This window comes from Alosa pseudoharengus, unplaced genomic scaffold, assembly GCF_046254945.1.
Source record: "Alosa pseudoharengus isolate Yale_2024_CS ecotype anadromous, Long Island Sound unplaced genomic scaffold, YU_APseudo_1.1 YU_APseudo_1.1_scf_13, whole genome shotgun sequence".
In the NCBI taxonomy this organism is placed as follows: domain Eukaryota; kingdom Metazoa; phylum Chordata; class Actinopteri; order Clupeiformes; family Clupeidae; genus Alosa; species Alosa pseudoharengus.
Genome location: NW_027468598.1, coordinates 6885242 through 6955967, shown reverse-complemented (window position 1 = coordinate 6955967; position 70726 = coordinate 6885242). Strand labels below are relative to the sequence as shown.

Genomic DNA, 70726 nt, shown 5'->3' with positions numbered 1-70726 from the left:
GCATTGTCATTGCCACCAGCCAAAACCTAAACCTACTGCAAGCATATAAAACAGTTAACTTAAGCAGACCAATATGAGTCACTATTTGTGTTAAATATGTTGGAAAAAATATATAGCCTGGACAAATATCTGGGTATCCCATAGCTTGTCAACTGTCTCGTGGCTTAACGGGAGCGCGTCGGTGCACTGCGCTCTCGGCCCGAGTTCGCATCCTATCTCTTCTTTTCATCTCTGAGTAAGAGTAGGTCTACGAGACATAATAGGTTTTGACCATACATATTTATGTATATAGTTACTCTACTTCGAGAGACCATAGGTACAATACATCAGTCAAAAACAATTGAATCTACGTGTCACACTAGTTCACCTGCAGGTAGCGAGAAGCAAATCTCGCATCATAAGAAAATCTGTGCTGATTTTAAGAGTCTGTGAAGATTATAATACTAGCTTATCAAAAAGCAAGGCAATACTCAAATTAACATAAATAGCAAGAATGAGCCAAGTAGGGGAGTCAGTCTCTTAATCAAAATAAAGCTACAGGATAAATCAACTTCGTAATTTTTGGTTAGGCGGTTGTGATTTTTGGTTAGGCGCTCCGGACACCAACAGGAACTACCAAAGAACGACACAAGTGCGACTGGCTAGGGGCAGTAGTTCAAACGACCAAACTTTGCGTCCTTGTTTGCGATTGAGAGTTCGAACTACCCTTTCTAGAAACACCAAATCCAAGAACGATGTAGCGAACTACCAAGGTTGCGACGCAAGTTAGCAAACGACGCTTTCTAGAAACGAGCCCCTGATCTGCCCGCTATTTATTTTTTGATTTCTTAAAAGATTGAGCTTGGTCTGGTGAAAGCCAGACTAGCCATGGACCTCAGTTACACAATGCAAGGGAACATGAATCAGCCTATATTTGCACGAACAATAACGGACAACAGGTCTTCAACTTTGGCCCGTTAAAATGTGTATGAACAGATGCATTTCATCAAGGCCCATTTGGACATGTCAGTTATTTGCACCACTAGATGTAAAACAGCATTTCGTTTCAGACTACTGTTACTTAATTTGTGCATTAACAATAACGTTTCAGACTGTTACTTAATTTGTGCATTGACAATAAAGTATTACATGAACTAAAGATGACTAAAATCTTATGTAGAAGAAGAAACATTCACAAAAAGTACATCCATCCAAAAATTACCTTTGTTTTTGATAGCTGTTGAAAACGGCATGGAACTGACATAGATGTTTTTGTTTATAAATAAATACATAAATAAATAAATAAATAACATTATGCTGATACCTTTTGCTTTTCCCAAATACAATGTAGCCTACAGGTGTAAGTGACCTTTCATCAATCCAGTTGCAATGGATGAACTGTGATGAACTGCCCTACTTGTGATTGTTTAGAGATGTTAAAGGTTTTATAACAATGCTACATCTTCTTTGGCTATTCTACAATCTATTCACCTTTTCAGCACCAGTAGGCTACTCTCTGTGCAGCCGCACACACACACTCAGGCATGCCAAACAAGCATACACAAAAGTTTCAAGAGTGGGGGATGGAGTAAAATATGGAGACAAATTGAAGTGTGATTTATTTTCGCGGAACGGATGTACAGGACTGAGCGGCGGTCATATTTTGTACCGCTATGCGGTACATCTAGTTACATTTAGTTTTTTTAATATCCACAAAAAAGGATGTGGCCTTTTTAATAATAATAAAAAAAACATAAATTCTGAAAGAAAAATCATTAGACATAATTAACACCAATCACCCATTCTACACAATTTTAGTAAAGTTCCCTTGATATGTTTAGGATAGGGATTTGCTTTAGCAAGTGAGGAGAGGGCTCTCTAATTTCCGCCACAACCGTAGAGTTTGCTGTGGACTTTTCCGATGAACCACAAGCAGATCTTTGTGCACACATGGATCCTCCCGATCCTTCTCCATGATGTCAAAGGTCCTGAACCCATTATGTTTCTCTGGAGCTATACCAAGAGCTTGGAAACACATCCCTGTGTAGACATCATCGATGGGAAAAAAGGGGATGTACCAGGTCATACTGTAGAGGGACTCTAGCAGAGCCCCCGAGAAGACAAAGCCACCACCACCAGCATAGGGTGGATAGGGTCCATCATAGAAGGACTGTGGGACATAGTATTTTATCTTAGGGTCACGCAGGGGGGAGGCTTGCATTATTATTTGGCCAAGATACAGTTTTGACATATTGCCTGGCTGCAGTGACTTAAGGTATTTAAGAAGGGCTTTTGTATTGACAAAAATGTCATCATCACCCTTGAAAATAAAGGAGACCTGAGGACAGTGTAGGATGGACCATTTGTAAAATACATGTTCCTTTAGAGTGAGGTTGAAAAATGTATCCTTAAAGTCCCAGACAAGCAAATCACCAAACTCCTGCGCTTCGATGGACAAGAGCTTTCCGAGATCCGGATCGTCCGAGGAAGAGTTGCCCAAGATAAAAACTGTTCGTACCAGCAGACCATCTTCATAAAATCCTTCTTGCCCCCAAGTCTGCCTAATAGTTTGTCGTTGTGCAAAATTCTGTGCACTAGACTTAATGGCAAAGAGAAGAGTCACCTTGTCAGGTTTGCCATTAGAGGTGCACTTGTTGGGCTGATTGATGAGAATATCAGGACTGCGAAAATGCATGCTGCGCAAAAAATCCTGGTGGATGGATGGGTATTTATTGAAATCTGCTATGTTTGTTTGCAGGTATTCTGTACTCTCTGGTGTACCGTTGCTGCTGATCTCAGGTTGTAAGAGATTTCCTGCCTTATCCAACTTTTTGAGACCAGAGTAAAACTTTCTGTTCCAGAATGCACTACTCTTTGGAATAGCAGTTCTAAATTCAGGGGAAAGGTGGACTGTGGATATCCTCACATGATGAAGTTGGCCTCTGTTTATTTTTCCATCTACTATAACAGGTGCGCCACTTGGGTGACCAGAGACAAACCTCACAGGAGTATTTGGTAAGACACAGGGAGTAACAGGCACCTGGTTCAAGTTTGAGTAGATAAATATAAGACATGAACAAATCACTAGTGTAGCAGCAAATGTTCCGCTACGACCTTTCATTTTGTAGACTTTCAAATACAGATGTCAGGGTGATCCAGTGTCCACTGCAGTGTTAAACTGTATATGTTCAAGACACAAAGCTGTAAAAGTAAGATGAAGGAGCTCTCCAGTCCAGAGTATTACACACAATGAATCTTGATATGCAGTGTTATGGAAAAGTGGCTGGTCATTTGTCATTGATATCCTTCTTGATTCTGCAGGCTGTCAGATCCATCTGAAAAAAAGAAAATACACAATAGTTCTCAAAGTTTGTTGCTGTTAGCTTCACCAAAGTAACATTGTTTTTCTTCTCAAAATGTTGTTCTAAACAAATACCAGTGCATGCTCTGATGTCACTGGTTTCATGTAAAACTGAATACATACTCAGTCGTGAGGCTGGAGCAAGAGCACCCGTGTCACTCCCTAGTGCCCGCTGAGGGCTCATACCCTTTAGATGTTAAGGAAATTGCACTACTTCTGTCAAGATTATAATCCCTGTGGAAGTGTGTGGAATAAGTCCAAAGTCTGTTTACAAGGAGCAAACACTGTTTTCAAAACAGAAGAACATTTTCATTCCATTCTTATTGGTTGGGAGGGTCTACACAAATATATGGGAGACCCATGTGTATTATGTTGGGAAAGGTCTGCTTTGTGAAATGCTCACTATCCTAACATATTAAAAGACATTCAAGACTAATGGGCCATTACCTGTACCAGTAATGGCTTGACCCAGACCAGCCAACAACACCTAATAGCTGTTTAGAGGTTCACCTACGATACAACCCAGTACAACCCACACAGTATGTGACACATAGTTACATTAGTAATTTCCTGTTTCTTTATTCACTATAGTATTTTTTCACTGTTTCAAGAATTGTGCCAGGATGTCAGCTCTTGATCCTCTGAAAGCTACTCAGACAACGCCTCTGACTCTTGGGCCAGTTGCTCATAGAAGCAGTGAAATCATTATTCACAAAAGTGACAGATCACAATGACCTCCTCTTCTACTACTACCTCTGAGATACAGAGAAACACTATCTGACTTATGTATTTATCACTTCAAGGATCTTTAAGTCTGCTAATGTGTTGGTTAGCATGTATGGTATATAGTATAGACATGGTTTTCTTGATTATGTGCTATGGGTGCATCTCTGCCTCCCCCTGCTGACAGATTCCTGATCATCTTCTGCTGTAAGAAAATGTCTTAAACACCTGATGCTTTTCTATTCAGATTTCAGATTATATATTGAAGGTTAATACATTAACACATTAGGCTATGTATTGAATGTTAATACATTAACATGTTAGGCTATACTACTGTTATTATTATCATTATTAAATAGTATTTTTATATGCAGTCTGCATTTCTTTTTATCAATCATATAATCCTGTAAAATGATATAGGAATGTTGTCACACTAAAGGACTTTGCTGTGCACCTGTGGCAATGGCTAGTTCCATATAGTTGGAGCAGAATATAAGCAGCATCAGTTATGAAGATTCCTCAAAAGGCTCACGGTCGGTTGGAGTGACCAGAATTGTTCAGTCCCCTTTTAAATATTTGTTGCCATTTTAATTGCCCCGACATATACAGAATGTTCCATTTCAATATAAAGCACAGTTAGCTGGATAATCAAAGAATTATATGGCAGTAAAGCCATAAACTGTATGAAGGGGATTTTCAGAAACAGACACAGACTCTACCGACTGCATGTTGCAACATCCAAGTAACCACCAGCAACTTTGATGTGTGTGATATTCTGTCAAACAGGTTTCTAGACAAACAGAAACTCGCGGTTAACTGGAAAAAACTGAAAAAACGGTGACTTGACTGGTGACCTGTGATCTTTCCAGTCATGAAAATATGTGGGAAATGACAGAGAGATAGAAATGGTGTAGGGTGCTGTCCTGGAAAATCTTGTCTTGTCTTGGAAAATTAATTCAGCATTCTCTTTTTTCCTTTAGGTGTGAATTAACTACAAGGCTTGTGTAAACTTGCTAGAATACTGCTGAATTAGCTGCTCTCCTTTATGTTGTGAAAACACTGTGAACTGAATCCCCATCCCAAATTATATCACGTGGTACCACATGCAGATTGGATAACATTACAATGTAAGTATAGCCTTACAAGATAGTGTAAATGCTGTCCATTTGAATGTTTTTGTGTTATTGGTCATTAGTCAACCTTGAAAGGCTGTTTTATTGAAATGCCTACATCATTTTTGTTTGGGAGAGGGAGAGAGAAAAGTGTTGTGTAGTGGATGGACAGAGCACTTACTGGCTCTGACTAGAACTTTGCTCCTACCTTGAACCTGGGTATAAAACTGGGTTGGGTAATTATACTGACTGTCTGCCAGGTAGCTTATACAGTGCTATGCTATGGGGGCATGGTTTTAAATATGCTCCCAGAGTGTAGCGCTGTAGCTGCCTGGCTACTCTAGCTGTTGGCAGAGATGGGCAGAAATACATCAAAATGTATTTTAAAATAAAATATCAAACACCCTAATTTTAAGCGTATCAAAAAAAAATCTACAAAATACATAGCCACACCATGTATCATTGGTGCAGCCGTGGCCTAGCCTGACGAGCCAGACCCACATTAAAATATAGGGTCTGGGCACTCACCGTTCGCAGTGCTCAGTCCGAGGGGCGGGATAATCAGTTGTCTTTCAAATTACCTCTGCACGCAATAGGACAGCGGCATCGCAATGAGTCCCATGCGTTTCCCACCAGTGGAGCTAGTTGGCTAGTTCAAACGTTTGCCAATTTAATAAAAGCTTAACTCGTGTCAGACTGTTCGCCAACAGCAACATCCATCTTATTTGTTTTCAAGTAGCAGGGAATTCAAGCCAAACCGTTGCAACTCTGCCATCAATCATTATGTTAAGCCCACCTAACGACTCTATACACGATTTCATTGGCCTGATTGAGTTTCAATTTCTGGAGCTCACAAGCCAACGGAGAGTTGCTAGACTAGCCCTGGCAGCAAATGTAATCTGTAGGCTAAAATGTAGCCCTGGCAGCAAATGTAAATCTAGACGCGCTAGGGGCGCGTCTAGATTTCTAGGCTAGTCGTGGCCTACTGGTTAGCAGTTCGGACTTGTAACCAGAGGGTTGCCGGTTGGAACCCCAACCAGTAGGAATGGCTGAAGTGCCCTTGAGCAAGGCACCTAACCCCTCACTGCTCCCCGAGCGCCGCTGTTTATGCAGGCAGCTCACTGCGTCGGGATTAGTGTGCTTCACCTCACTGTGTGTTCACTGTGTGCTGAGTGTGTTTCACTAATTCACAGATTGGGATAAATGCAGAGACCAAATTTCCCTCACGGGATCAAAAGAGTATATACTTATACTTACACTTATACTGTATCAAAAAAATACTAAAATGCTCTTTAAAAGGAGCATGATATCACTTTGCAAACCTTCCATTATCTATCTAATCTATTCCTTCATCAGTACACTGACTCTGTTGATTAAGGACAGTGTTTGAGAGCAACAGCTTTTATCTAAGAGGCAAAAAAGCATGTTTAGATGATGCCCCCAGACCTAGCATTGTAGCTGACTGGGAGTACTGGCCATTAGCTGCAGTCCAGTTTGGTAGATCCGATTTTGGTCGTTTTTTTCCTATTGACAGCACTTGGCGACGTCTAGCGATCAAGATCCATGTAAAAATCGTCAGGATTTCTCCTTTAAAGTTCTCAATAAACTTGAGGTTGGTGTGTGTGTGAGCAACCTCCACATTACTCATCTTGCACTGGATCATCTTTCTGAATCTCAATATTCTGCTCACAACAATACTAATTACTAAGTCAACACAGTCAGAGGCTGCATTCATTATTTGATATCATCACATCACCAAAAGTAATGTAATGCATTATGTAGGGAACACTACCGTTATGGATGTGACATTTTCACGTTACGTGACGTGTCTGAACCAGTCCTCTACAAACTACATAAAACACATACTTAAGTAGTGAATTTGAAACAACTGAAATAGTAATTATAAAACAACATGCATGCACACACCTACACACACACACACACAAACAACACATATACACAGGCAAGCACACACACACACACACACACACACATAAACACACGCACAAACACACAGTTAAACACACACCGACACGAATGCACACACATTAACACACACACACACACAGGCACGCATACACACACCGACACGAATGCACACACACACACACACACATCATTACCTCCCTATAACACACAAACACACTTTCAAGCAAACACACACACACACACACACACACACACACACACACACACACACACACACACACACACACTGTACACAAAAGCAAACTCAAACATGCACACACTCATTTACATGCACATCAGTTGCAAGAGTAGATGGAGACAAATTGACAAGCCTGATTTATTTTTGCGGAGAGAATGTGTAGGACTGAGCAGTGGTCGTGTTTTGTGACTTTTTGTAGAACATTACGGTAATGTCCAATTTATTTTCATTTCAAAGTATCTGCATTGGTTCTGAACATTTGAACCATAAATCCTCTAGAAACATTGAAAGAGTCTATACCTATATATAGAGTATCTATTCATATGCCTATAAGGCAATGATCGGATAGTGTTCAGAGTGTTTGTACATTTAGGACTGAGTGTAAATAAGTGGCGAATAAATGTGGCATTTTGATAGGTTGTGTTTGAAAAATGAAAGTTACTTCCTCTTATTTTTGTGTGTGGTGTTTTGGAAAATGTGTTTTAGGAAATTGAAAACGTGTCAAACGAGTCAAACACTGAGGATTAGTGTACGGTTTTGCTTCAGGCGTAATGATCTAGTCACTAACCAATTTGTCTGCTGCTGCACCCATGGTGTTCCTTGATTATTACGGTGGAATGAGAGTATAGTTCCATGTCAAATCAGCCTAGAAAATCGCCACGTTTCATTTTCCGTTGGTCTTATTACACTTTCTAACTTGAGAGGAGACAAGTTTTAAATAGGAAAATTACCAGAAATCTTAGTCACTTTTAAACGTGATGCTAGCAGGCGAGTGCTAATGGTCTAATCCGATTCAATGATTTATGCTAGACTGGAGCTAAAAGTGGTATAGCCAGACTCAGAGAACGGCTGGATGAACTGGAGAAAGGTAAAAATCAATTGTTTAACTCAAGGGGAGGTGGAAAATGAATGTAATTCCCCAAATGGTGGAATTTCCCCTTAAGCAAATTTGTCCTAAAAACAAGCAAATTTGGCTGCCAAGGATAACTCCTCTCTTACGCTTCTAACAACATCACACGCCTAGTATGCACACCATGCACTTCCCTCTCTTCCCTCCTCTGCCTCTTTCTTATGCCGCTTACTCTCGCTGTCACACTTTGACTAGTACTTCTAATGCCGACACTCTTGTCCTCATAGTAAGACTCTATAGTACTGTATTGTATAGTAACAGTAATGACAGATGCAGTAGTAGTCTCCTCTAGTCTCCTCTGCATTGTAGCTTGAATGTTATTATCTTGCTGTAAGTCACTTTGGATAAAATGTAAGCACATGGTTTTAGAGGCACCTGCGGCACCACAGAGGGCATACATCCCAACAACACAAGCATTACATCCTATTATGACAGTCTAAAGTGCATGGTCACTAGTCAAAAGCTTATTCAAATTTAGTTGGATGTCCAGTCCATATTGGGAGTGTTTTCGTTATCAAACGTCGGGCGGATGGCACAACAAGGTGTTCCTAGGTTTCTTAATCAGTCATGGGTGTGTTTGGGGTGTAACATCATTTAAACCAATGAGAATGACACCTGTCATTGCCTTTTAACAGCGACGTCAAAGAATGCATCGGTATTTTGACCGTCAGCAGCACATTTGAAGGAGTCTGCTTGCGAGACCATATGGAACAGTCATTCCACTATTCTTTACTAAAACCTAGCATAGTATAGCCTTCAAGCATTTGCACTCATCTATTATTTGAACTCATTGGCTAAGTGAAACTAACTTCACTGTGGTGTCAGTCAAAGACAAAACAGTTATACATAAGTAAATATATAAGTATATTATAGTATATATAGTATATAAGTAAATGATTTTCACTATTGACTGACAATGGGTTACCATCGAAAATATAGGCTGGAAAAAGCAACACTTAGCGTAATGTTGTTCAAATGACTGAATAAAACAACGTTTATCCTGCAGAGGAGTTGTTTATATCTCATGACAATGCTTCTTCAGCTGTGCTCCATATGTGTCTCTCGCCTCTTCCCTAATCACTTTTAACCGTCATTACCAATTTGCAAATGATGGTGAATAACTAGCCCACTCATAGTGAGTTGTATTTCGTAATGTCTTTATTCTAATTATGTTTCCCATTGTAATTGTGTAATTTGTAATGTTTTGATAACGATTTTTAGACAATGCGCTAGGCCACTCCCTAGGTTGTTAATTACCACACCCCTGGGTGCATTGTAAAAATAAAAATAGACGTGCAAAACAAGTGGAAAACGGGTGGAAAACAAGTTTTACGTCATGCGCCAGGGTGCAAAATAGGGGCCATTTTCCCTGCAAACAGGACAACCTGGTTTCAAACCAAGCAACCATTTCAAACCTTTCACTGCAGAGCAAACCCTCCGACAGCCTTGGGCTATCAGAGACAAGTACAGAATCTCTACTCACACTGGTGTTTGTCATTAAGTGGTGGTTGAAGTGACATCACTGCAAAAAATGAAATCTTACCAAGTGTTATAATCTTATATTAACAGGGTTGTAACGATACACCAACCTCACGATTCGGTTTGTATCACGATTTTTGACCCACGGTTCGATACGAACCTCGATTTTTCTTTTTTTTTTTGGGGGGGGGGCGGGGGGGCTAGACATTTTATTAAATAACATTAGAAGACCAGAGGATTTCTATAATATAATAATACAGGTAATAATACAGCCGTATTGGGGCAGCCGTGGCCCACTGGTTAGCACTCTGGACTTGTAACCGGAGGGTTGCCGGTTCGAGCCCCGACCAGTGGGCCGCAGCTGAAGTGCCCTTGAGCAAGGCACCCTCACTGCTCCCCAAGCGCTGCCGTTGTAGCAGGCAGCTCACTGTGCTGGGATTAGTGTGTGCTTCACCTCACTGTGTGTTCACTGTGTGCTGTTTGTGTTTCACTAATTCACCAATTGGGTTAAATGCAGAGACCAAATTTCCCTCACGGGATCAAAAAAGTATATATAGGCCTACTATACTATACTAATATAGAAGTATCCTGATATAAAAGTAATAATATAGTAGTATCCTGATATAAAAAGATTTTACTGAATTTATGACAGCACACTTTATGCAGATTAGCCCATAGCCTAGGCCTACCATTTTTATTAAAACTCTAGCCTACCTCTTTAATTCAGCTGTCTGGTTGAAGCCTGGAAATATTGTAAACAAAGTAGCATAGTTGGCTAGCTTATCATAGTCTACTGATTGGACTGTTCAGAGGGGTATTGCACAAAGGCAGAATTAAGACATCCAAGATAAGTGATAAAGCGAGGTTTGACAAAGCGTTGTCTGGTCATCCTAGCTCAAATCGTTTCACTAATGCCAATCCAGGATGAGTAGGAGCGACTATGTCAAGCCAGGTGTAAGTAATTCAGGATGTGTGCGCGTTCTCGTTTCTGCTCCAAAGTGCCCACGGTTGGAATAAAAAAGACGCGGAAAATAGCGTCATTCCCACAAAGTGAACAACCGCTTTTGATATAGACTAACAATGAAGTAAAGTTGTCCTTTTTGGAATGGGGGATCATGGCTATTTCTGTAAAACAGCAGGAGTAGGCGTGGTAGACCAACTGAATGCAAATTTACGTATGCACCCACGTCATTAAGAAAGCGCTTGCCACTGCAAATATGCACATAGTATGATACCTTAATATTATAGTTGAAAATACCTTCGAAAACTTGCCCCTCCACTTCCAATCAACTACAGTAGGCTATTCATCAAACGTCTATCAATAAAATAAGCAAACAATGAGTACCTAGGCCTATGTTAATAATTATAAGGCTATCACAATTAAAATAATAACCATATGGTAGTAGGCAGACTATCTGTTTTGTTTTGCGAGCAAATACATTTAGCAAATAGTTTATAAATGGAATAAAGCTCCTTAAAAAATAGCACAGAGGTCTGATGTGAATGACAGCTAGCTGAACCAATAAGACGACATAATTACTATTAGAATTAACTTGGCTTGGCTGTTAACCTGGTCGGGACCAGGCTAGGTGCAGAGAATAAATCCCCATGGTAATTTATGTGCCATCTCTTTTGTGAAACCAAGTCAAGGCTAAATTCATCCAGGATAACCTAAAAATCCCAGCTTAATCCCTTATCTAGGTTTTGTGAAATACCCCTCAGTTTCCCCATGTGTGTTTAAGTTTCAAGGTAATAGTACTTGTTCTCCTTGTGACAGGCCCTTTTTCAGTCAACTTGAATGCAAAAGGTTTAAACAAATATGTGCAGCATGCTAATGATGCTAAGCGGATTTAATAGTAGGCTAATTTAGCTAGTCGTCTTCTATGCGTCCTTGCTTTCACGATTGTGAATGTTTTATTTGGATTGTGTTGGAGTTGCGCGTGTTCATTGAGCAGGAGAGGGAGGGAGAGTGAGAGGGAGGGAGCGCGAGAGAGAGCGGGGCAAGGAGAGGGCGTTTACTTCTATACTATTTGGTAAAGTTGAACACATAGTCTACAATGAAAGCAATCATAGGTATGAAATTATTATTTATTTATTTTTGGACAACGTAGGCTACCGGTAGGCTAAGTAAAGCGGGAGATGAGTGTTGCTTATGCGGCCGCGTAACCTACAAAGCACTGAGTGAAACAGAAAGTGTCGCGGTTCTGCCTTTTTATACCGCGAAACAGTGGATATGAGTGTCGTGATTTCGGTTTTCGAATCGCATATCGTTACAGCCATATATATTAAGATAAATAAATAAATAAATGGGAGAACTTACTGTTATAGCTCTAAAAAAGAGCTAGCTCGCTTTGACAATTTAATTAATAAGTGTTTCAACGGCCCCGGCTCTCCCCATTCACATCGTGCTGTAGCTGTAGCCTATCTGAGGGCTATAGGGACAGGTAAAGAATTCTGCTTAATTGTGATGACATTGATGTAGGCCTACCAATGACAGCGTTTCTTTTCTTAACAACACACCAGTGAATCATTTAAGTTTATAACGATAGTTTCATCCAAGTGTTGGACCCCCACACTACCACCCCACTCCACCCCACGTCCCAAAAGATTAATTATTCGGGGAAAGTATAAGCCTATGAAGTAGCGTGTGACCCTGGGGATTTAGGCTACATGTAAACACCTGAACACCTTGAGAAAATAGGCTAACAGCAAAAAGATGTCAGCAAGAATAGGCTAGCCTAGTCTCAGTTTCAGGAAGCGAAACCATTCACTATGGTATATTAATCTCAACATTAGGCTAATGTTCTACATCTAGCCTATACCGGACTTCCCCTTAATTAACTGAGATTTCAAAGGTGTAGGCTAGCCAAGCCAACTGTAGGCTATAATTTTGCTGTTTGTTGTCTGTTGTCTTTGTAATTCTCAGATGAATTTTACTAAAACGAATAGGCAAAACTAAGCCAATAAGAATGATTATGAAGTCGTTTAATAAAAGCCAATCAAACTGTTTAGCCTACCTGTTTCCGTCTCTGATGAATTTCCTTGTAAAATAACCAAACGATGTTCATGTCCTCACTCTTCCATTAGGCTATGTCATCTCACCTGACACCGGTGTTTCCTTTATTTAAAGCGTCTGATCAGGCAGTATCTACAAGGGCAATAAACGTGCAGTCGATATAAGTCTATTTATTGTTAACAGAGATCGACAACGCCCTCATCCCGAGACCCTCCTCACCAAACAGGTTCTGAAAAAAAAATATTCTTCCTGAAAATTGACACCTCAGATAACGATGACATTCGAGTCTAGCGCCCTCCACATTTATTGCCAGGTAAAGTTGAGCAATATGTGGAGGGGGCTAGACTCGAATAGGCCTACTAGAATGTCATATATAAGAACAAAATTATTCATTCATACCCCTGTTCTCTTTATCGATATGTTTGTTCTGACTGAAAATGACACTACCACATGTCAAAAGGTTGTAAGACAATGTGGTAGAAACAGTGGCGCAAAAAGTGGGTATGCGCTATATGCGCCGCATAGGGGCGCCAAAGCGATGGTAAAAAAAAATAAATAAGATATTTGGTATTTTCTATATGTAGCTACTGCTGTCCGTTTCTAAATCATTTCAACATTTTATCAATGTTCTATAACATTTTAGAGGACTAACAGGCTAGTCCTCTAGGTAGGTAGGTAGGTAGGCGTCCTATCTCATAAGATTCCATCATAGAATTTTGACATAGAAGAGGGAGTGGGGCGCGGTGAGCGCTGGGCGAGCAGATAGGCCTACGAGTGAGTTGCCGTCTATGGAAAAAGATGGATACAGCAAAAAAATTGTTGTTGACGACTAAAAATAGAAAAAGAAAGAGTGAAAAGGAGATGGCATGTCAAGGGATGCAACAGCAGGTAAATAAGTGGACGGTGAAAGGCAACAGGTAGGATTTAAAGTGATGACGTCTGTACTTGGAGGCTTGCAAATATGAATGTTAACAGACTAACTAGCGTTTGTTAAGCAATACCGATTGAAACATAGCCTATTCCATTCAGATAGCTAGGTGGCTACCATGCTCATACTGCACTTTTAATTGCCAACTGCAAACAGAAATGTCATGCTAGCAGCAACTCATTACATGTTTCCATATCCTAACAATCAAGGCTCCTTGTAATAACTTAATATTGTGTTGTCAATGTGGTGCAAACAAACAAGGCTAGAGTGCCTATCAGCCTTATCCATTGTGAGCAATAGCTGGCAAAAGGACATTATGAGAACCGTTTAGACTCTCTTAAGTGACAATTTATATAGCACCATTTATCAATACTTATCAAGTATAACATCAAGTTAAACATCAAATTGGCAGCATTTCTTTAAAAACATATTCAATAGACACTAATGCACAGTAATAGTGTAAATTATTGGCCTTTTGTTTTGCTTTAGTTGTTTGTGTTTTTATTTTTTTTTGGGGGGGGGGGGCGGGGGGCGCCAATATTGTTGTTGCATACCCCTCAAAAATCTATAGCTGCGCTCCTGGGTAGAAACATGGAATCAAAAAAGAAGCATTTTCATCTTTTTTAAAATTTTTATGAAAAATGGCATGTCCAAAATGATTCATACCATTTTAATAATCAATGGAAACATCTTTATTTGCATTCACAGCTCTCAAAATGGTTCTTATAATACATACCAAGCCTCTGTCTCCACAATGATTCTAGGCGGCACCTTACCAGCAATCTGGGTTTTTTAATTCAAGAGCGATTATGCCTATTTGCCATCCGGCCTTGTGCTCACTTTTTTGACGGATTGAGGTCTGGACTATGGCTGGGCCACTCTAAAATATTGGTATTGTTCTCGCTTAACCATTTCTTGCCCTGTTATGTATGTTTTGGATCATTGTGTGTTTTAATGGTCCAATGCCACCTATTGGGGCAGGTCTCTCGGCAGACAGCCTCTTCTCCTCCAAAATTCTCAATTTTCCCCTTGTTTTAGTGTTGTTTACTTTGAGAAGTTCACCAGGTCCCATTGTCTGAAAAACACCCAAAACGAATACATTTCTAAAGCTATTCTCCACATTGTGGATGGTGTTTTGGTGGTTGAAATGTTCAAATCTCAAAATGGATCACTTGTCATCTTGGATGCTGATCATGGATCACTCTTCTCCAAACATGCACAACTCAGCTAAACCTTTATAAGGGCACACCTGGACAAAGAAATTAGCTTTCGCTGATTCCAGCGATGGCCTGAGATTGGCATAAAAAAAGATGCATTAAATTCCAATGACACCATGTCCATTTTAATTGTGGGGGTTAGAAAAGTATTCTTTTGGGATGTTTTTCAACCAGGGGGACCTGGTGACCTGCTCCAATAGGCATCATTGGACCATTAAACCATACAATGATCCAAAACATACAGCCAAACAAGTCAATAAATGGTTAACAGAGAACAATGTCATATTTTAGAGTGGCCCAGCCAGAGACCAGACCTCAATCCGTCAAAAAAGTGAGTACAAGGCCAGAGTGATGGCAAATAATTGTTCCTGCCTCAAAACCCGGATTGCAGCTAAAAAGGTGCGGTCTACAATCATTGTGGAGACATGGAGCGGCTAGGTACGTATTATAAGAACCATTTTGAGAGCTTTGATTGAAAATAAAGATGTTTTCAGTGATTATTTTAAAAGGGTATGAATAATTGTGGACACACCATTTTTCATAAAAATATTAAAAAAGATTAAAACGCTTATTTATTTATTTTTGATTCCATGTTTCTACCATATTGTCTTACAACCTTTTGGCATGTTGCAGTGTCATTTTTCAGTCAGAACAAACATATTGGTCAAGAGAAAATCAACATTAAATCAATATTTGCCAGGGGTATGAATCATTTTGTTCTTAACTGTACAGATTATTTCAAGTATCAAATGAAACCATTTCAAATAATAACCCTACAGCCTACTATTCAGTGTTGTCTGGAGAAAGTTTTACCAATGTCTCAGCTACCATTAAGGACTTGGCCCTATATCTGATCATAGTCTATGGCCCCACACAGAAGCCATTTGTTGGTAGCATAGTGTATATACTTTTAATGACCACACAAGCACACTTTTTGCATAAGCACTTTTTTAGGCCTGAGTCAATAGGTGACCTAATGGATGACTTTAACCCTCCTGTGTCTCACTTGTCCCCTGCATCCGGGTCTGAAACTAGGCTATATAAATGTAATGATTACAAAGGATTACTTCTTTTGTGAACATACATGACATAAAATAGCCTATCAAATAACACCAAAAGACATTTTCAGGCTTAATAATTCAACAGCAAAAACTAAAGGGAGAAAGAAACATGCAGTTTGTATGCAAGTTGGAGGGAGAGAAGAGCCATCAAAAGATGTCAGGAAAAGAAAATAGTTTGAGCCCTTGCCAGATAGCAGGTCCTGATTAATGCTATTCAGATTTATAAGCCTTGATGTTATTATTTGTAATCTACACATCTCTCTTTCTTGCCCCCTGCTTCTGTCAGACACACGTGACCCCTGTCAGACACAAACACATCCAAAAGTATACATGTTATAAATGGCATTGAAGGCTTTGAACCTTTATTTATTTGTTTATTATGCTACAAATCACAAAAAAAGGCAAATATTGCTGCTGTGATGTTCAATTAATGAAATAGTACCCTGTTGCAAATAATGTTAGGGTAACTCCATAGTTAAACACAGGGGTGTAGTGGTAAAAAAAGGGGGATAAATTATGTGATATAGCAACCACAACATGGACACCAGCAAGGTGGACCACGGCATACAGGTGTGTATCCTGACCGCATCGCTATAGGCTACCATTTGATGGCACCAAGGGTATCACTGGGTGTTCCCTCATAGGCCACACAATCACTTTTCAATTCCTACATTAATCTAAGTTCATTGTTAAAAAAGACTCCAGAAGGAATAAATATGGTTGAACAGGGCCGGCTCTAGGCATGTTTGTGTCTTGTCCCTGCACCTAAACAAAGTCTAGGCTTAGAAAAAACATACAAACATGCAATGGCATATGATTCCAATGGCCCACAATTTAATAATTATGTTAATAATTATCAATCAAAAAGCCTTCAATATGGAGAAATATCTGATTAAACTCCCTTTCTAAAATTAGTCAATTAAAGCCAATCAATCACAACGCCGGGCACAGCTGCTCTTCCTGTCGTATGTAACAATGAATGAGTGTGTGCGATATTTTACCAAGGCTGTGGCCATAGATTAATATTATTATTATGAATAATAATAATAACAATAATAATATAAACAAATTCACAAACAGATGGGGTGATATGATTATATTTTGTATTCTTTTTACAATAGTGTCTAATATTTGCATAGCCCTGTTCTCCAGCCTTTCATGTTATTCTATCTAATGGCATTGATTACATATTACAACCATAATATTAACAAAAAATGTATGCATTGGTATAGGAAGAAGTCCAGATATTAAGGCCAACATTTTGTTATTATTTAGAATTATCATTTATTTATCACCCCATCTGTGAATTTGTATACGGGACATGTTGTTGCTCGCTTTGGATAAAAGTGTATGCTATCTATAACTATAAAATTGCCATGTCTAGTTAAAACAAATAAAAAAAGCTTCTGCACACATCTCCAAATTAGCTGTTGAATTATGTGGGATGCCCACAGCACAAGGCCTCATTACCAAAATTCACTTCCTTAAAGAAAAAAAAAACCAGAAGAAAGTAAGAAACACAATATTAAAGTAAGAAGTTTCGCATCAGGACCAATTTGACACTCAAACACTTAAGATCAGAAAAAACACACAGCCAAAGAAATTCTTTCATACACATTATATTTTACAAAGCTTGTGCATCATACCATTTTTAGATTTTTTAATTGTTCCAACCAAATTCATCACAAAAAATCAAAGTTTACTGTTTGAACATGTTGACTACCATCCTGTGGCAAAACATAAAATAAAATAAAATAGTACAATATGGAATACCAGCATAAAGAATCTTTTATAGACTGTTATGCTGTGCTATTTCTGCTGTGCTTAGACCTATGTCTGTTTCTCTGATAGCACATAACAAAGGTTCTCAGAGCTACTTTGAAGTTCCAAAGAGTGTGCTGCAGCTGGTCATGATTAAAGGCACTGCTCACCCTGGCAACAGATTTCCATTCAAGAAAGTTAGTGTTCTTAAGGGTCATGAATAGACCTTATTTAGAGCACCAGTGGATGAAAGGTCTGCCAGACCTTCCCAGAGAGTCTGGGAAGATGGTCTTCAGGCAAGAAAATCTAGGCTCATCAGAAACAGAAGGCACATAAGGCTTTTTTTTTTTTGTTTGAAAAACTGACAGATTACGGTCACAATAGTCGTAAGTCACAATAGTCGTAAGTCACTAAAAAGTGCCACATAGCAAATTCTGGGAATGATCCAAAATACAAGGTTGTCGCTGGGCAAGCAACTGTGTGTGAGAGAGAGTATTTAGCGAAGGTCACTCTCATCCTCCTGTATGGTTTTCTTGATGCGCAGCAGCATGGTGGTGAGCCACTGGTCCAACCGTGAGATAGTGTCATACTCCTTCACCTGAGTAAACATGACATTTCAATGTAAACAGTGGCGCACAATGCGATGCAAATATCTGTAAATTCTGTTTTGTTGTTTTCTCTTATGAGGTTGTAAAATATTGTTTCCTTAGTGATATTGTATTCATAGTGATCACTCAAGGCCATATTCTCCCATGCATCATAACTATGCACTTTTTAGCCTCCACACATTCATGCATTAAGTCTGTCACTTTCTTTCTCAACAATGAGTTTAAAATTATTATTCTAAACACCTCATGCACATTGTTATACATATACCTCCTAGAAATTGTATAGTTTGGTTAATTTAATTCTTTGCTTATGTGATGAAACAAATGTTTACATTTGAGGTGGTTTGCTATACAGTTTGCCTTGATTACATAAACCACACTTTGATTTTGAAAATGTTTTTTCTTGGAATTAAATGGCATTGATAAGGTTCATGAGAGAGTTCATGTTCCACGCTTTCCTAACAGGCAAGATTGATGAGGTTGTGGTTCTGCCCCACACCATTTTCATAAGGCTGCCTTGATCATACTACTGACATGTAAGTTGTGTAAAGTTGTGTAAATCAACATGGAAGCTACATGAACATACAAAATGTAAACTTTCACACGTCTTGAAAGTATGAGCTTGAATCACTTACTGCATCAGTATAGGCATCAATGTTCTGTTCTTCAGAGGCATCCAGAAGTTTCTGTGGTAAAATGGGATCATTAATTACTTTCCTGATATTAACAGATAACATTGATAACAGCTTAAGAAATTAATATACCTTCAGCAGTTTGCATTCCCGTGAATCTGAAAAGGCTGGAAACATGTCCTCATATTTCTGCAAGGCCAACTGTACAAGACACAGTAGACAATAAGAAGAATAAGACAATAAGAAATATTCCAAATTAAATACTCTAAGGTAACGAGGCAGTTTATAGAACTGGACTACATTTCATCTCTATTTGGCTAACCAAACATGGCAACATTTAGGCCGAATGGCCTTCATCAGAGCATGACTTGACCAAAAAATATACTGGTGAAGATGTGTGTGTGCGCAACCTCATTACCTCACCGGTATTAAGTTTAGGTTTGGTTTAGGACCACAAACAAAAACTGGGAAAGTGCATCCATTCAAACAAATGAAAAAGATTTCTGTTTGATAATGTCTAAGATGGCAAAACATATATTGAATTACAGAGGAGGAAGTAGAAGAAAGCTATACCTTGGCATTTAGCATGTCAACACAGAAATGACACAGAGCTGCTTTGAAAAAATAGTCCTTCGCACTGTACTTCAACAAAGGGCTGTCCATGGCATTGGTTCCAACCTGCAGAGGAATATTACAAAAGCACCATTAGTACTTGCAGTTGTTAGCATAACTTAAACACAAACACTCAACACAAAATCTCAAAACATCTGCAAATTTTCCATATACTGGACCGATTTTAATAATATTTGTTGCCAGTAAAAATCTCTTTTGCACCCACAAAGATCAAATAGGGCCCATGTTTAAAATTCCAGTTCCCTTTAAAGAAACGACATCACTTCGCTCAACACTATACTCACTACAGGCTGGCCAAAGTTCCATGCTATACGGTCTCTCAAGAGACAATATTTCAGGGGCGCAGGAGGCACGGGGACGTGGGGGATATGTCCCCCGCAGTGCTGAAGAGACAGCCGTCGTCCCCCTCACTTGTGATAAGGAAAAAAAGCCTTATAGGTACGCTAAATAAATAATAACATATAGGATTTGCGCTAACTGTAAAACTCCCCATTAACAGCATCACATCACTAACCACAGCCATCTACAGTACTGTAAGATTGCACAATCTCATATTCACTCTGTTGGATATCTGAAACCAGTTTGTCTACTAACAATCATAAAATAATCCAGGCTACTTGCTTAGCATAAATCATTCATCATCATCTTTATTTGAGGCAGGCTGGTATTCGAGGCAGGCTTTTTAAAATATTTCTAACCTGCATTTAGACATGCGTTTCGTTTGGAGCGGCATACCGGTAGGCTATCAAAAGCATTTTCGGTTTGGTTTGGGATTTAATTTACTTTTGGACTGTTTGATTATATTGCTAAATGTTGGGACTGCGGCAAAGAGAAATGATCTTGAGAACGTACGTTAGAGACCCATGGTAGGAAAACGACTTTTCTTTGCCAACCGTAGACTATTAATCCAACCAACATAATACAATACAATACAACATATAATAAAATATTAAGAAGAGGTGTTATTTCATTGACTTAAATCGAAACAATGTCTTCTAGTGGATTGATGGCAATTGTTGGTATGGTAGCCAATTGTTACCCCATCTTGTATATGGGAACCTGCCTTTATTTGTCCTGCTATAAATAGAATCAATCCCGGGCATAATTTGAGGATTTATAGTAGCCTAGTGCTCAACTCCTCCTGCTCAACATGACGTTAGCTGTTATGTTTGATAACAAACTCAACTAGCCTACTTATTAACTCGTTTTCACTAGCCTAACTATAAAATACAAGTCTATCAACGTTTTTGTTCTAAGACATTTATTTCAAACATAATTTCAAGACACAAATTGGATACTTCAGTTACCTTGGTGCATAAATCCCAGAGAGTACAGGCTACCACACCCCAGAGTGATGGGCCTAGCGTTCTTATGTGTTCAGTGTGGGGTATAAACAAGCTGAGAATTTAGAGGTGTCACGTCTGCCTGTCACAAACGTGGGGAGCTCTTTGAAGCTTGGGATAATGTGATAGTCATTACAGTAACAGTATTTTATTTTACTTCTTATGTATTTTTTTTTTTCAATTTTATAAATGCTTTGTTTAAATGCTGTTGGAACAAATAGTTGATTATAAAGGCAACTTTCTGTTGCAATTTTCTGTGTGTTCTAGACTGGTAACTTGTTAAGCCAACACTTGTTAAGTTCTAACGTTGCATAAATATTAACTGCAAACACACAGTGGAGAGTTGATTTGGTTTATACCAGACAATTTAAGTAGGCCTAACTAGGCTATTTGATCATGTAGTCTATGTTTGGATCATAGGCATGATGATTCATTCATGGCTTCATAAAATATCAACATCCCATGTTGCTTTTTTCTACCATTGGCCCAAGTAGTGACCAGTATTCTACCATTGGCCCAAGTAGTGTGAAATAAAAAAAATAAAAAATACAAGTAGAATTGCACATAGCAAGACGCTGGTCTGAGGGCAGATCTGGCGTTGTGCTCATCTCACAGTTTTCACCAACAAAAAATAATTTGAAAACAATCAATACTATTATCTTAATATTCTGGCAAGTTTAAAATATGATGGTCGAAAGTGGGCCAGAGGTGACGATCCGATATCTGGAAATCTGATCTGGGTTTGTGTTCACAATTTGGTCCCCCTCACTTTCAAAATATCTCCTGCGCCCCTGCAATATTTAGACAGAGATTACAAGAGAGAGACAGACAGCAGTGAGCTGGATAGCACACTAACTTAAGTATCGTAAACGTGCTTATTACCAACCATTTTGTTTAAAAATTCTAAAACAACGATGTTTTTTAATACTTCAAAATAGCATTTGATAAATTAACCTTACATTTTTCAGTAGCCATGGGTGTGTAGATTTGAACAAAAACTAGTTTGGTTCTTACCGGGGCTTTTACTGCCCGAAATATCCGATTTTGTTTACCACGCTCGAAGTTTAGTGCTGGGCCTTTTCCCAACCTTTCTCACGGCACATCAACGGTTAGCCCGAGAATTCTCGTCGCAAATCAAAATTCCACTGGAGTTCCAAGTGGATTTGTACACGCAGCCTTACAACACAGTTTACAGCTCTTCGAGTCACGGTAAAATGTAATTTTTGGTACATAGCTAATTTAGATACACTTATGGTCTGGGTGCTTGCGTTTCTTTAGGAATCCGCCGTCTTAGTTTGTATAGAAATTAATATTAAGTAACACATACACGTAAGAGGTTGGAAATATGTGATGTTCCGATATACATATATTTTTTTTTAAAACATTTCCATTTAAAGGATAATTCCGGTATTTAGCACTTTGAATCCCTTTTCTGGTTTGTTTTGGAGGAGCTAGAGTGGTGGACACCGAAATTTTGACGATTGGTCCCGTCTCGACTTTTCTGACTCGTTTTGAATCGCCTTTACTGCTTCAGAGTGGCTGCCTACGGGCATGCACAAACATGTCCTTAAAACAACCCTTAACGTTCATTTTCAAAACTGTGCAACTCACCGAGTGGTTAGTGGTGTTCGTCGTCGATAATTAAAAAAAAACTTATATCGGCGCAATGTATGATTTCCAGCCGCGTTATTTGCTATTGTGGAACTATTTTTTCAGACACCTCACAACCGCGTATAAACTTCCGCTCAATATTTGAGCCTTACCAACGTTTTACCAACAAAACTAGATGCGCGCAGCCGTGAGGCAGAAGACGCTTGGTGGCCGTCCACAACGTTATAAACTTAACCTAAATAGTCGGCTGCTGTAAGCTACAATCAGATTTTATTGTATACCCCTGTTGTCTCAATGATAATAACATCTCATTTCAGACTATATTTCAAAGTTTGATATTCATTTGCATTATTAAAGGAATTATCCGGAGTAAAATGCACTTTAGATCGATTTCCGGATGATTGGGGGTACATACGTTGAGTTGACATCAAAATTATGTCATTCGGATGTGTTTTGAGAAAGTTCGATTGTACCGTTTTCAGTCACAACTCGTAGCCTGGAAGTGAGCGGGGCATTTCAATTGCGCCGCTACAAAACGCTATTTCTATACCTCTTCTACAGTTCCAAACAACATAACACTTACGTGGTAGTGAGTAGAGGGTCCCTAAAGCCAAACCGAAGTATCCCGAGGTCTTTATGTGGTCGAATAGAGAGTCCAGAATGAATTTCATCAAGCCAGTACCTTTACAGAAATGTTGCCATCTTTGCCGCCACTTTGAGGGGAAAGTCCGTAGGAGTCTTATTGCTGAGTGTGTTGTAACACGCTCTGGAAATTCACAATTTCGTCGCCGTTTTAAAAAAAAAAAAAAAAAACATTCTTTCGAAATTGAAATGAAGTTGTATGGACTGGACTATGTTTTTTTTTTTTTTAAAACGGCGACGAAATTGGGAATTTCCAGAGCGTGTTACACAGCAATAAGACTCCTACGGACTTTCCCCTCAAGGTGGCGGCAAAGATGGCAACATTCCCGGAAAGGTACTGGCTTGATGAAATTCATTCTGGACTCTCTATTCCAGTGTTTCTCAAAGTGTGGTCCGGGGACCACTGGTGGTCCGCAAGCTATCCCAAGTGGTCCGCGAGCAGACGTGGTAAAAAACAATATAGATGAGTTGTTTGCAATATTGAACCAACTTCCAAACAGTTCTGCAACACTGCCTATGTAAGCTATGCCAATTTAAATCATATGAATCCTCTAAAACAATAAGCAAGGTGCAAAGACAATTAGCAAGGTGGTTCAGTGAGTAGGCCTATTGTGTCTATTAGCTAGGTGGTCCATGAGTTTTTCTTTACTGGTTAAGTGGTCCTTGGTCTGAAAAAGTTTGAGAAACACTGCTCTATTCGACCACACAAAGACCTCGGGATATTTCGGTTTGGCTTTAGGGACCCTCTACTCACTACCACGTAAGTGTTATGTTGTTTGGAACTGTAGAAGAGGTATAGAAATAGCGTTTTGTAGCGGCGCAATTGAAATGCCCCGCTCACTTCCAGGCTACGAGTTGTGACTGAAAACGGTACAATCAAACTTTCTCAAAACACATCCGAATGACATAATTTTCATAACATCGTATTTTGTCATTTTTGGCGAAGACATGCATTCCGTTAGGGATATTGAACATATTTAACATTCTCTAACCATCGTGATTTCGAATTGGTGCAGTTTTCAGCACAAAAACTCATTTAATTCTTTTGCTCTTTTGCATTGCTCATGCTGTTCTATGGTGCTTTATGCCTCTTGGTTGCGCACGCATGTTTTTGTGATGTTGCATAGAAATCCATGTATAGACAGTAAAAGAAGGTCTCGCGGAAAGACTACAACCAAATGTAAACAGCCCCCGTTTCCGGTGGCGCAGTAATATCAACGTGCAATGAGTCTTCCAACAGAAATCAATAGGATTTTACAAAATGCCAAATAAAACAAGACAGAAACTGAATTTCGCTACGCTACTTGTTTTGGAACATCAACGAACACCACTAACCACTCGGTGATAAAACAAACGTTAAGGGTTGTTTTAAGGACATGTTTTTGGATGCCCATAGGCTGCCACTCTGAAGTAGTCAGAGGCGATTCAAAACGAGTCAGAAAAGTCGAGACAGGACCCAGTCGGTGTCCACCACTCTAGTTCATCCAAAACAAACCAGAAAAGGGACTCTAACTCGGACTCGAGTGCTAAATACCGGAATTATCCTTTAACATAACATTCTAGACTGAAATGACTTCACAGAAGTAGTTCGTTGATGGATAGGATTGGTGACAAAACAGAACTTTACATGATTCCATTTTCTTGGGCTGAGGTGTTTTTTAATTTCCTGGTAAATCCAGCAAAGTTTCCAGTGAGACCCACCTGTTCATATATTTCAATGGCCTTCTGGTATTTTTCCAGCTGAGCAGCATATGTTGCCACTTTGAGAAGACACTTGTTGGCTGAGCTACAAAGAAAGATAATGAAAGGATTAGGGATGAAAAGATTAATCTATTTTTAATCGAAATCACAATTTCAACTAATGCAATTAGCAAAATGCAAAGGCTGCAATTAATCATACAGCTTGCAACTACAATTATTTGCGGGTTTTTTGGATTTACAAGAAGTGATGAACAAACAAGCAAACAAAGGTAATATGCAAAAAATCACTAAGTAGTCGCTACCTCTTTAGGCCACTTGAAAAAGCACTACAGGCAGCAGTACAATATATGTACAGCAAAAACTGTTTAGCAGAAGTAGCCTAGTGCTGGTCATGCCCAAAAAGATATGATTAAGCAAACATCAAGGAATGTATTATATCTCAATTAGACATTTTCCCTAAATCGTTCAGCCCTAAAAAGGAGACATAAGATTGAGTAGAAGAGGAGAATAGAGAGTGTAGAGAGAGAATGAGTGACTACTTGTGACTGAGTGGTAGTGGGTGAGAGAGAGTGCTATTTATGGGGTATGAGTGGTGTGAGTGTAATTTGTGTCTTGACTGTGAATGTGTACCCATTCACAATGTATGTTTTATCTACTCTATGTGTATCATATGTGCTATGTTCTGTGATGTTTACCATTTATTCAAAACAAATTAACCTTACGATTTAAAGTGTAAACCTTAACAGGGATATTCCACCATTTAGCGTAATAATCAAGGAACACCATGGGCGCAGAAGCACAATGATATCATGCAGCACTTGAAAATAGTGCCCATAGGCTAACTTCCAGCACCAAGGTTGAACTGCAGCAGATAAATTGGTTAGTGATTATTACATTTGAATGAGAGTATAGTTCCATGTCAAATCAGCCTAGAAAATCGCCACGTTTCCTTTTCCATTAGTCTATTACACTTTCTAACTTGAAAAGAGACAAGTTTTAAATAGGACAATTACTGGAAATCTTAGTCACTTTGAAAAGTGATGCTAGCAGGCAAGATGCTAATGGTCAAAGATAAATTGTTTAACTCAAGGGGAGGTGGAAAATGAGTGTAATTCCCCAAATGGTGGAATATCCCGTTAACAACAGACGTATTAATTTATTATAGCTTACCTTGTAGATTCCTCCCCTTTATAGTAATCAGCAGCCTGTTCATAATGGGCAATAGCCTACAGGAGATCATAAATTATAATAAATAGGTTGAATGCCAGCATGCACATTGTTCCTTTACCATTCATTCATTAAATTGCCATGAAATGTTTTTTTAAGATGTAGTTCCTGGTAGCTCTTTGAGAACAAAAATCTAATAAGGCACAAAATAATTACTGATTTTTTCCAATCTCTGCAAAATATTTATCAGATAGGAGGACGCTAACAGACATAGCCAGCTCTGTCTAACAAGTATTTTGCATGATGCACTCCTAGTGGGTACAGCTGATGTTAGTGAGGAAGGCTGATAACATCTTTATTACTCAACCAGTTGTTTCAGTCACACCTATTACTAACATAAACTCACACATACAGTACAGTACTCCAGAAATCAAACACAAATACAAATCTTCAAAGATTAACATTAGCAGTAGAATGAGTGGTACTCTTGAGAGCTCAGTGACTTTGCCATCTTCATAGTCAAGTCAAGTCATTTTTATTTATATAGCGCTTTTTTATAGGAAGAGTATAGGTTCTCTAGGAGTCACGGTATCTCAATAAATGTTTTTTTTCCATGGCTGAGCAGCTGCACAATAGCCAACGATCATGATGCGCAATGACAAGCATCAGCTGTGTAAATCTCACAGTCGATTGACTTAGGAACAGTGGAAACACATTCTCTAGAGTGATGAATCATGCTTTACTATCTGGCAGTCTGATGGATGAATCTGGGTTGGCGTATGCCAGGAGGATGCTACTTAGAGGAATGCAGTGCCTATTATAAGGTTTCATGAAGGTGGACTAATTAGTCTGAAGCTACTTTAGTTTTTCAGGATTTGGGCTGGGCAGCCTATAGGTTCCAGTGGTTAGCATTAAGTAAGGGATACCGGCCACCGAGGAGTCCTTATACGGAATTAATGGACGAGGGCGAGAGGCAAAGAACTCCCCGACGTGCACCGCCGAAATCCATTAATTCCATATACATGGATTTCTATGCAACGTCACGAAAACATGCGTGCGCAACCAGGAGGCAGAAAGCACCATAGAACAGCATCTACAATGCAAAAGAGCAAAAGAATAAAATGAGTTTTTGTGCTGAAAACTGCACCAATTCGAAATCACGATGGTTAGAGAATGTTAAATATGTTCAATATCCCTAACGGAATGCATGTCTTCGCCAAAAATGACAAAATACGATGTTATATTAATAATGCAAATGAATATCAAACTTTGAAATATAGTTTGAAATGAGATGTTATTATCATTGAGACAACACGGGTATACAAAAAAATCCGATTGTAGCTTCCACGTTGTGGACTGCCTCACGGCTGCGCGCGCATCTAGTTTTGTTGGTAAACGGTAAACCCGTGTATAACAGGACACCTCGAATGCCGTTATCCCGCTTATCACCCGGTTGCCACTATAGGCAATAGTCATGCCTTTAACACGCAAAGGAAACAAGCAGTTCCTTTTAAAAAGAAGCCGACTTGTACAACTTTGATTGGCCCTATAACAGCGATCGCATGGACAGTTAGCTTGTTTACAGTTGATTCCATTGTTGCGAAGCCTGCTTTTAGGCTCAACCGTCGTCCTACTATGCTTGTTATAGTTACCATCTGTTCTAGAATCTTTGGTTACCATTCATAGCATTGATATGGAACGGTGATGAAACTTTTTTTACCAGATCTACTTCATAGGCTGTTATTCCTATGGGTGATAAAGCTACATAATACTGTACATATCTGTCTATATGATTCATACTGAATATCCATATTTATTGTTTTTCTTATAATATATTAAGTTAATACACTGCATATAATGTGCCTATATTATTCTTACTACTATTATAATGTTACTGCTACTACATTGCACATATCTGTATATGTTGTTCATACATTGTTCATATTACATAGCCATATTTATTCTGATCTTATAAGGTAATTGCTAATACACTACACATATTAATATTTAATTTATATTACTCTAAACCACCTTCTGTAAACCAACTATATACTACTGTCTACACTGCACTATATTTCTTGTCCTGTCTATGCACCACCTGCCTATACATTGTATATAGAGCCCAACCGATAAAGGATTTTGAAGGCCGATACCGATACAAATATTTGTTGATTTAAAAATCCGATATTCCGATATATCGGCCGATATATTTTTTTTTTTTCAGAAACGCGCAACAAAACATTAACAGATTTCCCTAACATTAGTTATTTGTAGTTATTTATGAGTATTGACTAAAATAATATGATAATGCATTTCAAAACGTGTTAAATTTTTAAATAATATTGTCACAGTGGAACAGAGGAACATCGAAATATATTAAAAGTTCTGATAAATAAAATGTATAAAAATAGAAACTTAAAATATTAATTTATCGGCCATTATAAATGCCGATACCGATAGTTTGGAAAATGCCTAATATCGGCCGATAATATCGGCCCGCCGATAGATCGGTCGGGCTCTAATTGTATATCACATTGCACTTTTTTTCTTTTGCAAACTGCATTTTGTTGTCTTTGTACTTGTACTCTGCACAATGACAATAAAGTTGAATCTAATCTATAAAGACATGTTAGACAAATGTATGCTTCCAACTTTGTGGCAGCAGGTTCCTGTTCCAGCAGGACTGTGTTCCAACAAACAAAGCACAGTCCATAAAGGCTCGAGTCTGAAGCCTGACCTTAAACCAATTGAACACCTTGAAGACGGCAAGCCAGGCCTTCTCGTCCAACATCAGTGCCTGTTCAGCTTTTTTGCCTGAATGGGTACAATTTTCCACACACCTAAAAAGTCTTGTGGAAAGTCTTCAGAGGAGTGGAGGCCATTATAGATGCAGAGGGATGCAACTCCAGTTAATGGCCATGTTTTTGGAGTTGGGTGTCCAACATGCTGATATGGGTGTGATGGTTAGATGCCCACATATTTTTGGCCATATAGGGTATAATGCAGCACAGCCAATATAGCACAAAGTGTTAAAGAGCAGAAACTCAACTTTACCTTATCAATATCCACCAGTTCTGTCTCATATACTTCTGCAATTGTTATATGATGTTTGGCTGCTATGGTGAAACGACCCTGAAAAAAATGCACAGCTTATTCTCAAATAGCTGTTCTAAAGCTGTTCTCTTTGTTATAGACTTCTGGTCTGACATGTGGTTTAGGTGGGAAACAAAGTATGTCAGCGGTCGAAGAAGCTCTTCCTGTTTTGAAGAAGGCTAAAGCAAAGACAAACACAACTAACATAATCATAGATCATGATCCTCATTCTATCATGATAATAATATCTGGTAAGTTGTTATAATCATGTTGCCTTTTCTCACCATATCTGTGTAGATCTCAATGGCCCGATTCAGACAGTTTATAGCCTCTGAACAAAGAAAAAGGGAAGAAATGGCAGACATAATGAATCAGGGAAAAGGCTGACTTTAACAGTCTGTTTCATATGTAACCATGTGGGTAGTCACAGCAACTTCCTTCATCAAACTTACTTTCAGAGGAACCAAACTAGGAATGATCTGACATATCTGACTACATGGGTGCACCTTGTTGGGGCCCCCCCCCCCCCCCCCCCCCAATCCCAATCCTCCCCCACCTTTATTATGCAGCCCTTGCCACTTAATCTACTAAACCCCTCTTCTACTGCACTTTTTACCCCCCCCCCCCCCCCATTAATGCACAAATAGGCTGACACCAGACATAATTTCACTGCATTTCTTACTTCTAGTAACTATATGCATGTGACAATAAACTTCCTTGTACCTTGTACCTTGCAGAGCAGATGTAAATACAAACAAGCAAATAAAATGGGATCTCAGTCTTGGGAACTCAGACTGTTTAGTGACTATAGGTCATCTAAGGGCCTGCAACGAGATTTGGAAGTGTTTTAGAGTGAGAAACTACCTTGTGGATCTGCTTTTTTGAAAGCATTCCCTGCGTCAATGAAATTGGTGGCTGCATCATGTTTACTCTGCATCTGCAAGTGGAGAAGAGCTGCCTGGGAGAAGGCATTACCTGCAGCTGAAACATGAAAACATCAAGTCTGACACTGAGACAAACCACCTGCATGTCTGATAGGTACCAACTTACAGCCACAGAAATCATAGAAATTAAAATTTATTAAAGTGTGTATTGTTCTTACCACTCCAGTTTTTGGCCATTTTGAACATATTGGCTGCTCTAGCATACATGTCACAGGCTTCCTCCTGCTTTGATGAGCCCCTATGAATAAATTAGCCATTACTACCTGGAAATGCACAACATGGTGTTAACAAGACATAGTGTTTTTATTTTTCTGACTTATATTAGGTCATAATTTTAGAATATTGTAAATTTGTCTAGCACATGCGACAGTAAAGTGCTATGAATGATTTACCAGCCTAGCACCAGTGACACCTTATTTAAAATGTTTTCTAGAGTGTAGCCTACAGGAGGTGTATGTAACTACATACTGATGCTAGAGAGTTTGTGGATTGTGCTACTCAGTGACACAGTGATGGGCAAGCTACAGAAAATGTAGTGAGCTAAGATACCAGTTACTCTATATTAAATAAAGCTTAACTACCCAAAAGCTTCCTCAAGACAAAATGTAGAAGTTACATACATTTTGCAAAAGTAGTTTACTAAATCAGAAGCTACTTTGTAATTACACAAAAATGAATATAAACCAATAAAGTAAACCAGCTTCATGCCAAATCAATGCTATTTCAATGAGCCAACATAAATCAGTCATAACAGATACAGTAACTTAGTTACCTTGATTTATGTAGGCTATATCATTCCATATTATCATACTGGATATATCTATTCTCTACACTTAACTAACCTATTCATTTATCATGTATACAGACCTTACTGCTCTGTAACTGACTCTAGGCAGATGGGTCAGGCCCTTGAGTCGTGGATCTGCTCAAGTTTTCTCCCTATATGTATCTCCAATTCTAGGGAGTTTTTCCTTGTCCATGTTACTCATGGGCCCTCTCTATATGTTACAACTCTGTAAAGTGCCATGAGACATGTGTAATGTTTTGCCACTCTATAAGGGAAATTAAATTGAAATTGAAACATATGTTCAGTTCAAAAACGATAACCAAAATCAATGAGGGAAAAAAAAGCTCTACGTAATAGCGAAAGGAAGGTAGGGCCTACTGAGGGTGTGCATATGTGGCCCAATTTAGATTTGGCAATTTCTTAAGTTTGCAGGATAAACTGCAAGCTAACTTTTTACTCTAACACTATATTCAAAGTACAGTAGCAAAGGCATACACTGTGTGTGTGTGCATGTTTTTATCTTCATAGTTGAGTGGATTTTTGCCTGTACAAGCTTCACCTCTTGATTATCCTAGTTTCATTCCACTTGGCTGAAATGTTGGTGCTACATTTAAAAATAATAATAAAGTTAAAACTAATACAAACAACTTTGACAGCCTATTTTATAGACATGCTCAATAAAACCACCCAGTAGATGACCACCAACATCTTTGCAAGCACAATTTCGTTGCTTCATCTCTGGCATGGAAAATTAGTTTGTCTTGGGCGGTCAGAAGGAGGCTCTACTGTGAGCTCCACAAATGCTCTGGAAAACGTAGCTTCTGTAAAAGCTACTGCATTATATGGTCAAACACAGCTTAGTTATTGAAAAGTTATCTGCTTCAGAAAATAGCTACGCTACCACCAAGCTACTAAGAAAAGTAGTTACGGTAAGCTAGTAGCTTCACTACAAGTAGTGACGCTACTGCCCATCACTGGTGCTACAAAACTCTCAACCTCTGTAGCACCAGTGCTATAAACAAAAAAAAGTAAACGTACAGTCCTGTTAATTTATTCTCCCTTAAATATTCTAATCATAACCTACTGCTCTTGTCCATCAAAGGAATTATCTGTCCACATGGTCACATACCATGCCAAATCATTTGAAAAAGAATACCAGTACTTGCCTAAAAATACATGTTTCAAATAGGGCTGCACGATTTGGGGAAAATATGTAATTGCAATTTTTCTTGGATATAGCCTAGGCCACATATTTCTCGTCATGTTAAAAGTGCCTTTGCACACTTGAAATCGATAGTTCTAGTAGACACACCTCTGGATTATTTAATGCAGTTGAACATGTGAGCAGTTTACAAGACTCTCCCTGCCAGAAACCAAACAGGTATGGAGGAGGATTGCCCTACCTTGACTCACTGTTGATGGTAACCCATATCACCTGTACACGCCTAAAATCGTCCAATACTCATGCTAGCTAGCATTGAGCTCACTTAGCATGGCTCCTTTGTGTGTAAATATTAATACTATGAAGGGAAATGGCCATTTAACTTGTGTTAATTTTTTGTTGTAGACAGACCTGCATAGTAATACTGACAGTTTCAATTAGACCACTACATGGATATTTTAGTGTACACTGCTAATATATTTGCTATTCAACAAACAACATGCTATGACATCGCTACCTAGCTTCCCAACTCCACCACAGAGTTGTGTTTTGGTAGCGGTAACCAGCAGGTTTTGTACACGGTTTTGCATGGAATGACATACTAGAAATCTGAATAATTGTGTGTGAGACGTAGAAGCAATGAAACTAGATAACAAAGTTGTAAACAACTCAACCCCGCTGCATGAAGCTAAAAACCCTGTCGGCAAAGTTAGTTAGTTAAATCGAAAGCTGATTTCACAATAATATTTACCCAAATAAAGATCCAAAGAACGACTGAGATGATTTTACTTTCTTTTCAGCCTCAGCCATGAGGGCCATTGCTTCTTTTTCTTTCCCAGAGTTGTCCATTTTGTCAGATAAATTCTAGGCACTAGCCAGCTAGATATGTAGCTAACGTTATGCTAAAGTTGAAACTGAATTCCGCCACATCACTGCTTTTCGCCCCAGTCACGTGAGAACGGAGAGCTAAGGTTACATGCAACGTTCAAACATGTAAACATAACAAACAGCTGTTGTTACTATACAAAATCCCACACAAATGTGTAAGATATGATCAAAAGTTAAAGGAATAGAATTAATCGTAATCACAGAATCCTTTTAATTTAAACCACGGATCACTGGCGTCCTCTACCGATATTATTGCGGTTTGGAGCAAATAAGGCAAATAATAAAATAGTAGGCCCTCTGCAGTAGTAGTGCAGCTTCTGTGATTTTGCCCTGTAGCTGCTACTCTCATAGGTTGAACAGATATGTGGCGCATGTATCATCTAACAATTAACTTTAAAGAATGTGAAAAAACATCCACTGGCCCTATACCAGGGTTGATTCTAACACTTCAAAATTTAATATCACAGCAGCCGAGAGACTGGCAACAACTCATCCCAATGTTTATAATAAAACCTGTCATGACAGTGCATGGACCCAAAATGAGACCGCATATTCGCCTGAATCATATATGATATTCTCAATCATTTTAGATGTGGGGAATCTTTGGTATTCTCCATTTGGTTGGTAGATTATCTACTCAACGAAATATAACACACTATTCACTTTGTGCAGTAAATCTCATTCCTAGCAAACAAAAACAGAATGGCTAGTAGGTTAACCTTGAAACTGAGATGAATTTGAGAGATATCAACATTTTGTCAATGTATAAATTATATTAATTGATACAACCTATAGAGGTGTGATAATTAAAATAATAATAATATAATAAATGAATCTTGTCCGTGTAATTTGATCATTGAACAGGCGAAAGACATGGACCGCTGTTTCCTGTTTGAGAGTTTTGTGATCGGGTCCTGAATGGGAGCCCGTGCAGGGCCGTACTGGAGACCCCGCGCTGCCTGCACCTCTATCGTCTCGGGTGAGTTTGTTACAATGTAGCATTTTCTCCGTAAATCGGAATAACTACACTAAAGATGCAATGTTTGCATATTGCAAGCTGATCGCAAACTTCAAATCGACCATGTCCTAAATGCCAACCCCAGTGTGTTTCGGCAAAGAGACAGATTTTAACAGCGAATTCCCAAGCATACCCCCCTGGTCCAAGAATATTCCAACATAAACTCATATTTAGCTAGCAAGGATAGACATACGCAATTGCTTTTTGTGGAACTAAATGGACAGCCCCGGCAGTTTTTGTTACATGTTATCGTGGCACGCGAGTAATTCTTCAATGCGGTGTCTGTAATGTTTTCCTATTTTTCATTTTACACCTTATACGAATAAACCTGTAAACGAAAAATACAGCTAGTCGCTTAGCTATGGCTAGCTGTAGCTGTCTGGATTTGCTGTAAATCGTTGCCAGGTCTCTAAACCTCTGAGAGAGAATTGAAAAATGCATTGTGAATGAAAATGTCACGATTTCACTAACTGCCTTTACATTGTTGTTGTCAATTGGCTATCGGGTTGCAATGGTTTTACGTTGTGCTGTTTGCTATTAGCAAACTTAAGGTTCGGCAGCGCAGGAGAAAAAGGTCCTCCATCTCTATCTCCATTCATGATTCCCTCTGACTGTTTCTGTTCTGCTCCAGAATCCCGGGTGCGATGATGTTAAATTATCTCAAAGGTGGCAAGCGGGATGCCTCAAATAAATTTAGTTCCGCGGCATTCTTGGTGTTTAGTTTTACAAGAGTTATTGGCGCCCCCGCCTACTTCATCGTGAGAGAGGCTATCAGCTCGAAATGATTACCTATACCGAATATCATTGACTATTTCTACAAATTACAGAACATCGGCGCGCTGATTAAATTCGCATCTTAGATAGGTCTGTGGAAATTCTTGTGTGCACGCAATTGTTTGTTTCTTTGTATGGAAATACGATATGTGTGTGAAAACCGCGCTTTTCATCGCTAAGAAGGCAGAGTAGTCTCCGGGCTCACAACACAAAACAGTTTAGCCCGCGTCTGCAATAACAAACATTGGGCCAATAAGCCTAGGACTGGGGAACTAAAATCAGAAAAAGAAACTGGTTCTGTATCATTAGAAGTAAAGGAAATGTGCAAGTGCAGCTTTACAAAGCAAATCAGTGCTTAGGTGATGTTTACACCAGCCTTTAAATCTGTGTTGTATTTGTTTTAGTCTGTTGCATTTTTTTATTATTCAAAGTAAAAGGTGTCTGTGGCTTTAAAATAGTATTTTGTTCAGTCATATGAAGTTTTGCCTGTTTTTATGATTTTTGTTATTATAAAAATGTGTTATCGTCAAACACTGGCTGTTATGTTAATGTTACCCTATTCACAGGGCATGTTATGTTGAGTGACATTCTCATGAATTCATCCAAATGAGAGGTGTGGACTGTGGATACCACTGATTTTTATTTATTTATTTGTTTATTTACACACACACACACACACATATATATATATATATATATATATATTTATTTATTTATTTATTTGGGTAAATATTATATATATATATATATATATATATATCACATTTATTTATTTATATATATATATATATATATATATATATAATATATATTGCAATGACTTGTCTTTAAACTCATAGTATCAGGTACAGCTTGCCTGTGTTAAAGTAAAATAGCATAATTCGTTAGCTCCTCTGTTGGCTGAATTATTTGTAGACAAGATGCTTCAAATAAATTCAGAGACAACAGTTTGATGTATTTATACTGAAAACATGCATTTTACTTAAATGAGACTGATACGTGTAGCAAGCCATGCCTTGGTTATAGTTTGACCTACTTCAGTTTATGAAGAAAGTTTGTGTGTTTAAACAAGATTGTCTGTCTATAGTCTAGCTGAGAAACAAATGTGATTTCTCTTTTTCTAACATTCACAATGGTTTACAGTTGACATGGATGATGAAGACGGCAGGTGCTTGCTAGATGTAATTTGGTGAGTGTGAACATTTTCTACGTATTTGAATTTGAATTGCATACATGGAAACATCAGCATGTGTACCTCTGTTTGAATGGTTAAATCAGAATTGAAGACTGACCAAATATACATATAACATATTATTTATAACTAACATATTATTTTTGCCTTTTTAAACAAACAGTGACCCTGAAGCACTCAATGATTTCCTCCATGGATCAGAAACACATGTGAGTATTGAAAGACCATTTAAAGAGGGTGTTAAAGGAGTACTTAATAACACTGACCGGTCAGGGTGCACATTTCGTAGCATAAAACAACACACACAGTTGCATCTATACACAACACCTCCCTGCTCCCCCCGCCTCAATCCTGCTTCCCCTTCAGGTGTTTTCATGTTTCTGTCGTAGTCTTTTTTTTCTGCTTATGGGTGTTCTGGCAAATGAGTTCTCCTCTTAATTTCAATCCTTCAAAAATTTCCTCTTTTTGAAATACACAAAATTAACACTAATCTATTCTAATGCCATCCTTTGATTTTCCCTGTCTTTTCCTTCCCTCTATAATTTGTCTGTTTCCTTGCTTTCCATCCTGGTGGTTGGTGCTCCTCCCTCAACCCACTTTCTGCTCCTCTATTTGTGTTAACTTCTTCGGTCCCGTCCTTCTGTCTCCCTATCTGGTCTCTTTCTTTCCTGGGTATGTCTGTGTATAGCTGGACACTGACGACCTTTTGGATGGCTCGAGTGACCCGTCCAGCTCGTTCTTCTCCAACGCTGGGGTGAGTAACACCCCCATCCCTACCCTGCTGTCTCCATCCAATCTATGTGGCATGCTTCTTCCAGACACCTCCTTACCCCAACACCTTCTTCATCGGAGCAGCTCACTCGAACTCTCATGACACCTGAGGCTTTAACCTTGTTTTGTCTCTATCCACTCTGTCGCCTCTACTATGTTCATTTATGTTAACTCCTTTCCGATGCTGCCAACAAATCCTGAACTGTAATGAACAATGTGTGTTTTGCAGGGCCATGTTTCCGAAGTCCAACCTCCCACTCAGATATCGGCCGGTGAGCCACCAGGGCTCCCGAGAGTCAGCGTGGACCTGGATTTCTTGGAGGATGACATTTTGGGAGGGTCCCCTGGTGGGGCCACTGGGGAGGATGGTGGAAGCAATGGTGTTGGGTCCAATCATGAGCCTTGTGACATCCTCCAGCAGAGTCTTGCTGAAGCCAACATCACTGAACAGAGCCTTCAGGAAGCAGAGGCTGAGCTGGACCTCAGCTCCTTTGGGCTCTCAGGCCTAACACAAGTGGTCCAGCCCCTGCCGGACCCCAGCTTGTCAGGTGCTGGGGGTACAGCTGTTGGTATTGGCGTTGGAGTTGGTGGGGCAACCCAGATTTTCTCTGGCCCTGCCTCGGGCCCCTCTACTGGACCCACCAATGCCACACCAGACATGCTTGGGTCAGTACTGGCCCACCCAGGTATTCAACTTCAACAACAAGTTATGAATAAGGCAATCAGTGTCCAGCCTTTTATGCCACAAGTAGGCCTGGGAAATGTGACACTTCAGCCCATCTCTAGCATCCAGGCTCTTCCCAATGGGAATCAGTCAGGCCATTTAGGCTTAGGGCCGATTCAAGTTGTTGGCCAGCCCACTGTAATGACTATTAATCAGTCTGGACAGCAGATTTTGACTAAAGCCATGGGTGGCTATCAGCTGCATCAGCCAGGCCAGGAGGGTGCAGCTGCTGGAACCCAAGCCGGTCTTGGAGGCTCTGTTTTGAGTTCTGGTGGAGGACTGTTGATTCAAGGAGGCAAGGCCAACATTGGGCCCTCAACTTTGAATGGCCCAGCTGTATGTGTGAGTAGTACAAACACCAACAGCAGTGGTAGCACCATGACTGCACAGAGTGGGCTTGTAGGCTTTGGAGCTCAGCCCCCAGCTCAACCACAAGGTCAAATCATGCAAAATGTCATCATCCAGAGGACACCAACACCTATACAGCCCAAACCGCCGCAAGCAACCATTCAGCCCAAACTGTTCAAACAGCAGCAGCAGCATCCTGTCCCCCACACATTACAAAATGATGCCAGCAAAGCTGTAGGTGTGCAATCTGTTCCTGTGTCAGCGCCGAATGTGACCTTTTTGACTGGCAAGCCTGGCTCAAATGTGGTTCTGAACACATCACAGGGCGGGCAGTTTTCCCAAGCGCTCTTCAAGCAACAGGCAGCCCAGGCATCAGGCAAACCCCTTAGTGTCCAACTCCTTAACCAGTCTGGTAGTATTGTAATTCCGGGCCTTCAGGGCCAGAATCACCAGTTCCTCTTACCCCAGCTGCAGGCAGGGGGACAGATCTTAACCCAACATCCCGGAGGCATTATTACCAGTCAAGGGCCCGGAGGCCAGATCATTGCCAACCAGATTCTGACGAACCAGAACATCAACCTTAGCCAGGTCTTGGCATCGCAGGGTCACCCAGGAGCCCACATCCTTTCTGGTCCCATCCAGTTGCAGCCTGGTCAGATGGGTCATCCAACCCTCTTCCAGATGCCTGTATCGCTGGCACAGACCCAGACCCAAGCACATCCCGTTACTGGACATGCCCAGACAGTCATCCATCCCATCCAGAACTCGCTGGCCATGTTGAGCCAGGTGGACGGAGTGAGCCCGGCCGTCAGCTTGCAGCCCACTCTACAGCAGCAAGGCGGCAACACTAGTGGAGCAGTCGCCATGGCTCCCTGCCAGCCAGGGGAGAGTGTGACGGTGCTGGGCAGTACCCCAGACCAAGGTGCCCACCCTGCACAAGCCCAAGCGCAGCCCTCGATCCTCACCGTGCAGACTGCTCTGCCGGTCTCGGTGGCCTCCTCCGTGGCCTCCTCATCTCCGTCCTCTACTGTGGTGACCTCGTCTGCGCCCATAGCGACTGTTCCGCTGACGGCTCCGTCAGCACAGCACAGCCCGGGAAAGGTGCTGCTCACGCCCCAGGGCTCCGGAATGATCCTCAGCCAGGAGTCTCTGATGTTCCTGCAACAGGTCAGTGTGCTTTACTCTTCCCTCCTCCTCCTCTTCTCCTCTCCTCTCCTAGGTCCTGCCTCATAAAGCAATTTTGTCTGTTTCCTCAAAGAAAGTTCATCATAACAAAAGCAGACATGGCTAGTTAATATTAGTAGTTTCCTTTGTCCTCTCAGGTGAACTATGCATATGATTCTGATTCATTGCTGTGAGTACATAAAAACATGGTGATAGTGGCAGCTCTGGCTACTAGTTGGTAAAAACATTGTGCAACCTCACAATGTATCAACCAAGGTGTTAAGATATTGTAATGGGGAACTAGTAAAAGTGTACATATTTTTTCTAGAAAAAAAGCAGAACAGTCTTTGCTAATAAGCATGCAATTTATGAATTAGAAATAGATGATTGTTCTGACAGTTGGTTTGTATGACACTTGTTAAAGTGTTGGCCACATGCAATGGGGATATAATGAGACCCATCCTTTTTTATAATCAACTAAAACTTTAATATAGTTAGCTTACTTAAATCCAGTCTCTTGAAACAGTGCCATACTGTTTAAATGGTGTTGTTAATCAGGAGATTGTGTTGTAGGCTATGAAATTAATATATTTACAGAAACATAGAGACCCTGCTTGACCATTTTCATCTTTTGATATGCTTATGAACCTTTCCCTTGCTTGAATGTATAAATGTACTTATGTCAGGACCAACAGCACCAGACAGAAAAAGATCCATCTCTCCCCTCTGTGGGCGTACCTGCATCTGTTATCGTCAGCGGCAACTTTGCTGGTCTCACCCCCTCGGGCCAAGATGGCCCATTAGCTGAGCCCCTCCCGGGTCAGAGTCCCAGCCCGTCCCCGGGCGCCTCCCACATGGCAGCAGTGGTCACAAAGGTAGACGAGCCCATGCCCTGTGCTAAGCCCCACCCACTTGCTGCTGCCACTGCTGCCTATTGGATTACTCTCTCTCAAATTCTGTCCCTGCCCACTTTTCTTTTTACTGTGCTTCCTTGTTCAGCACCTAACACATCTGTCTAGTGTTTTGTTCTTTGCTGCTTTTCTTTGCTGCTGTTGCTCTGTTCGTTGTCATGTCTGCGTTATGTCTCTGAGTCGATTGACCTAGATGAGCGCTTCTGAGCATAATTATGAAGTAAATTGCAACGCTTTTTGATTTCTTACTATTCGTAAAGAATGCCTAGAGTGCTTTCTGCAGAGCCATGCTTCCTGACAGCATTTTGTCAGTGAGCCATTTAGTGGCCATACTGTTCCCAGAAGAAAGTGTAATGTAGTCAACGAGTAGACTGATTGTAGACTATATAATAATGTTCGCTCTCATGTAGACTGGCTCAATTCATATATGGTATGAAGATTTTTTAACAACCACTTATATGGCACAGAAGCCATAGAATGCAAAGCATTTAATGTTTGCATTTGCATGTTTTATTTATACAAAGAGTTGCAGATAACGTTGCAGGTATATGGCTAGCTAATTTATTGAGTTTCTCGAAGGCTTCTAGACTTTTGACATGCTTCTCACTTATTCTCTCATTAACTCTAACACCAACTCTGATGCTGCACTGTAATAATCAAATAATCAATCAAGCACCACAGGTCATTTCTTGGCCTAGTGTGATGGTGACCACTTGAAGCACCTAATCCTACAGTCCTTGGCAGCACAGCCTTCACTTCCTAATGCCCCCCCCCCCCCCTCCCTCCCATTCACACGCAGGGAAAGTATTTTGTAATATGCTGGTAATCCTTGCTACCTTTATCTGCAAATGATACTACTCAGACCTCCAATAATTATTTCAAGGTAATGCAGGTATGTTGATTAAGTCAGGTTTGTGTTGCATTTCTGTGATCATGGAAGTCCGCATAAAGTGGAAGTGTGGCGTGCTGTGATTGTGTTTGTTTTGAGCTGTGTCAAGAGTAATTTGATCCCTCCGAATCCTCATTTGCTCTCTGACTGCCTTGCTTCTATTGTTGTTTGGCTTTGTATTTGAGTTAGTGATGTTTGCTTAAAGTATTGAGATGGCCAGTCCTTTGCATGGATAACTGTAGTGTACTGTGTTATGACACAGTAAAACAAAATATTGAGTTGTAGATTAATAGAATAAATAAATTTTTATTCTATTTATTAATAGAATAAATAGAATAAAAAAATAGATTTTTTTATAATACGTTTAAAGTCTACATCTGTTTCTGGTCATCTCAATCAAAATGTAGAAGCTGCTCTTCTGCTGTTCCTCTGCTTTATTGCCAACAAAGTATTTGAACGTTCTAATAATGATGGCCTGCAAATCCGCCTGCCCTCCAGGTCTCTACGGCAGGACCCCAGCAGCCACTGAGGATCCAGACTGCATCCCCCTCCCAGCCTGTGATGGCTGCCAGTGCAGTCTCCCACTCTATGGCTGATAGCCCTCAGCAGTCCCAGCCCTCTCCCCTCACTGTGGGCCAGCGCATCCAGTCTCCTGTCCCGCAGCAGCCGCAGCCCGCTCCCCAAGCGCAGACCCCGACGCCCTCCCGCTCCTGCACCCCTTCATCCATGCCCTCGCTCTTCATTATCCACAATAACCAGCTCGGAGGCTCCCCTCAACCTGCACAGCCCATTCCTCAGATGCTGCAGCAGCAGCAACAGCAGCAGCAGCAGCAGCAGCAGCAGCAGCCGCCTCATCAGATACAGACACAAATCCAGGTGCCACTCCAGGCCCAAACGTCTCGGCCTCCGTCCCAACCCGCCCCCATCCAGCCGGAGGTGCCGCCTCCCTCGTGCTCCCCCAAGCCCCCGCAGTTCCACCCAGCACAGCTCCACTTTGCTCAGCCGGGGGTCACGGCCGCCACTCCTGCTGGGATGTTGAAGCAGCAGGTCCAGATTTCCCAGCTGCTGGGCCTGACGCCGGAACAGCAGCACAACTTGCAGTTGATCAGTACACAGCTCCAGACCCTCTCAGCCATCGCTCAGCCTTCCCCTCAACAGAAGCAGCTAAGGGACAAACTGCAGCAGGTAGCTCACAGTAATCAAGGGCTAACTAACGTTTTTGATGTGGTGGTTGGTCTGGATTCACACATTCTTGCTTGTTTTGGTCTCCCTTTCAGGTCCAGCAGAGCATCATCATTCAGGCCAAGCAGCAGCAGCAGCAGCAGCAACAACAACAACAGCAGCAGCAGCAGCAGCAGCAGCAGCAGGCACAGGCTGCCCAGGCTCCAGTCGCTGGTCAGTTCAACAAACTGCCGGAGCCACCCGCCACTCAGGTTATTACGTCATCTGCCATCACTTGCCCGCCTGTCACGGTTCCATCCATGATGCAGCAGAAGTCCGTGCTGGTGAAGCCTTCAGCTACAGGTAATTCATCACTTGTGTTCCTGTATGTTGTCCCCTGCCGAGGCTACAACATTCTACAACACTTGCACAACTTTCAAATGTAAGGACTGTCAAACATAATGTAGCGTTCTATGCTGGTTCATTTTCATTTCTCATTCTAATTATTCTTTGTTTATTGTTTCAGGCTTGAGTGATGCACAGGTATTTCCTGGAGTGGTTGGAGCCAGTGTTAACCAGGCAATTGCGCCACCGAGCCTTAACCAACCGGTACAGGTAAATAAGACCACCACTATAACTTCAGCTCCAAGAACAATCAAAATCATGTACACATGAACAAGCATGTTTGTGTTGTTTGGTTTCTTAGGCGAAGCAGGGAGTCATCAGTGCTGTGGGAGGGCTTCCAATGGGCAAAGGAACACTACAGATTCAGGTGCTTAACCCAGCTCTGTCCCAGATGCCTGTGGCCCAACCTGCTGGTCCCGGACCTGTCCAAACCCAGGTACAGCATGTGGCATGTTGCAGCAGCCCTCCTGTAGTGCTGCCCTCTGATTAGGTGTCCAGTAGAGCTGCCCTCAGATTAGGTGTCCTGCTTAGGTCAGTGCAGAGTGTATCCAGCAGCATGTTGTGTGCCAAGGAACAGAATGGCGACGGGAATTCCAATGAAATCAATATTAATGTGTTTTTGTTAGAACATAATGCATAATGAGATTACTTGTACAACTATGTCCAGTTACTCTGCAGACAATGTTGGATATGTAACCATCAATTATCTGATTAGGTCTGTGTTGCCTAGATTTTAAAAAAAATACAAAGCAATCATAATGTAATGTAATGTATGTATTTTTGCACAATAATCACAATCTTTGCTTGCCATAGGTTATACTGACTGTGTCTGTTAGTATAAGTTTAGTAGTTGTAAAGTTTTTAATTTGTGCTATTGGTCTACCTGGTGCAATGTCAAGGACAACATATAATCATGTTTTGTTTCACTCATTCAGCAAACTTCAACTATGAAAATGCCTTTTCTCATGGAACCCAGCAAGGAAGCCAGGTATGCAAGGCAGTCTTGACCTTAGTTATGGTCAGGAAGTGACTTTCTGACCATGACCTGAAACCCCATGAAGATGATGTGCAGGCTCATCTTAAGGTCCTTCTCTCATTTATCCATGTCTCCCACTTGCTCGTGTGCAGGATGCTGGAACAGCTGAGGAAGCAGCAGGGGTCAGTCCTGCATCCCGACTACAGCTCTCCATTCCGCTCTCTTGAGGACAGCTTGCACAGACTTTTGCCCTATCATCTTTACCAGGGCACAGCCTCCTCTCACCAGGACTATCAGAAAGGTAACTCTCACCCATCACATAATACCGTTTGATCTGGTGCTGGTGGGTCGACTTTGTGTCTTTGGGTCAGTCATAATCTTCCTCCCTTTCATTCTTTCATCATTTCTCCAGTGGACAGTGAGTTTGAAAGCGTCTCCTGCCAGCTTCTGAAGAGGACTCAGACCATGCTGGATAAATATCGTCACTTGCTGTTTGAGGAATCCAAGGTAGCAGTTTTCATACAGTTCTTTCATGAACTGTTTTGTCCTCTTGTTTCATGGCTAATATATGAATGACTAATAAACTAATTAATGCTCTGTGGTTTTGTCATGAACAGAGATTGGGTCCCTCTGCAGAGATGGTCATGATTGATCGCATGTTCATTCAAGAGGAGAAGATTGCTTTGAGCCAGGACAGGATACTGGCAAGAGAGAGACCAGGTACACACATTTGTGTATATGTATTCTTGACAGATTGGTATGTGTGTGTGAACCAAGTAAGAAAGTTAAATGGCCAATTTGGCGACCTGTGTTCTGTGCGCCTAGTTTCTTGGTGTTTTAAGCCCCCAACGTTGTCTTCAAGGCAGCGCTGCCTGGAAGGCGCTAGGGTTAGGCATGGGTTAGGTTTAGGATTAGGTGCCTTTAAGCCGATGGTGGCAGCGCTGCCTGGAAGACGACGTTGGGGGCTTAAAACACCATTGAGCGTAAGCCTACTAAGAAAATGCAGTAGTGAATGTAGTCTGTGTCTATAAGCTATTTGATTTAGTCCTGGAAGGTCATGTGGAAGGGCAGCCGTGGCCTTTTAGGGCAGCCGTGGCCTACTGGTTAGCACTTCGGACCTGTAACCGGAGGGTTGCCGGTTCGAACCCCGACCAGTAGGCACGGCTGAAGTTTAGGATTAGGGGATGGAGGGGGGCGCTGGAGCAGAGGGCACTCTGGGGGCAGGGGCAGGAGTAGGGGGGGCAGGGCCCATGGCTGGTGGGACACCAGTAGGCATGGCTGAAGTGCCCTTGAGCAAGGCACCTAACCCCTCACTGCTCCCCGAGCGCAGCTGTTGATGCAGGCAGCTCACTGCGCCGGGATTAGTGTGTGCTTCACCTCACTGTGTGTGCACACTTATACTTATGTAAACACATGAGCTAGGAATCACAAATGTAATACTTGGTACTGTAGATTTACAGAAAAATATTTATTAGAAGCTTATTAGAACTCACTAAAGCTCTTTGGATACTTTAATATGTACTGCAGCACTGTATAGTTAACCAGTTTGGTTGATTTTAGGTTGAAGCTGTTAGAAGTTGTTTGCACCTGGAGTGGTAGGCATTACAGATTTAATATTGTATAGATGTTGGGACATTCCATTTGAAATCAAGAGGCCTCCACACTGAATCTTGAATTTGCTTCCTATGCAATGACTAGTGTATAATTTCTTTGTTTTAGGGGACACTATTTAAGGTCTTTAAGTCCTAAAATATTGTCCCACACCTGCATGGCTTGTTGAAAATGGTTGTTTTTTTAAGTGTTTTGGAGCAGATTTTGCATTCTATGTCTTTGAACTGCAACGCGTCAGATCTTTTACAGTTTGTAACTCATGTTGTAGTACTTTCTTACCAACTAGCAACCGTTTTCTAAAGTTGTGTCTTTCTTTTCTCTTCCATCTGCATTACAGAAGAGTTTGTGGCCAACTCTTGCCTGTTGGACAGTGTCACTGTCAGTGCACAAAGGCCGGTGGCAGTTGAAGCCAGTTCAGTCAGGCCAGCCCCACCAGCCATGGGCCCTGCCCCCCCTACCCCTACCCCTGCCCCTGCTCCCGCTCCTGCCCCTGCCCCCAGTGTGCCCTCTGCTCCAGCGCCCCCCTCCATCCCCTACCCTCCAACCAAGCTGGTGATCAAGCAAGGCGGCGGTGGGGCGTCTGTCTCCTGGTCGACCAGCTCTGTCACAGCTCCTGCGCCTGCCCCGGCGCTACGGGTGGCCGCCGACTCCTCAGCAGCGCCCTCCTCCTTCAGTCGAACTCCGTCCGCCCCCTCCCGCCCCTCCCACCACAACAACGACGACGACGACGCTCTCCCTCAGCGGACTAGCAAGCCCCCCATGAAAACGTACGAGGCCCGTCAGCGCATCGGCCTGAAGCTCAAGATCAAGCAAGAGGCCGGCTTGACCAAGGTGGTGCACAACACCGCACTGGACCCGGTCCACTCGCAGCCCCAGCACCACTCGCAGCCGCCCACCCCTGAGGTGCAGCCCCCAGCACCACCTCCGCCGCCGCCACAGCCCAAAGCTCCCGCGGCGTTCCCCTCCACCACCGCATCCGTCATCAGGACTCCCGCTCCACCTCCCGCCACGTGCACCTCCACGGCCTCCTCCAGCAATAGCACGGTCAGCACGCATTCGGGGCCCAGCCAGCAGGACGCGCCCCCTTCCTACCCCTGGTCTTCCTCGTCTTCGACTTCCTGTTCCGCCTCGCAGATGAACGGCACGCTGGAGCACCGCGAGGTGCCCGGGCCCAAGTGCCCGCCGGTGTCCACGTCCACGCCCTGCCGGCTGCCGCTGCGGAAGACCTACCGCGAGAACGTGAGCCCGCGCATCCGGCCGGGCGTGCCGGGGGGCGGCTGTGAGGTGGTCCCCAATCCGCCGGCCGTCGCCCCGACGCCAGCCTTCCCCCCGGCGGCGTCGTCGTCCTCGCCCTCTCCGCCCGCCCAGCTGCGCGCCTCGCCGCAGCCGGAGCGCACGGTGATCGCCAGCGTGAAGCTGGAGCACCAGGGCGGCCGGGGGGGCCAGGAGCGCAGCGCGGGTGGAGGAGGAGGAGGAGGAGGAGGAGGAGGCGGCGAGGGCGCCGGACAGGGCGTCGCCCAGGCGCTCCGCTCCACACCGGGGCTCGCCGAGGTGGAGGACGTGTTCTACCGCGGAATCAAAAACGCCTACCACCGGCACCACCGGCACCGGCCGCCCGAGCAGGCGGAGGCCGGCGAGGACGAGGTGGCGGCGGAGCGCGACGGCGAGGGGGGGGCACTGCGGTCCAAACGGTTTGGCGGCAAGAACCGCGAGCGGCCCGGCGGCACGTTTCGAATGGACCAGCACGCGCCCGGCCCTCCCTCCCCCTCTGACGGCTCGTCCTTCGCCAGAGACTCTTCGCTTCCTGCCAAACGCTGCAAGTCGGACTCCCCAGACATGGACAATGCCAGTTTCTCCAGCGGTAGCCCCCCGCCGGACGACTCTCTGAACGAGCACCTGCAGTGCGCCATAGACAGCATACTGAACCTGCAGCAGGGGCCCACGGGCCATCCCAGCGGCAGGGGCGGCTCAGGCAGGCCCCCAGGGGGCTCCCACGGGCACCACCACCCGCACCCATCCCAACGCACTGTCACCTCTTCCACCTCGTCATACAGACCCTCCTCTTCCACGGCCTCCTCGTCCTCCTCCACGACTCAGCAGGTCGGAGGTCGAGGTCAGAACGGAAGCCTGGTGACTCAGACACACAACAGATAACAGCACCCCATCCACCCTACAGGCGGGGTAGACTGAACGAATAACAGCTGTTTTGATATTTTGATGTTTTTTTTAAATAAGGGAATAGAACGGGCAAGCATCGGTTCCGCTGTTTTTGATAAAAGTTGATATGGAAAAAAATGACACTCTTTATTGTACAAGTGTCCACGTAAGTGTACTTCAAACACAGAGAAAGAAGTCCACTTTCAATAATGGAATCAAGAAAATATACCCTTTTTTTTAACGTCTGGTTGCAGTAAGCAGGCTTTTAGGCCTGTTTGTTAAGCAAACCCCCCCCCCCCCCAACACACACACACACACACACACACACACACCCTTATACAGCACAACTCTGCACAGTGAGTCTCTTCCACAACAGAATAGTTCTGACAATATCAGAGGGGTGTACAGGTTGACCCGAAATCAGTGTGTCCCATTTTCCAGTCTAATTCTCACCATTGTACTGTGGCTTCATCAGTGTCGTTTAACATAATCACTCTTATTTTGAATGGATGAATGTAATGTAAATCAATGATTTTTTTTGTGTCTACATGGACATGCCGTCTCTCTCAGTCTCGAGATGAGGTGCTGAAGGTTACAAGAGGGTTGAAAGCCTTCTCTAGATCATTTAATGAATTCTCCCATTGATGTCCATTCTCTCAGAAATGTTGTGTGAAAGGACATTTTCAGCTTTGATCAACAGTGACTGACTGTATTCTGAATCGAAATCATAATTTGCTCGGAATTTCAATCACATCCTATACTAAATGAGATTTTCACTTGCAACAGTCAACCATTACCGAAGCAAATGACACTTCACTTTAACTTGAATCCATTCCAATTTCATTCAGACAAAAGCAGAGGAACTCAGAGTTCTCACAGTCATGAGAGGATTAATTCTGATAAATAATTGCTGAAAAGAATAGCGTTAGACTTCTAAATTGAAACATGCCTTTCAAACATGGGTATGCCACATACTCCAGAATGATACAATGAGTGAGGAACACATAATTGGTTTCCTACACAAAATTCATGAATTACTTACTGCGCATCAATTTTTGGGGGATCTTATGTATTGCTGTGAGCATTGACAAGGCCATTTGCGAAAGCCCCGGAGTTGCCCTTACAAAGAAATATTTCTATGTCTGTTGATGGTTGACGTTCAAAAAGTTTATAGACATGGCAGAAGCAATGACTTGGGAAGAACAATAATAATGTAAAAAAATACAAATGTAAGAATTTGAAGTATAGTACTACAGATTAATTTTGTATTGTATTTATTGTGTATAATGATGCTTTTTTTAAAGAAAAGGAACTGTACATTTAGTAAAACTGTAAATTAAACCTGGCTTTTATGAAAGATAAAAATGCCTTTGTTTTTATTCTGTTTTTATGGCAAAATTAATTTGAACACACTAGCAAAAGAAAAATAATTTTAAAAAATGGCACTCTGCCATTATGTGTTCTTGGTGTAAAGTGTTGATTGGCTGGAATTGTTAATGGCTTGGTCTAAACAACTAGAGGACTGTGAATAGAAACTTGCAGACAAAAGTATTGGATAAGTCATGGAATAGATCTTATTTAAATCACTTTTGGGTGTGTGCTGTTGCTGTTATTTGTGTTAACATCCAGCAGGTGGTGCCACTTGATCTGTATTGGTTGCCCAGTAGGAGATGGGGCTCACAGTCCTTGGGGGAAATGTTTGTACTGTGCACTGTTGTTTTTAAGTTTTGTTGGTTTTTTTAACTGTATAAAAGCAGGGTATTCATCCAGTATCATTTTTACAATATTACATTATTCATGTACAACATTTTTATAGCAAACACATTCAATTCCATTTTAATTCGATTTGTACGTGTCAGATGGCACAGTCAAACAAAAATTCTGACCCCACCTTAGTCATCTGATGTGCCAACGTCCATCCCCCCTGTCCTGCATTACATCTAGCTTAATCACCATCTTCACCCTAACACTTTCCAGAACTTGCTTGAGAGTGCTCATCAGGGAACACCTCAAGAGGAGGTTCAGAGGGAGGGAGAGACAGAGAAGAAAGCTTTGAGCCAGTCGGGGCACTTGAGTCCTCGTCGGTGGGAGTGTGCGTGCTGTTGCTGTGAGCGCAGAGAGAGAGAGGAGAGCTGGCAGACCCAGAGCGCAGCTGAAACCTGTTAAGACTCTGGAGAACACCCATCCCTTCCCTTCTCCTCACCCACTGCACCATCCAGGCAAACAGCAAAGGAGACTCATCCTAGAAAAGTAATTTTGCAGGTTCCAATCCATCTGTTTTTCTGCATCTTTTTTTTTTCACAAATCAAGGTCATCGTTTTTGGATAATCGCATTGCATAATCTTGAGATAGGGTAACGCAAATAGGTAAGTGGAATTTTGCTTCTGGTAAAATATATGGCAGTGATGGATGCATGCGCTTCTTTTCCCCTTACTCTAATGGAAAATTTCCATGGAGGTCCTGAAAAGAAATAGTTATGCGTCACTGTGCATGTTGGAATATGCCTTGGTATTATGATCACGTTAGTACTGAAGGAAAAGATTTGGCATGAGATTTGAAAAAGAACGAGGTTAGGGGACATTTGGGCCCATTATTTCACAAAGGCCTCATTGCGTTAAGCAATGATAGCAAACTTTCCAAATGCTATCCACAACTCCAAATAAGCTCCGAAAACACATGCCCTCAATTCAACTGTCTCTTGCAGTTTTGGTGTCTGAAGCCACAAGGCATTTTCCATCAGCATCGAAGCTTGTGAATCATAATCCTCCAACTGGAGCCAGAGGGAGCGCACCGAACAAAAAAAGTACAGAAAACCAGTTCTGAGCTTCAATACACGACTCCATCTCCAGTTTGTATTGCCCTATCCCACATCCTTGCTTAGTGGAGAGCAAGCCCTTCTCAACTCTGTGGATTTAGCCATTTTGACAGGTACCATTTGCTCCCTGTTCATGAGCAGTTTGACTCCTTGCATCACGCAGTTTGAATAACTTTATCCGATCGAATAACGTTTAATGTGTGTTAAGTTTCATTAAGGTTCATTGTGGGTCAGTTTAAATCATGTTTATTGTGACTGGTCTTTCTTCATTAATTGTGTTCTATCAGTGTTGATTTTTATTTTATAGTATTTAAAGGGCTTTTACTCTCATACTCACAAACTGCATATTGTTCATCTTGTGTGAACTTCTTTACAAGTCCCACACTTGGCACTCTACACTAGGCTACATTGGCTAATTGAACATTCCACTGAGAGTAGCCACTGGAAAAGACATCTCACCCTTTTCAATATAAGGAAATGAAGTATCTGTGTGCGTATGAAGACCCTGGCTGGGTGTGTTTTCCAAAATGAACTTTTTCCAGGCATGCACAGACAATGCACTACACTCTGAGAATTCCCTCCAGATTGGATATTTAAAGGACCTTTCAGCAGCAGCCTTTTAGGCCTTTTTTTGGTATATCCTCGATTCACTAGGAGAGTGGAAGAGAATTAGAATTTATACATCAGTGTTATACAGTGATATATTTTTCCTTTTTTTTTCAGCGACCTTTTAAAAATCCGGCCAACTCACCACAGAGACTGTAAACACCAGTCTTACCAGAAGATTTCTATATTTGGAGTTTGCTACCCATTGCTAAGCAAGGAACTCGTTTATTATATAAGTGCAGGAAAAAGAAGAGGGCTCTCTGAGGATCATACAGGAAACAAGAAAACATAAGACTAGCTAAAAACACACATACATTTTGTAAAAGTCCTACATTCGAAACAATGTCTCGTTGGGGGCGGAAAAATGACAAGAAGTCACCTGAAGTGATCCGGACTGTGACAGAAGGACTGAAGTCCCTCTATCGCAAGAAGCTTTTGCCACTGGAGCAATACTACTGCTTCCATGACTTCCACTCCCCAAGTCTTGAAGATGCAGACTTCGACAACAAACCAATGGTGCTGGTTGTGGGCCAGTACTCTACAGGCAAGACTACATTTATCAGGTAAAAGAGTCAGGAGTAGGTTTAACTTAGGCCAAACTTGGTTTTACTCTGTGTGGCTGTGATTCTTAGAAGTGAGGCCTTACTAAACCTTAACATATGGACATTATCCAGATACCTGTTGGAGCAGGAATTCCCTGGCAGTCGAGTGGGGCCAGAGCCAACAACAGACTGCTTTACAGCCATTATGCATGGAGATGTGGAGGGGCTAACCCCAGGAAATGCCCTCATTGTGGACCCCAACAAACCCTTCCGCAAGCTCAACGCCTTTGGGAACTCATTCCTAAACAGGTATGCGTGCACAGAACACACAGGTTGTACAAGGATACCTCAAGGACTCGAGGGAGGGACATGAAGATAGATTAGAAATTCTGAAGAAACTTTTACTCAACCTCCCCCAGTTTATAACAGACGCGCTGGGTGTGGAATGGAGGAGTGGTGAGAGTGTGAGAGAGAGAGAAAGAAAGAGAGAGAGAGAGAGAGAGGGATAGAGGCAGCATGATAACTGAAAAATTGCATGACAGTCTGTACTCAATGGAATGTCAAGAGTCCATGCCAAATTTTTGAGAGGGGTGTACTTTCCTTATTTGTGGAAAAATGGAGAAACGGAGTGATATTGCGAGAGCGGGTGATGAAAGCTAGTGTACTTAAGGAGAGTTGTGGTAGCACGAAGAGGGAGGCAGGGTATCCATGGGTAGACAAACTAATGACGTGAGAGAGCTAAGCAGAGTCAAGGAAGGTCTGAGTCAGACGCTCCCCTTTGACCTGTTTACCCGTCACAGTGCCAGGGCTTGGTGCCTGGCTCCCAGAAATGTCTTCCTCAAGTTGAGCTAGCCATGGAAAGAATGTGCTGAAGCAATGTGTAGGATAAAGTATGTATGCTCACAGATACAAAGACTACTAACAAATAAAACAGCATAGTTAGGCTTGCTTGACACTTCCTAAAATTGCTACCATGTGGTGCTGCAAACATTTTATCTTTCATCATCCCATAGAGCCTTGAAGGGTGTGTTTGTGAACATGTTTGCTTGCCTCTTTTCTCCAGCTTCCTTTGGAGGGGAAACACTCGGCTTGTGAAACTCATTTAGTGCAGGAAGCAGCCTTGTTGTTGTAGGGGCAGATCATTAGAGGCCCATATTGTTTAATTCTGGCACTAGTAGCCATTTTCCTTCAGGAAGCCCTGTGCAGCTTGAGCACTTCCACACAAAGAAACAAGGTGGGAGGAGTACGGTTAGAAGTCTTCCCCGTTAATCACAGTGGAAACCATGATGTGTGGAAAGTTCCCTTTTTTCACAATCTTTTCAGATACTCACTAAACACAATTGTTCTCTTCAATACACATTCTTCCACGTGAAGTTCAATACATGTGTTTTGATAAGATGTTCTGTGTGATCTTGAGTATTTTTTTCATGTTGACAAGAACATATTCATACAGTTAAATGTGTTAGAAACTGAATGCTAATGTACTCCCTAACATCATTTGGAACAGCACATTGAGCTCTGAAACCAGACCCTGTAACATGTTTGCTATTAATAATCTCCCCGTCTGGTTGTTTTCGGCAGGTTCCAGTGTGCCCAGATGCCCAATCAGGTCCTAGAGAGCATCAGCATCATCGACACTCCAGGCATCCTGTCTGGGGCCAAGCAGAGAGTGAGCCGAGGTGAGGCCAGCTCAAAAGGTAAGGGGGGGGGGGGAGGAGTAGAGACACCTGTCCCAGATTAACAGCAACATCTCCTGACTCCTCTCACCCTGCTAACCCTTTTTGCTCTAACACCACAAGCAAGCAAGCACCTCTCCACATATGGAGGAGACCAGATAGCAGAGGAGCGAGGGACACCACCTGATTCAGACATAAAGTCAGAAATAATAAACACTCAAACGCTGAAGCAACAGATTCCTCTGTACATCTGGTATGATCTACAAGCTGGAACGGATCTGAGAGTGAGCAACATAAATCTCCTAGAGAACACAACTGCTTCTATCTCCAACAGTGCAGATTCATCCATGTTGCAAAATCCATGCATGAAAAAACACAATAACATTGGCATGATGCTAACATACTTTACACATTAACTTGATTTATCATTTGTCTTGAATACAGAATTAATATTTTTCAGCGCAATTTACTTCATATTTTCCAGACACAACTGTAATCCATCTGGCACATGTTAATGTGGAAAGACCCACAAGGGTTTTGAACATATGAGAAAGTGGAAACAGAAGGAATTTTTAAAGATCTGTGTGCAATCACCGAAAAAAAAGTGGTGGTGTCAAATGAATCCTTGTGTAAAAAGACAACACCATAAAGGATTTATAAATAAAGAGAAGGAAACATATTACTGATCCATCGCAGGTCGAGGCATGTTGCATCTTGTAACTTTGTTCTGTTTTGTGCATAGCATTCAAAACTTGCTCTAAGTTTACACTTGTCTCTTCTCCACAGGGTATGACTTCCCTGCTGTGCTGCGCTGGTTTGCAGAACGTGTCGATCGTATCATTTTGCTCTTTGATGCACACAAATTGGAAATCTCTGATGAGTTTTCAGAGGCTATTGGTGCATTGAAGGGCAACGAGGACAAGCTGCGCGTGGTTCTGAACAAAGCTGACATGGTTGGAACCCAGCAGCTGATGCGAGTGTATGGTGCTCTTATGTGGTCTCTGGGGAAGGTGTTTGGCAGTCCCGAGGTGCTACGGGTCTACATAGGTTCCTTCTGGTCCGAGCCATTGATGGTGCCAGATAATCGCAAGCTGTTTGAACTGGAGGAAGAGGACTTGTTTGCTGATATTCAGAACCTTCCAAGGAATGCTGCCTTACGGAAACTTAATGACCTGGTCAAGAGGGCTCGTCTAGTTAGGGTGGGTCCCTCCATTCTTTCCTCTGATGGCCATTTGTGTGGAGTGACCTGGTGGATAGGAATGTTTAACATCTCAGTCAGCTGTGATTTAACTGCTTATTTGCAATCTGTCTCTCCAGGTGCATGCCCACATCATCAGCTATTTGAAGCAGGAGATGCCATCTGTCTTCAGGAAAGATAATAAGAAAAAGAACTTGATCAACCAACTACCAGTCATCTTTGCCAAGATCCAGCTACAGCACCACATCTCAGCTGGTGACTTCCCTGACTGTGCCAAAATGCAGGCATGTCTATAATTATCACAAATATTACAATTATAAGAAATATACAAGATCAAATTGTAACTTAACTTTATGTAACTTATCATTATATATTAATTGTACCAAAAGTTCTGTTTTATTTATATTTAGTTGTAAAATGTCACTGCGAAAATTGAGATAACACATTCTACATTTTTTTAATCAACTCTCTTTATTCTGTTGACAGGAACAACTTATGGTTCACGACTTTACTAAGTTCAAACCTCTGAAACCCAACCTGATCGCTGTTCTTGACGAGCTGCTGGCCACTGACATCGCCAAACTGATGCCCCTGCTTCGCCAGGAAGAGCTGGAGGCAGGTGTCCAGCCTGGGGTCCAGGGCGGGGCTTTCCTCGGCACCCGTGCTGGGCCCTTCGTAGAGGGTGACCCCTTCGGCGAGGCTGGAGAAGAGAATGGAGAGGGCAACGAGGAGGAGGGCGACTGGATCGTGACCAAAGATAAGCCCAAATACGATGAGATCTTTTACAACCTGGCGCCCAACGAGGGCAAGCTAAGCGGCACCAAAGCCAAAGACTGGATGGTGAGCACACGACTCCCAAACTCTGTGCTGGGCCGCATCTGGAAGCTGTCGGATGTGGACCGCGACGGCATGCTAGACGACGAGGAATTCGCTCTGGCCAGCCACCTGATTGAAGTCAAACTGGAGGGACACGGGCTCCCACCGGAGCTGCCCGCCCGCCTGGTGCCACCATCCAAAAGGCGCCAGAAAGGCTCGGATGCATAAGCAGCCCACATTGCCCACCACACTTACACTGATTTCTTCCAAAGAGCTGTCACCGTAGCTGCTATGTTTGTTTGCTCCCATCAGTCTACACTTTGCTTTCAATTGTTAGAAAATGTCCATTTCTGTGAGGTTTTTTTTCCAAAAGAGGGTTTGGTGCTGCTTTCCAACTTGTTTTGGGTTTGAAATGTAACATTGATGGAAGGCAAGCAAATATAAAGTGCTTGGAAGTCTGGAAAATGGAGAGCACAAAGACCCCTCACCTCTGTATATAATTATGAAGTCTACAACTAGCTTTTTTTGCAAGCTTTACTGTTGGGTAACTATACCCAATAGTTACTTTTTTAACTATAATTTTGTTGTTAACTAGTTTATTTAGCTTCTGGATTCCAATACCATTTGTGCAAAATGGCGCAATGTAATTATTTTTCTGTTGTTCTTCTGTGATTTTGTAATTATTATTTTTATACTAAACAACTTCTGAGTGAATGTCACATGATATGTAAGGCACCATTGTGTATCACAACACAAGTAAAAACTATGAAAAAGGAAACAAAAACTATTGCTACTACTGTACACAGCTTCACCAGCATTTTGTATGTTATCAATTGTCATTTTAGTGCTTCAAATAAAGTGAGCCAATTCAAGTTTATTTTGGTCAGTCATTTCTATCAAATCATCTCGTTTTCTGAATTACATTTCTCAGTGAGATTGGAAGAAGTGGGCCTACACATCCCTACAGAAATCTCAAAATTGCCATTAAACCAGCCTCCCTGACAGTCACGTCTGTGAAATTTATTTGACCAGCGCTATTTTCCAGGCTGACATAACCACAAAGCATACTGAGAGGCTTGTTCTCCTGCTCACATAGGTCTCACAGTTAGTCTCCCAGTTACAGACCAGATAAACAGTGACTCACAGGCTCCCATGCCAAAACGTCATACCGCCATTTTCCATTTTCTAGTGCACTTACACTCTCTCACTCATTTAGTCACTTTCCTGCCCTCCGAATACAACTTCAAGTGATCAGCATTCATTTACATGTTGTAAACTGTCATGCAAGTTGTCATAAGGGTCTAAGTGCATGATGCCTTGTTTAAATGTATACGTATGTGTGAGGGAGAACAGGAGACAGAGGTACCATTCTGGGGGGGGGGGGGGGCAGGGGGTGGGATCTCATGCATATACTCCTCCTTGGAAAGAAACATGGCAAAAGGCCCATTCCTCTGCACTCTTTGGTTTACAGTGTGACTAACACACCAAGAATGTGGTGGGCTGGGCAGAGAGTTATTAATATCTCAATTCAGAAGGTCTACTAAGTTGCTCTCTACTCAGGCATAGGCTTTTGAACAGTGAATCTCCATGAAAAACTAAAACGTTCCCTATTTGGACTTTTTTCTAAGAGCTCAAGTTCAAGCCTCACAGGTCTATACATGTGAGTGTCAGTGAGAGAGAGAGAGAGAGAGAGAGAGAAAGAGAGACAGAGAGAGAGTGTGTGTGTGTGTGTGCGTGCGCGTGTGTATGCATGCATGTGTGTGTGTGTGTGTGTGTGTGAGAGAGAGAGAGAGAGAGAGAGGAAGAGAGAAAGAGAGCTTCTGTAGCTTGAATAAACCCTGTTAGTGTTTCATAGTTCAGCTATATCACATGATTAAACTTTGTTTTTCAGCATGACCAGAATGCCAGACTCTTGCCCTACTCCTTAGGGAGGGGATGTCTATGCCCTTCTCCATGAACCTCTGCTGTCGTACCATTGATCCTTTTTTTTTTTGGTCTTCTGTTTGGTCTGCATGGCAACGGTTATTTCTATGCCAGGAAACATATACAGTGGAACTACACCACAAGGCTTGAAGTCCAACACGAGAACACCACCCTCTGTGTGGGATATCCTCACACCAAGTCCAGATTTACAGGATTCTCCATGTACGTAACAGTGGCTACATGGGGAATTCCTCACCTCAAAACCTTCCGTAATACAGCCTGGACAAAAAATAAATAGATTCAGAAATGGTTCAAGTGCGCCCCCTGGTGGTTGACAACCAAACAAGTTGTAACTGAGATTTGAGATTGAATGTGAATAGTAGGAGGGTAGGCTTGCCAGTTTGTCATTAACAAACAAACTCAATTTTAGCCTTGGTCTGTTAAATAAAACGTGTGGAGCCCTAGGCATTTCTACGGAGCAAAACAAAATCTAAAGTTTAGTTTCACCTGAAACTTTCATGTGCTCACGTGAAACTTTCATGTGCGCACGTGAAAGTTTCACGTGAGCACATGAAACTAAACTTTAGATATTTTTTTGCTCATGTCCCCTTAGGGGCTCTGTACATTTCCATTGCACCCCTTCACTTTGTATTTTGGAATGGAGACATTCCAAACCAAACCAGCCATGGAACAGCAGTTATGAAGTCCGAGAGTCTATGTTGGCTTGGAACATGTCTTTTATGGAATGCTGCAATCTAACCTGGGTGATCATGTTTTTCTCTGTGGCTATAGAACAGTAATTTACAACAAAACAATATCTACTTATTTATTATTGACATCAAAACTTTGCCTATTTGCAACAATTCAGAGTAAGGACAAGCAAACATTAGTAAAAACAGAGAAAGAATGAGAAGCCTATTATATGGGATAGATGTCAAAACTAAGGTAAAACACTCAAACTACATGGGTAAACATTTTGAAAAAGGATATCACCAGAAGCCTACATGAATAATTTTGAGTGTGTAGACTAAGCTATGTTAAGATTAATATAAATAGGCCTAATACACACATCAAAAGCTTTCAGACATGTAGCCTAGATAGGCCTATATCCCTTTTCAGTTGGGTTTGTAGGCTCATTCCTCAATGTCTGTGGCCCTGAGAGATGCACTGCAACTTGAGAAAAACACAATCAAATTAACAAGGTTGGGTGTCTGTTCTGTTTTTACATAGGTCTACTTTTACTATTGTTCTCTGACACCCTCCTCAGATAAATTCTGATTTGATTGCCCTCTTGTAGCCTACATATCCCAAAGATGCTCCACATCCTGTAGTGACGCAAGGGAAGTGGGCGTGTCGTGTTGTGTAGACGGATGTCTCCTGTAATTTGTCCAACCGGTGTCGCGCATTTTGCAGAATCACCATGGCGTCTGTGTTGAAAGAAACAGCAGGGCTTTATGAAACATTAAAAACTGAATGGAATAAGAAAAATCCTAACTTGAATAAGTGTGGTGAAATCCTGAGTAAACTTAAGGTAAGAATTGAACTGGTATCTGTTCTATTGCCACGAAAACACAGCCAAACTGAGTTATTTAGTCAGGAACGGTCTCCGAATGACATGGCCACTGTCAATGTTGCTAGCTAACGTTAGCTCATATTATCATAGAACCTGCTAGCCAGCTAGCTAAAGTAACAAGTCATGTTTGGCACATCCAGAAGGCAGAATAAGAATCTGTGTAATTTAACCGAAATTTGCGGGCTCGCCCTAAGCACGTGTATTAATCAGTGTTGCTTATGACGACTTGCTTGTGAAGGCCTTAAACTTAACAACAGTTGGCGGATGGCAGTGTGCTAACATGCCGCTAATTACATTAGCTGGCTAACGTTACTGTTCCACAATACATTAGCCTGTCTTATTGAAAACAAAGTCGGCGAGAACAATCACAGTGGATTTGTGATCAGATTTGTTAAAGTACTTAAACAGCTCACTTTTAAAACAATTACCTTGTGTCGCTCGCGAAACAATTGCCCTACTTTCATTTCATGTAACGTTAGGCTAGTATAAACATTTTAATTGGGTTGCAAGTATTCTTTGAACATCATCTGCAATAAGTAACCATAAACATATTAACAAGTTAGCAAGTTATATTACACGTTGAATGCTCCACTCCTGAATTGCTGTGTAAATAGCAAATCATTTTAAGTGCTGTGACAGTTACTTCTTAGTGCCTTAGTAGTCTGCCTTGTGTTTTCACAGGTCTCTCTTTTGGAGTTGAATTTCCTCCCGACCTCAGGGACTAAGCTCACCAAACAACAGCTCATTCTTGCGCGTGAGTATGCCTATTCTAGTGTTTCTCTAGCGTCTAGAGCAGGGGTGGGCAACTAATTTCCCCAAGGGGCCACATGACAAACTGGGACTGTTGAGGAGGGCCGGACTCAAAATACCGAACTCAAGTCTGAACTCAATTTTGTTCAATTCTATCCTGTTCTTGTATAACATTAAGTAAATCATATGGTTTTGTTTACTAGTCGTAAGAACAGATGAAAATGTGAGGGAGACAAAGGAAAAACAGCAATAGGCCTATTTAATCTATGTCCATCCTCATTCCTCAAAATGATTTTTTCAGTTTTCAAAGACTGATATAAAAAAGTACTACAATATCTATATAATTAGGCTAGGTCATGAAAATGTGAAGGAGTCAGTACAACCGATTGGCCGTGCCACCATTTCATCAACACTCAGCAATATTTCATCATTAAATCATTACCATCATTAAATTAACTCTATGCAGAATTAGACTACGAAAATGTGGAGCAGACAAGAGTAGGCTGTCATTAGTTAATCAACATGCACAAAGAAAACTATTTTAAAAATGTAGGCTATGTTTTTGCTTTAACTTTATGCACATAACTGTGATTGGTGAACTCGCTCTGTGTGTTGAGCCGGCTGCTTCAAGCAACCTGTGGGTAGTAGCATCATACTAGTTCGCTAACATAAGCTTTGCAAATAAACTCAGACATATTTTGGTTACAATTACGGGGTTATCCGATTGTAAACTGTCTATCTGCCAGTAACGTTTTGAAATGAACACTTCGTATCGCCAACGAGCAGCAGTAGGAGTTCGTTCTAACAACCTTTGCGGTGGTGAGCGACGCAGACATAAGAGACACAAAACTTTGAAAGGTTTACGCCGACGTAAAGGCAACTACATTGTGTCGACGCAGAAGCATTTTTCTATTCACCAGCACATCAGTGAGGGTGTTTACGTCGCCGCATCCACGCACAAATGTATGGGCGTACAAATAGCAGTCGCTTTCAAAATAAAAACAACGATATTGATTTGCATGCATTATCTCTATGCTAGGCTCTTGACTATTGTTCTTTCACGGACCTTACGCGGGCCGGTCAGGGAAAGCCCACGGGCCGGATGTGGCCCGCGGGCCGTATGTTGCCCATGTATGGTCTAGAGCATTTAGGGGTGAAATACTGGATGTTCCAAGTTGATTTTTTGCACCTTATAGACACATCCATTGCTTGTGTCATACATGCCTCTAACTAAACTGAATATTGCAGGAGATGTCTTGGAGATTGGAGCTTTGTGGAGTATTCTGAAAAAGGATATCCCCTCCTTTGAGCGATACATGGCACAACTGAAGTGCTACTATTTTGACTACAAGTAATTTCACTATTTTGCTTGTTGTATTTGGAAGTGAAACCTATGCTGTCTTAGGAACACAACTATTTCAATGGACATATCCAAATATATATATTATTATATTTTTTGTAATATTTTCTTGGCATTTTCTAATTGAAGGACCCAGAAATGTTAACTTTTTTTATCTGCTTCTCATAGGGATGAATTGCCAGAGTCAGCCTACATGCACCAGCTACTGGGTCTGAACTTGCTCTTCTTGCTCTCTCAGAATCGTGTATCTGAGTTTCACACAGAGTTGGAGAGACTGAGTGCTAAAGACATTCAGAGCAATGTATACATCAGACATCCTGTTTCTCTTGAGCAGGTGATTTTGCATTGAATAGGCAGCTTTGCCTTTTGCATGTCTGACCAAACAAGTGAATGAAGCAATGTGATGCTGACAATGACTTTGTGTTTATTTGTAGTACTTGATGGAGGGAAGTTACAATAAGGTCTTTCTTGCCAAAGGAAATATCCCTGCAGAGAGTTATACATTCTTCATTGACATTCTGCTCGACACTATCCGGTGAGATGAGTGTTATTTATTTATTTATTTTAAACCCTTTATACCTGTGACTAAGGCAGCCATCACACTGAGGTCCACAAAGCAGTTTAAGCAATGAAACGAAATTCTGTATTTGCGCCTTTGTACATTTTGGTCCTCTCGCCATGTTGGTATTTAATTGTTTTGATTGATCAGGATGCCTAACATTTGTCAAAAGTAGCATGAATGAGCTTTACATTTCAACAGAAAGTTAATCCATCATTGTGCCACATCCAGCTTGCTAGTGTAGCACTTGCGGTGTCAACCAATAAGCTGCTAAACCTTACCAGACAATTGGAAAGCTTCTTCTTTTGCTTCTATAACCACTTATCAGTGTGATTGCTTCCTGATGTCATTTATTTGCATATGATGGAAGAGCACATGGGATTCACTCCACTGCTTTGTTTCTGGTAGTGATGAGATAGCTGGCTGCATAGAGAAGGCTTATGAACAAATCCAGTTCAACGAGGCCACAAGAGTACTGTTCTTCTCATCACCTAAGAAGATGACCGAGTACGCTAAGAAGGTTAGTTGGTCGTGCACGAACATACTCAGTAAGCCCATTTACAGTGTCCAGGCTTCATTGATGTTAACGATCCCTTAATTGGCAGGGTAAAATGTATTCAGCGCTGTGGACACTGGCACCGACTTGAGCGCGGCACACTCCGCTTCCGACATTCAATTACTTGGACAACATTATTCTCAATACCCCGGGCCTCACACCAGCGGAGGTGGTGGCAGAGTTTGACGCTGTTTTGCGGGGTTGTATTGAGAATAATGGGGTCTAAGTAAGTAATCGAATGTCGAAAGTTCCGTGCTCATGACACCGCCGGTGTCCGCAACCCTTTCCTGTTTCTGTCTGGGAAGTTGGGTTACTCCGTGGTGACATCTTGTGAAATGGGCTAATTGTTTATATGTGTAGGGATTTAAAAAATTGCACAGTACAGATCATACATTGCCGTTCATCTTCTTAATTCTGTTTGCTTGTATTGATCAGCCCACTTTTCCCCTTGCCCTTTTCTTTGTCCTACAGAGGGGTTGGACTCAGAGTCCTGATGGATACTACTCTTTCAGCTCCCAGCAGCAAAAAACAGAGGAAGTGACGATTCCATCAACAGAATTAGCCCAGCAGGTCATTGAGTATGCACGGCAGCTGGAAATGATTGTGTAATTCAAAGTTGCATGCAGACATTCCCTCCTTATGTGCACACACACCCATACACAAAAGCTATACGTACATGTAGGCAGATGTACAGTCAAACTTGGACTTGCCTTTACCCTTTGGAGATAAACAGACATGGATCCAACGGGCCGGATATGTATACATCAACAGATAGCTAGTTTATGCTGCAGTTCAAGGTCTGTATTAAGGCTAATTCACATACTTTTCTTTTACACACTTGTGCCTGCCTGAGTGTGTTGCAGTATTAAATCTGTTAGTCTGTTTGATTGTGTATATGTCCATGTACTAAGTAATAAAGTTTGTCACAGTAGCCCTTGATTTTGATCTTTGATAGCCAACATGCATACTTAAAATAAGCCAAATAACTCACAAATCTTTGTATTTCTTCCCATGCAAATAATCACAATAAAATGTAAAATCTGCAATGGTAACATGGGAAATCATGGAGAAGAAGCTTTTTTAAAGTGTCTCACACCACTTTAAACTTGTTCTGTTGCAGCCACTCTTACCAGGTGTGTGTTTAATTGTGATTACTTTCATCTGGAAATGCTTTTTGCATTGCACAGGGCAGATACATATGATTCACATGATTTTCAGGTTCAAACATTACAAACACAACTCTTAAAACTTATTTTCAGGTTTTGCTTTGGAGTGTTTGCAGAATCACTCCATTCCAATGCCCTTGCCTTGTTTCCTAGCAACTGGCATAGATTTGCTGTGAAAGTTTGTGTTTTTTTTTCCCCCTTCTTTTTTTGAATTGATAAATTCTTAGTACCTTTCATGGGTTGTACAGCTATTGATCTGAGAAATGCACATTTTTATTTCTTCAGTGGTCACAGGTTGTGTCAGTTCATAATAAAACTTTTTTTGTCCAAATTTGACTGTTTTTATTATTTAAAAAAAGAATAAAGAATCAGCAAATGTCTACAGGCATCAACGTTGCAGCCAACTGTTATGCTTTTGTTGACTGAAGGCACATAATTCCTTTACAAGAAACATTCAACGTTTTTACAATTATGTCAATTTTATTGATTTACTGCCGGGAATCCTCCCTATCCAGTCGTACACTCAGAGCAATTGAGGCAGCCAGTGATGCTGTGGTGACCCAAGACGGCTCACACAGGTAGTTCCGACTTACATTCAACCTAAAGATAATAGCAATTAGAGACTTTCATTTTTTAAGAATCTGAAATTTCCCATCAAAGCTTACTAAGAAGTGAAAGAAAAAAACACGGGTTAAATGGTAAATACTACTGCTTTGCCGTGTCACTGCATACATAACAGTTGTGTGAGAAAGTTTTGTTGCCTTACCATTGCACTACATTTTTGGGCAGCTTGCCATTCTCCCGGTGCTGACAACGGACCCTCTGCACACATGACCGATCAGTGGTGAAAGGATGCCAACGACCTTCAGGCCGTGAGAGAGGCTGTGGAGATGGTGTTGAGGGTTTTGGATCCTGTGCCTTTTCTTCATTTTCTGTATTTGTATCTTCTTTTTCTGTCATTTTGGATTTTGGAGGCAATTGTTTTATTTCTTTCATCTTTGTTTGTACCTGATTAGCGTTAGCCGGTATTTTGGCATGAGTCTGGTGAGCTCTGGTGATGAACTTAGATGGACTTTGTCCAAGCTCAATGGCGGGTGTGGCTTTAGTTGTTGCTGTACCTTGTTTGTCACATCGGGCATTTAATATGTCTGTTGTGGACAAACAATTGGGGGAAGTCGATGTGAGTGATGGGTCTGGAGAAACAGGAGATAAGGCTGGCTGATGCGGAGTGATCAGTGGCTTTTGAGATTCCTTTGAAGGGCCAGTAGAACTTGAAAGTTCACTGTGAACGACATTTGCAGCAGAACAGTCTAAATGTTCTTGTGGAGTGTCAGTAGGAAGAGGAGCTTGCTTTGCACCTGATTTAGGGTCGACTTGCGAAGGCACACATTGAAAACTTTCCTTCACCTTTCCTCTCACAGCTCTGGATATTTGCGCTGAAACCCTCAGCTTGTTTTGCTTTACTTTGTCGTGCAGTAAAGAGACACCTGCAGCTTGCAGAGCAGCTTTTAATTCTGATTGACTGATTTGACTAGGTGAAGGTGAGACACGTATGGCGTTCAGAATTTCTCTCATTTGTGCTTCGTCTGTCAGATCTATGGCTGGAGCAGAGTTTACATTGTGCGCTTCACAAAATACGGTCTTTGATGTATCCGTTCTCAGGGTGGGATTTGTCCCTCTTACAGATTGATTCCTTTTTGGTAATGTCGGTGGATTTTGGTTCAAATTGGGTTCTGGTTTGGTATTGTTTGATGGTGCATTGTCTGTCTTCTGCTCTATTTTTTTAGTTGCATTTGCCACGGGGGGTTCTTTTTCCAGTTTGATAAGGTTAGAGGAGATGGCAGATTTTTCATTTTGGTTGAGATGTGTTGTTTGCTCAGTGGCTGCTTTATTTTTTGGTGTAACACTCTGGTCTGGTGCACCCGTGAGTGGAAGTAGATGGGTAGAGGAATTGTCGCATGGTTGTTGTGGGACAGTATTACCTCCTTCAGCAGAGTCGTCATCCGTTTGCGTTTCTGTCTGCTTCACACCATATGATAACCTAATTTTCTTCAATAATTTGGCCCTGGCTTCACGTCGGGCAGGGTTGACCTTTGGTTGAGACTTTTTAACTGCCTCTGCATAAGAGACTCCATTTAGGGCTCGCTGCACCACTGCCTGCTTTTGAGTGACTGGTGGTTCAGGAAGCCACTTTTGGTTTTCCACATATGCAAGTCTGTAAAAAACAAAATGTCTAACGTTATTTAATGTAGCATGCACAAAAATGTATCTTACACATCTAGCTACAGGGCTTTCCAGGCCAGGCTTGGATACTGATGCATGCAGGACAAAGGAGGTCTAGAGAAAATATAGTTCAGCATAATCTAGAGTGAGCCATCCACTAATGATGAAGCACTCACCTTGACATAATCTCTGCATGGGTTTCTTCAGAAATCACAAAATATGTTTGACTGTTCACATTGTCATCACTTTTACTATCTGTGTTGTTGACCACAGTGTTATAAGAGCATGATGAGGATTTTTCACTTATTTCCGCTGAAGTTGTTTTATTATCTACCACTGCTACTTCCGATCTTAAAGGACCTTGTGTCATTTCTGGGGTGGTTGCAGTAAAAAGGAAGGGCACTGGAACATCCTGAGAGATGCTGGCTATAGCTTCCCTTATGACAGTTTCCGGAGTCAAGGCCGGTTTCACAGGTGGTGGGGGTTCAGGCCAGGCCTCCTTAGGGATTTGGGGTGGTTTTCTTTGCCATGGAGAATTTTCCCACAGAGGAGCAACAGGTCTTGTAGGAGAAGCTAAAGCGATGTTCTGAGGAACTGCTTTTGGAGGAACTGCTTTCGGAGTATCTAATTTAGGAGGATCTGATTTCAGAGGAATTGAGGATCTGATTTCAGAGGAATTGTTCTGAGGAACTGCTTTTGGAGGAACAGCTTTCGGAGGATCTGATTTCAGAGGAATTGATTTCGGAGGATCTGATTTCAGAGGAACTGATTTCGGTGGATCTGATTTCGGAGGATCTGATTTCAGAGGAACTGATTTCAGTGGATATGATTTCGGAGGATCTGATTTCGGAGGATCTGATTTTGGAGGATCTGATTTCAGAGGAACTGATTTCGGTGGATCTGATTTCGGAGGATCTGATTTCAGAGGAAATGATTTCAGTGGATATGATTTCGGAGGATCTGATTTCGGAGGATCTGATTTTGGAGGATCTGATTTCAGAGGATCTGATTTTGGAGGATCTGGTTTTGGAGGATCCTTTGGAGGAGTGTTGTCTGATACTGATGGGAAGACAAATGAAGAAATCGGGGTTGGCACTGGGCTTTTAACTTGAGGGCGGTCCCAGGAAATATCGTAAGCACTTGGCTCTTTTGGTACCCTAAATGGGTTTGTTGTAAGAGTTGCTTGGGGTGAAAATGCGGGCACTACTGGGCTAGAGTCTACGGGTCTTTTGTCTTCATGTGGAGTCTCCACTAGTAACTGCTTTGTGTATAATGTTGATGTGCCAATGGCAGATGCGAACTCATGCGGAATTCCCTTGAAAAGGTTTGGAGGCACAGGCTTAAAGGCAGTTGGTGGAGACAGTGTAGGGGCCTTGGTCTTATTTCGAAAGCTACTCCATATATCTGTGTCTTTCTTCTTTGGCAAACTCTCTTGTTTGGTCTCAGGGTTTCCCTTGCTTTGTTGCTCCTGTTCTGAGTGATTATTTCCCATTTTTGTGCTCTGAAAAGAGGAAAGACATGTTCACATTCAAGTAAGTAGTGAGCACTGCTAAATTCTTTCATTATATATTTTTTTATCTGCAATATCTGTATTTTGGCACAAAACCAATTGTTTTGTTATCTCTGTTACACAGCAACACCCAGCCAAGGCATTGGTTTATACCATTGTTACCTAAGGCCTACATTTGAACAGTTAGGCTAAACATTTTTAATTTTGTCAATCCATTGGCTCATATTTAACGCATGGCTGTTCTTTTGATAGGCTTCCCAGATAGCAATCAGATGTGTAGGTATTGAACCACCAGTGGCTTGCCACCGGTGATGTCACCTTTACTTTAACTAGTTGTGAATAAAAACAAATTACTAAAATTTGTAGGAAGAAGTATAACTAAACGGATAAAAAAGTGTTTGGACCACAATTGGCAAAAGGTGGTGTGTTTGTCGCAACCTCTCAGTGGACCGCAGGAAAACAGACAAAAATGCCAGCAGACCACCAGATCTGCCGCCCAGTGGGCCGACAGTGGTCCATCAACCTCTTGCTATCTGGGTTGGCCTGTATGAAGTAAACTCATCACCGAATAGGTTAGTTAGGCAAAGGATACTATGCAGTAAGAACCACTGCTAGAGCACTGCCACCAGTTGCCCACCCCAAACAGCTTTGGTAGCCACTCTGTCAGGCCAAGACATCCTAAGAAGTCCATAGCGTACATTCTTCAACATCTGCCTGTCTCACCTAGTCACCAGATTCACTCACTTCATTTCATGAGAGACATTTTCCAAGCTATAGCATTGTAAAGGGCATAGACTTTGTGTTAACTTTGAAATCATTGGTTCAGCCTAACTAATCATTTTGATTAATTCCTACGTCACCTAACCTTTACAAACTGATTAACTGCATCGCAGTCGGGCAATTATGTATGTAGCCTACCTTTGCTGTATAAATAGCCTATGCCTATACATTCTTCCGACAGCATTTTTTTTAAATGTGCGTTAGCTTCCTACTTTACAACCATTTTTGATTTCGAAATGTAACTAATCCCCTCTCATTGCTAATTGGCCCACCAATGGCTGAGGGAAACGTAACCGATGAGAAAAAGGCCAGCAGACCACCAGATCTGCCACCCAGTGGGCCGACAGTGGTCCATCAACCTCTTGCTATCTGGGATGGCCTGTATGAAGTAAACTCATCACCAAATAATTGTGAGCAGCCAGATTAGTATCTCAGTGAAATAAAAATGAGAGGAGAGATGTGTTATCGCTTACAGGTACCAGTTACGTGGCGAGCTGCTGCATTTTGAACCAGTTGGCAAGCGGGAAAGTGAGGCCTGGATGAGACCGTCCATGAACACACCCAGGCTCTTTACAGAGGGCTTTACATAGGGCCTCAGGGAGTCTAAGTCCATACCCTGAGTGTGATCTCCACTGGGTCCTAATAGGAGGACTTCAGTTTTTTTGTTAATAAAATTAAAAGGCCATCCAGGCTTTGACATCATCAAGACAGTCTAGGAGAGGTTTTAAGGAGTCTTGACCCTTCAGGGGATAAATGTGGGTGTTATCTGCATAGCAGTGGAAAGAGATACCATATTTTCTAAGGATGGAGCCTAAAGGGAGCATATAGAGGGCAAAGAGGATGGGTGCAAGAATGGATCCCTGAGGCACACCACAGGATAGAGGTGTTGAGGAGGAAACAAAGTCGCCTATGCTGACAGAGAATCTTCTATCAGAGAAGTATGATCTGAACCACTCTAAGGCAGTACCTTTAATACCTACGCACTGCTCAAGGCGAGAGAGATGGATGGTATGATCAACTGTGTCAAAGGCCGCTGTGAGGTTTAGCAGGATAAGTATAACAGCATCACCAGCATCAGTAGCTAATAAAATGTCATTGCAAATTCTTAGAAGTGCAGTTTCTGAGCTGTGAAGGCTTTAAAACCGGTCTGGGACACTTCAGAGATGCCTTGTTTGTCTAAAAAAGATTGCAGCTGTGCAAGCACAACTTTTTCCAAGACTTTAGAAAGGGATCGGAGTTTGGAAATAGGTCTAAAGTTAGAGAGGACTGTAGTGTTTAGATTCAGCTTTTTAATCAGAGGCGGTACTGTAGCATGTTTAAATATGGTTGGTAGCCTACAACACCTGCCATAAGGCTGATTTAAATATTTAAGATATGAGGTCCAGTAGTATAAAACATTTCTTTAAAAAGCTTGGGAGGGACAAAATCTGAAGGGTTGGAAAGTTCATTCGACTAATTGTATCTTTTAGGAGAGTGAGAGAGACTGGTTCAAAATGACTGAAGGTAGGCTACTGTAGCTGGGCAGATGATAGTCATAGGAGGGGTCTGAGATAAATGGTTGAAGACAGTCTATGGTTGAAGATATTTGTGGTAACGTGACGACTTTGGAAAGCTGTGTTGTCCACCTAGGCTACTATGCCATTTTAAATCAATTAATCCAAAAATAAAAGGGAAGTTATGGGGTAGGCTAAGGTTAAGGTTAATTTAAGAGAACACGTGCAAACGCTTATATCATAATACATCATCTGCCAAAATAGCAAAATTCTTTGAACATTTTAAAATAGCCTAGTCTAGTCATTTAGCCTGATATCGTTATCACACGCAGGTAAAACTAAATTAACGCTAGCTAATGTTAGCCTAATCGGATAAACTTCCACGAAGCATTGTGTAGTTCTAGCCTATAAGTAAAACATGTTGGGCCTAAAATAGCAATACAACAGGCCTATTAGATTGGCCTACCTCGCTGATCACTGACACATGATAGCAGATCAAGACCTTCTCGTTGGCCTAGGCTGGATAGCAAGGATTATAACTTTTACAACCCTCGCTTGATACTTAATCAATCTAATGTTGCGTACGTTATTGTTCAAAGAAATAAAAATCGAATCAAAACAGACACAGAGCTTTCAACCAACGGTTCTAGAGTGCTCTAGAATCTTATTTCGCTTTCACGGCCTTTATAAGACTGCACTGTGGGCTAGGCCTACAAGTCGTGGCTACTGCACCCAAGTCGAGCAGAAAAGTTGAAAAGTTTACTTTACCAAAAACAACATAAATGTCCTGAACACAAAGTTTGGTGGACAGTAGCCTATTGTAGTCTAGTTTGGCCCATATAGATTTTATTTTTTATTTTTTTTAATTTCCAGTTTGATGAGCATGCCATTATAAGCCTAGATAGACTTCATGAGAACAGAGCTAAGAAAATTCGCTTTTTGAAAATGTACTAGAAAGGCCTCAATATATTTTACTATTGCTTCTCCGATTAAAATATTGGCTTATGTTACACCCAAATAACTCGTTAATTGAGCAAAGTTATGCAGACCTAACCTTCTCTAACACTAGGCGTGTTTCAGTCAGTGCTTTGAACATGAATGAGTTTTGAATGAATGGACACAAGGCACGAGCTAGTAAAAACATTATCATGGCTCCCCTTCGTGCATCAGCGAGTGAGTGACATGAGAAGGAGCTGTCCGTAGTGCTGAAACAGAAATCTCTTTTCTGTCCCTCAATGGCTTTCTGCACAGCCGACAACAAACAAGTGATTTTTCATTAGACATAATGACAGTAGATATATTACCCTATCTCGTAGTTTTGAACAATATGTGTGCATAGTAGCCTAGCTTATGCCGATGAACGTGCCGTTTCTATAGCCACTCGTAGGTCAGGCTATCTCATATCAAAACGTGACATTGCAAGTAGGCTAATTAATCTTCAGGTCATCTGCATTCATCATAGATTAATATTTCTGTCGCCTACATTGTAGCCATGGCTATAGGCTATCTGTCTAATCTGCCTGTGGCGTTATGTTTCCCGCAGTAACGCACGTTTGGGTCAGTGGCTTTGGTGTAAGAAAATACATTCATTGATCGCCTTGTAGAAATTTAGATTCGCGACTTGCCTTAAGTGCCAACCCTGTGGAGTCTATGTTGTGAGAGACTGTGTGAGGCGGTTTAACGGTATCTAGTCTGAAAGGAAGGCGGCAGGTAGAGTATGAGGACAAGAAACAGGGTGGGAGTAATTGAGAGAGGGTGAGGGAGGGTGAGGGAGGGAGGATGCTGCCGCTGCCAGCGGAAAATGGCTGCTGCAACCTCGAGCCCATCCTGATACACCAAAACGACATAAAGGTGGAAAGTAAAAAGAGACGAACATGAGAGCAGCCAGAGGGACCGACAGACAACAGGAGTGAGGGAAAGGAGTCGAGTGTGAGCCGAGAGGGGGGATTAAAAAAGGAGACCGGGGGGCACAAGCTCGAAGCAACGGGCAACACCAAGTCATGGAGGGCGAGTAAGTCTTCACATTTTTTATTTGCCAAAGCACAAAATTGTACACAGAGACATGCATCGAAGATAGACTAATGGTGCTCTGTTCCTTTGTCATAACTGAAACCCCGCCATACGATCAACCACAATTCTACACATACAATTATA

At 41.7% G+C, this 70726-nt stretch overlaps 5 protein-coding genes across 12 annotated transcripts; 3 read left to right on the top strand and 2 right to left on the bottom strand.

Moving 5' to 3' along the window:
- Positions 1 to 1575: 1575 nt before the first annotated feature.
- On the bottom strand, positions 1576 to 13016 carry b3gnt2l (UDP-GlcNAc:betaGal beta-1,3-N-acetylglucosaminyltransferase 2, like). The gene is made up of 2 exons (XM_076281466.1): positions 12749 to 13016; positions 1576 to 3314 (listed from the first exon to the last, which is right to left on the bottom strand). Exon 2 carries the CDS (start codon positions 3098 to 3100, stop codon positions 1835 to 1837), a length of 1266 nt encoding a protein of 421 aa, XP_076137581.1. The 5' UTR covers positions 3101 to 3314; positions 12749 to 13016; the 3' UTR covers positions 1576 to 1834.
- Positions 13017 to 17556: 4540 nt separating this feature from the next.
- On the bottom strand, positions 17557 to 33100 carry napab (N-ethylmaleimide-sensitive factor attachment protein, alpha b). Its single transcript, XM_076281956.1, has 11 exons — positions 32789 to 33100; positions 30247 to 30326; positions 30009 to 30125; positions 29429 to 29475; positions 29106 to 29183; positions 26055 to 26110; positions 24885 to 24969; positions 19528 to 19632; positions 19087 to 19155; positions 18958 to 19008; positions 17557 to 18312 (listed from the first exon to the last, which is right to left on the bottom strand). Exons 1-11 carry the CDS (start codon positions 32884 to 32886, stop codon positions 18211 to 18213), a joined length of 888 nt encoding a protein of 295 aa, XP_076138071.1. The 5' UTR covers positions 32887 to 33100; the 3' UTR covers positions 17557 to 18210.
- A 758-nt stretch (positions 33101 to 33858) lies between these two features.
- bicra (BRD4 interacting chromatin remodeling complex associated protein) lies at positions 33859 to 48367 on the top strand. 6 transcript variants are annotated; one of them, XM_076281952.1, is made up of 15 exons: positions 33859 to 33904; positions 35861 to 35906; positions 36073 to 36118; positions 36598 to 36663; positions 36910 to 38919; positions 39603 to 39791; positions 41215 to 41901; positions 41994 to 42240; positions 42404 to 42492; positions 42584 to 42718; positions 43218 to 43270; positions 43411 to 43559; positions 43671 to 43768; positions 43876 to 43978; positions 45207 to 48367. In XM_076281952.1, exons 2-15 carry the CDS (start codon positions 35866 to 35868, stop codon positions 47021 to 47023), a joined length of 5730 nt encoding a protein of 1909 aa, XP_076138067.1. In that variant the 5' UTR covers positions 33859 to 33904; positions 35861 to 35865; the 3' UTR covers positions 47024 to 48367. The 6 variants fall into 6 exon arrangements, with proteins under 6 accessions (XP_076138067.1, XP_076138069.1, XP_076138066.1 ...); XM_076281951.1 differs by lacking the exon at positions 33859 to 33904 and adding an exon at positions 33984 to 35330 and having other exon boundaries at positions 43671 to 43765; XM_076281950.1 differs by lacking the exon at positions 33859 to 33904 and adding an exon at positions 33984 to 35330.
- Positions 48368 to 49013: 646 nt separating this feature from the next.
- On the top strand, positions 49014 to 55556 carry ehd2b (EH-domain containing 2b). 3 transcript variants are annotated; one of them, XM_076281947.1, is made up of 8 exons: positions 49014 to 49392; positions 49731 to 49954; positions 50565 to 51010; positions 51122 to 51298; positions 52571 to 52686; positions 53452 to 53864; positions 53983 to 54147; positions 54350 to 55556. In XM_076281947.1, exons 3-8 carry the CDS (start codon positions 50790 to 50792, stop codon positions 54905 to 54907), a joined length of 1650 nt encoding a protein of 549 aa, XP_076138062.1. In that variant the 5' UTR covers positions 49014 to 49392; positions 49731 to 49954; positions 50565 to 50789; the 3' UTR covers positions 54908 to 55556. The 3 variants fall into 3 exon arrangements, with proteins under 3 accessions (XP_076138062.1, XP_076138063.1, XP_076138061.1); XM_076281948.1 differs by lacking the exon at positions 49731 to 49954 and having other exon boundaries at positions 52571 to 52668; XM_076281946.1 differs by lacking the exon at positions 49731 to 49954 and having other exon boundaries at positions 49015 to 49392.
- A 2451-nt stretch (positions 55557 to 58007) lies between these two features.
- Positions 58008 to 62897, top strand: psmd8 (proteasome 26S subunit, non-ATPase 8). The gene is made up of 7 exons (XM_076281949.1): positions 58008 to 58133; positions 58857 to 58929; positions 60174 to 60276; positions 60454 to 60619; positions 60720 to 60820; positions 61253 to 61364; positions 61872 to 62897. Exons 1-7 carry the CDS (start codon positions 58023 to 58025, stop codon positions 62007 to 62009), a joined length of 804 nt encoding a protein of 267 aa, XP_076138064.1. The 5' UTR covers positions 58008 to 58022; the 3' UTR covers positions 62010 to 62897.
- The last annotated feature ends 7829 nt before the right edge of the window (positions 62898 to 70726 follow it).

Bases quoted from the DNA above. Each gene is read 5' to 3' on its own strand.
- bicra (XM_076281950.1), top strand. The intron at 36,119-36,597 runs GTGAGTATTGAA...GTCTGTGTATAG, and splicing joins TCCATGGATCAGAAACACAT to CTGGACACTGACGACCTTTT. The intron at 41,902-41,993 runs GTAGCTCACAGT...TCTCCCTTTCAG, and splicing joins TAAGGGACAAACTGCAGCAG to GTCCAGCAGAGCATCATCAT.
- psmd8 (XM_076281949.1), top strand. From the start codon at position 58,023: ATGGCGTCTGTGTTGAAAGAAACAGCAGGGCTTTATGAAACATTAAAA. The intron at 58,134-58,856 runs GTAAGAATTGAA...GTGTTTTCACAG, and splicing joins AAATCCTGAGTAAACTTAAG to GTCTCTCTTTTGGAGTTGAA. The intron at 61,365-61,871 runs GTTAGTTGGTCG...TTTGTCCTACAG, and splicing joins TGACCGAGTACGCTAAGAAG to AGGGGTTGGACTCAGAGTCC.
- b3gnt2l (XM_076281466.1), bottom strand. From the start codon at position 3,100: ATGAAAGGTCGTAGCGGAACATTTGCTGCTACACTAGTGATTTGTTCA.
- ehd2b (XM_076281947.1), top strand. From the start codon at position 50,790: ATGTCTCGTTGGGGGCGGAAAAATGACAAGAAGTCACCTGAAGTGATC. The intron at 52,687-53,451 runs GTAAGGGGGGGG...TCTTCTCCACAG, and splicing joins AGGTGAGGCCAGCTCAAAAG to GGTATGACTTCCCTGCTGTG. The intron at 53,865-53,982 runs GTGGGTCCCTCC...CTGTCTCTCCAG, and splicing joins AGAGGGCTCGTCTAGTTAGG to GTGCATGCCCACATCATCAG.
- napab (XM_076281956.1), bottom strand. From the start codon at position 32,886: ATGGACAACTCTGGGAAAGAAAAAGAAGCAATGGCCCTCATGGCTGAG. The intron at 30,126-30,246 runs GTAAGAACAATA...TTCATGTTTCAG, and splicing joins AATGGCCAAAAACTGGAGTG to CTGCAGGTAATGCCTTCTCC. The intron at 18,313-18,957 runs GTAAGTGATTCA...ATGTTTACTCAG, and splicing joins TTGATGCCTATACTGATGCA to GTGAAGGAGTATGACACTAT.